Genomic DNA, 72,089 nt, shown 5'->3' on the forward strand with positions numbered 1-72,089 from the left:
AGTAGATTGCGCCAGATATTATGCGCATTGTCGTATTCAGCTGGGTGTAAAAAAGCCTTGAATGGCGACTGTTCATCCAAACAGGTGCACAATACTCAGCACTTGAGTACGCCAAGCCCAGAGCTGAAGATCGCAGGGTGGTTGCTGAAGATCTTCAGGTAGTTGCGCATAGCGTATGGAGGATGTTGTTTCGAGTCCTCAACTTCTGAGATAAGTTAAGAAGGTGTTGTTTGAAGCATAGTGTACGGTCCAGAATGACACCAAGATGTTTTGGGTTCCAATTATGACGAGGAATTCTGTCTCTGAAACTTACTTCCAGTTTTACGTTCGCCAACCGATTATTTAAATGGAAGCAACACATTTCTGTTTTACTCACACTGGGTTGGAGTCTCCGGATTTTGAAGTAACTATCTGATGCAGACAGGACAATGGTTAGAATCTTTTCTGTTGTCTTCATTTCCTGGTGTCGTACGACTAGAGCCAGGTCGTCGGCATAGCAATATTTTCTGGACGAGGTGTCAGGTAGATCAGATAGATATAGATTGAACAGTAGCGGTGAGAGAACTGATCCATGAGGCAATCGGCTGTTCAGCTTCCTCTCCTTACTTATGTTTCTTCCAGTGATTACCTGCAACTTCCGATATCTTACCATGCTGTTAATCAGTCGAACCATTGTTCTGCAGGGTATGATGCAGAGAAAGTTGTAGATAAGGCCTTCCCTCCACACAGTGTCGATGGCGGCAGTTAGATCAACAAACGCCACAGATGTTGTCTGCTTCATTTGGTATCCTGACTCTGTGAAGGATGTGTGAGACAATACTTGGTCGCAGCAGCTACGCCCTGGTCTGAAGCCTACCTGATCGACTGGAACGTTCTCTAGGACAGCGCTACTTATTCTGTTATATACTAGCCTTTCAAAAAGCTTGTAGCAGCAGCTAAGTAGGGCAATTGGAGGTAGCGTTGCTCACGTCCGTATGTTTAACCTTAAAATACACTACACATTCCTCCTGGGTGGTGCTAATTGAGCAACAGTGATTACAGGCAGCCGGTCTATCCATAGGATCTCCTGGCAATGGCATATCAACTAAATAGCAGAAAGAGTTCTTTTCAGAGCCCATTAACAAGAAACATTGGACCAACTATCAGACTGTAAAACAGAATCGTAAGAGGATTCCATTCGTTTAGACCGAGTTGTATGTCGAAAGAATTAATCACTATCTTCGTCTCTTGTACATCATCCTCCCGCTCTCTAGCTCCTCCCCACCCCTCAGAAACGGAGTTCATTGTGATAAAATTCAACCGAGACATCATCATGGCAACATGTGGGATGCAGCTATGCTGCCTCTTACAAGGAGCAGTTCGACCAGGGCGACACACAGCAACACGCCACATGCGGCATTGCAGCATGCCGCAGTTGGAAAGTGGGTTGCAGCTGCATGCGCCCCGCCACCTGTCCACAAGGAGACACGCGCTGCAACCTATGGCCAGCTATCGGTCAGTCAATGAACGCCTGGGGAACGCCTGGGGCATGTAGCATGCGACGTGAGGTAGACGATTGAGAATTTGTGGAGAGCATTCTATCCTGGACGTAAACATCTCAAACAGTCAAAGAAAAATAGTACATTCCCAAAAAATTGGAGAAAAATGGTTTGTGTATACATGTTTACAGTGCACAACTTTTCCAGCTGCCTGCACAAAATCATGGAGAACACAGATTACAGCTAGTGTACTTTTGGCATTATTCTTGTAATGTTTGGTGCGGAGATTCAGAACATGTAGACAAAGGACAGCCGTCCTCTGCAGCTACATGTCATGAAGTCGCTAATAAACTGACACCAGCAGATGTTGCCTCGCTATAGTTTTCTTACATTCTTGTCATTGTTATGATTTTATTCAGCGAGTACCGAAAATCTGCTCAATAACAAAGCTTCATCGTTATCCACCAGTTATCTGTCAGCCCCTGGTAGCTGAGCAGTCAGCGCGACAGAATGTGTTACCTAACGACCCGGGTTCGATTCCCGGCTGGGTCGGAGATGTTCTCCGCTCAGGGACTGTGTGTTGTGTCGTCCTTATCATCATTTCAGCCCCATCGACACGCAAGTCGCAGAAGTGGCGTCAACTCGAAAGACTTGCACTAAGTGAACGGTCTACCCGACGGGAGGCCCTAGCCACACGGCATTTCCATTACCAGTTACCTTAAGACATTCATTGCTACATTTATGACCGTCAAAAATTAATTCTTTTCACTGCTATTTTGGCTTCCTTCTTTCTCATGGTTTGTTAGTGCATGTTGTGTTCAAACAAACTTCTACATACTGTAGAGTAGTACTTAACCAGTCCGCAGCTCCTCGCCTTGCGGTAGCGTTCTCGCTTCCCACGCACGGGGTCCCGTGTTCGATTCCCGGCGGGGTCTGGCAATCTTCCTGCCTCGATATGACTGGGTGTCGTCTTCATAATCAGCATTCATACCCATTACGGTCGAAGGAAGGCAATGGCAAACCACCTCCACTAGGACCTTTCCTAGTACAGCAGTGCGGGTCTCCCGCATTGTTCCCTATGCTTCCCGGAGTGTGCGACCTCATCATCATCATCATCATCATCATCATCATCATCAGTACTTACCAAAGGCTACGACCAAGTACGCAGCTGCTGCTATTACCATTTTGTAACGTCATGGTGCAAAAGTTTGTTCGTACTTCAATGGAATTGAGTGATGCACACACTACAAACATCGGACAACGCGTTTATCTAGGCAACAGCATCTTCGTAGCACCGTTCCAGGTCACACACAAAAACGTGGTAGCACTAGACAGCATGTAGTGTGCGACCTGCGGTAACGTGTATGATGATACATTTACGGGAAAAAATGCAACACCAAAAAATAAATTCATGTAGAGCAATGAAATTTCGGGAATACATTTGTCTAGGCAACACATTTAAGTGATTAACATTGCAAGGACACAGGTTGATATAAATACGAAAGAAGCCATTGCAAATGTGAAATTCTGGTACATTAATGACCGGCGTAGCCGCCAAAATATTGAATGCAAGCGCGCAAACGCGCATGCACTGTGTTGCACACGTGTCCGATTCCAGTATGTGGGATGTAGTTCCTTGGTTGTTGCACTTGCTTGGTCAACACAGGGACGGTTAATGCTGGTTGTGGATGAAGCTGGTGTTGTCGTCCGATAATGTCCCATACGTGCTAGGTTGGGGACACATCTGGTGACGCAAAATGTCGGCACTCTGTAGAGAAATTTGGGTTACAACAGCGGTATGCGGGAAGTGTTCTCCTGCTGTTAACCACCACCTGGAATGCTGTTCCTGCCGGCCGGAGCGGCCGAGCGGTTCTAGGCGCTACAGTCTGGAGCTGCGCGACCGCTACGGTCGCAGGTTCGAATCCTGCCTCGGGCATGGATGTGTGTGATGTCCTTAGGTTAGTTAGGTTTAAGTAGTCTAAGTTGTAGGGGAATGATGACCTTATAAGTTAAGTCCCATAGTGCTCAGAGCCATTTGAACCATTTTTGAACCAATGCTGTTCATGAATGGCAGCACAACGGGTCGCATCATTAGACTGACGTCAAAATTTCCAGTCAGGTTGCGTGGGATAACCACGATAGCGCTCGCGCTGTTATGCGAAATCGCACCCCAGACCATAAGTCCAGGAGTAGGTCCAGTGTGTCTAGCACGCAGACGGGTCGGTGGCAGGTCCTCAGTTGGCATCATCTAGCGAACACACGACCATCACTGGAACCGAGGTAGAACAAACTTTCATCAGAAAACACGTCAGACCTCTACCCTGCCCTCCACTGAGCTCTCGCGTAACAGCACTGAAATCGCCAATGGCGCTGGTTTAGGGTGAGTGGAAATGCACGCTACAGGGCGTCTGGCTCGAAGCTGCCCTTGAAGTAATCGATATGTAACAGTTCGTTGTGTCACTATGGTACCAACTGCTTCTCAAATTGCTACTGCAGATGCAGTACGATGCCCCACAGCCAAACGCTCTGTAGTGCCACGTGACCGTCCGAAACTCTATCTTCTTGCGACGGTACGTTATCATGACCAACACTGCCAGCTTTACATCTACAGTGACTACATTCCTGCCTAGTCTTTCAGAAATATCGCGGAAGTAGTATCCAGCTTCTTGTAGCCCTGTTACATGTCATCGTTGAAAGTCTGATGTGTTAATAACGGCGTCTTCGTCGCCTTAAAGGCATTCTTGACTAACATCAACTCACCATGTCCAACCTCTAAGATTAGTATCTCCCATGGCCGTTACAGAGTGTATTTGAAGCGTACCTGATCTGCATCCTCACAGTGGCCCCACTAGCGCCACTCTTATGCAGGTGACAAGAAATCTGAATAGGCGCATATTTCAGATGTAGAAACAGGCCTACCAACTTCCGTTTATGTCACGAATCTCCGAATCTCCTCCTTTGTGCTGAGATTTTTTTCCATCTCTCTCTCTCTCTCTCTCATATATATATATATATATATATATATATATATATATATATATATATATATATATATATATATATATATATCACTCCAGGGGGTATGTCTCTCCCTACGTTTTCTTACCGACGAATGATAATCACAGCTAATAGTTATGAAGCATAGTGTCGAATGTAGTAGTACGCATATTGTGTGGATTTGATGTTTCCAGAATGAATGAAGTTTTTATTTAAATGTCGTGAGCTTTAACAAGAATCGGGCACGTCTTCAGCATAGGACGGCGATCGCAGCGACTTCGTGACAGGAAATGATGATGATCTGATTTGTGGGCAGCTCGAATGCGCGGTCATCAGCGCCCGAGCAAATTTCCAATCTGTGCACAGTCCAGTCTAGCCCCTTTAACGAATGATAGAATGATGAGCACAACAGAAACACCCAGTCCCTGGGGAGAGAAATTCTCCAACCCGGCCGGGAATCGAAAACGGGACTCCGCGACAGGAAATACCTGCTCGGACGCAGTGATGTATGTTCCACAAATTGCCGCCCTGCTTTGAAGCTGGCCAAAATTCCACAGCATAGATACATAATCAACTGACGTTAGTTAACGAAAGAAGTTAAATGGTTCAAATGGCTCTGAGCACTATGGGACTTAACATCTTAGGTCATCAGTCCCCTAGAACTTAGAACTACTTAAACCTAACTAACCTAAGGACATCACACACATCCATGCCCGGGGCAAGATTCGAACCTGCGACCGTAGCGGTCACGCGGTTCCAGACTGAAGCGCCTAGAACCGCACGGCCACACCGGCCGGCGAAAGAAGTTAAAATGATCTGTCGCATTCGTTCTAATTCGGTGTATTACACAACTAAGTAGTTTGAGGTTATGTGATTAATGTATTTCACAAGTTATCTGGTAGAAATTCAATATGTGGTGTAACAGTTCTCAACTGCAACGCAAGAATAAGAGTATTACAAGTGCAACAAGCATAAAAAGGCGCAACAGTCAAGAAAGCAGGCAAAGAAGCTATTAATTATATTGAAAGTAGCGCCTTAACGTGCGAAAACAGGTTACTGTCAACTGCACATTGTTTCAGCACTCACGAACACTCGTGGCGCAATATTATAACGCTTGGCATTCGTTACGCTGCGACAGTATAAGCCACGCAGGTCGATGCAAGTCTCCTCGCGTGCAGGCCAAGTTCGCAACTCGCGCGTGCGAGCTTATTCCAACACGAAACGGCTTTCGAGAATCTCTGCCACCTGGGACCGTGTCGCTGGCGTCAGCTACTAAACTGTTGAGAGCTCTGTTTCAGTTAGGTGCTGCTCCATGAATTTGTTGAACGATCTAAACAGGAGGGGAGTAGTCAACAGACTACTGATGACGCACTGTAGTTCCAGAAATCGAACACATCGCTTGCGATTTTCTCAGTTAAAAACTTTGTCCACGACATCGCGTAATACTGAGGGAGGTCACGTTTGTTTCGCAGCCACGAAACAGCCTCATTTTTTATTTTGTTTCAAATGGTGTCGAGCAACGACTCATACAAACAAAAAGAAAATTCAGAAACGTAAGATTAAACTGAAGTTACTTCACTTATACGACATAAATACACTGATTTTTAAAAGTAATGCCTGTACGCTTTATTATTACAAATATTAAGACATTGAATATACTATTATTCAAAATTTAACTTTTCCACAAAATTAATGAGCCAAGTACATAACAAGTACAAAATCGAATTATCGTTAAAGATCAGTTTTAGAAAGTCTAATGAAATTTGGCAGTTTAAAGAACTTCAACTGCAGCAGGTAGAAGTAATCAAAAACTTAGAGTTTTTCGTATAGTGTCTGCCGTCTTACATACCCCATTTTAAAAAAAGTGCTGGACTTCAACTCAATAATATTCGCAATTGGAGAGGATATTAACTTTAACACGTTTTTCATTTTGTTGGCAGGAATACGAACTTTTCTTAATATTTTATTTGTGATGGTTTCCTTCCTTTTAACGCCAGAATAATAAACCATGGGCTGCTTGGATGGCACAGTACGAAGTTTCTTTGAGGTTAATGTTCTCGTTAGATTGTGATGATGATTCCTACTTTACCTTAACTGCAAGCTGCCAGTGTAGTCACATTGCGGATAGAATATCAAACAGGATGCAAGCCGTTGAAAGTGTTTGAAAAACTGGTCACCTGGTTCGTTGCCCTTGCTCCGATGTAACCTGGTAGCCACTAGAAACTGGTTTACGGAGACGTTTCCATCCATCCCTAAAGATGGCTTGAGATATGAAGCACTAGATAGATTGTTATTTTTCCAGAAGCTGTTCTTGTAAGCGGAGGAACCCTGACAACAACTCCACCATGTTGAATAATGCTTTTCGTGCAGCCTCAGGACGTCGCGCTACGACTCAAACTGTGCGCAATAGGGTGCATGATGAGCAACTTCACTCCCGACGTCCATCGCGAGGTCCCTCTATGCAACCACGACACCATGCAGCGCGGTACAGATGAGCTCAACAACATGCCGAATAGACCGCTCAGGAATGGCATCACGTTCTCTTCACCGATGAGTGTCTCAAATGCCTTCAACCAGACAATCGTAGGAGGCGTGTTTGGATGCAACTCGGTCAAATTCCCTGAAGTTTTTGGGGTGGCATTACGTGGGGCCGACTTACGCCGCTGGTGGTCATGGAATGCGCCGTAACGGCTGTACAATACGTGAATGTCATCCTCCGACCGATAATCCAACCTATGCTTATTACCGAGGCATTCACCTACATGGACGACAATTCGCGCCCCGCATCCTGTAAATGACTTCCTTCAGGGTAACGATATCGCTCGGCTATAGCGGCCAGCTTGATCTCCAGACATGAACCCTACTAAACATGCCTGAGATAGATTTAAAACGGCTGTTTATGGACGACGTGACCCACCAAACACTCCGAGGGATCTACGCCGAATCGCCATTGAGCAGTGGGACAATCTGGACCGCTCTAGAAGAGCGTAGCGTTCCAAAGGATTGGAAAAAGGCACAGGTGATCCCCGTTTTCAAGAAGGGACGTCGAACAGATGTGCAGAACTATAGACCTATATCTCTAACGTCGATCAGTTGTAGAATTTTGGAACACGTATTATGTTCGAGTATAATGAATTTTCTGGAGACTAGAAATCTACTCTGTAGGAATCAGCATGGGTTTCGAAGAAGACGATCGTGTGAAACCCAGCTAGCGCTATTCGTCCACGAGACTCAGAGGGCCATAGACACGGGTTCCCACGTAGATTCCGTGTTTCTCGACTTCCGCTACGCGTTCGATACAGTTCCCCACAGTCGTTTAATGAACAAAGTAAGAGCATATGGACTATCAGACCAATTGTGTGATTGGATTGAAGAGTTCCTAGATAACAGAACGCAGCGTGTCATTCTCAATGGAGAGAAGTCTTCCGAAGGAAGAGTGATTTCAGGCGTGCCGCAGGGGAGTGTCGTAGGACCGTTGCTATTCACAATATACATAAATGACTTTGTGGATGACATCTGAAGTTCACTGAGGCTTTTTGCGGTTGATACTGTGGTATATCGAGAGGTTGTAACAATGGAAAAATGTACGGAAATGCAGGAGGATCTGCAGCGAATTGATGCGTGGTGAAGGGAATGGCAATTGAGTCTCAATGTAGACAAGTGTAATGTGCTGCGAATACATAGAAAGATAGATCCCTTATCATTTAGCTACAAAATAACAGGTCAGCAACTGGAAGCAGTTAATTCCATAAATTATCAGGGAGTACGCATTAGGAGTGATTTAAAATGGAATGATCATATAAAGTTGATCGTTGATAAAGCAGATGTCAGACTGAGATTCATTGGAAGAATCCTAAGGAAACGCAATCTGAAAACAAAGGAAGTAGATTACAGAACGCTTGTTCGTCCACTGCTTGAATACTGCTCAGAAGTGTGGGATTCGTACCAGATAGGATTAATGGAAGAGATAGAGAAGATCCAACAGAGAGCAGCGTGCTTCGTTACAGGATCATTTAGTAATCGCGAAAGCGTTAAGGAGATGATAAATAAACTCCAGTGGAAGACTCTGCAGGAGAGACGCTCAGTAGCTTTTGTTGAAGTTTCGAGAACATAGCTTCACCGAGGAGTCAAGCAGTATATTGCTCCCTCCTACGTATATCTCGCGAAGAGTCCATGAGGATAAAATCAGAGAGATTAGAGACCACACAGAGGCATACCGACAATCGTTCTTTCCACGAACAATATGAGACTGGAATAGAAGGGAGAACCGATAGAGGTACTCAAGGTAACCCTCCGCCACACACCGTCAGGTGACTTGCGGAGTATGGATGTAGATGTAGATGTAGACAGTGAGTTGATGAACTTGTGTATAGTATGACACGACGAACACAGGCATGCACAAACGCAAGAGGACATGTTACTGGGTATTAGATGTACCGTTGTGAACAGCAGTCTGGACCACCACCTCTGTAGATCTCGCTGTATGGTGGTACAACATAGAATGTGTGGTTTTCATGAGCAATAAAAAGGGCGGAATTGATGTTTATGTTGGTGTCTATTCAATTTTTCTGTACAGTTTCCGGAACTCTCGGAACCGAGGCGATAGAGATTTTTTTTTTTTTTTGTTAATGATGTCTGTAGTAGGAGTGAATTGATCCGTGATGGTACCAAGCTCGAGAGTTGTGGCTGAACTTTACACTGTTGTAAATACAACTGTGCAAACTGTATTCGTCATGGGTAGCCCTCCTCCCGTAATGCCTTGACTTTCTGCAGATGGTATGGTTGGAGCCGGTGTTCGTGTACAATACACCATACAGCAGTTTTACCCGTGTGCAGAGGCTGTGCGATGTGACGAGTGCTGATGGTAGGCTCCTATTCGAATATTGTCAGCATGTTCTGCTCCAAATGTAGCGTTCGAGCCGAGTATGGACGACCCGCATCAAGTTTCGTCACCTACATACAGGACAAACAGCAGACTAGGGTAGTATTCGCAAGTAACAATGGACGCATCTAACGCAAAAAGTACCTACGTACAACTTTCCAGCTTCTCTGAGGCATCTCTCAATGCCGAGAATGTGGAATGAGGTGGGGTACACGTCTTTTAGGAAAACGTTCCGTATATATTCTTGCAGCAGCTCTCCCACTGCAATCCGCTTTGTCGTTTGCATGCACCATGTCGGTCATTTCCCCAGCTGTGTACTGGTACATGACGCACTGCTAGTCAACAAGGTTACTGTACTGGCAGACCACACTAGGCGCGGTAGGATGCGCACAAGAGCGCTCTTTTTATGGTGTCACATAAATATTACCACCTCTTTATTTCCGCGTGAGGAGGTGTTGGTTACTTTATTACATTTCACTTAATGTTACATGCTGTTCCAGTTGAATTTAAATTTGTGACACAACGTTACATTACTTTCTCTCTTCTTTTTTTTATATATATAACATACATTGCTTTATGTCGTTGGAGTGCTTCGATGATGGCAGAGAGAACTCTGATGGGATGTCACCTCTCAGGGGCGACAGGCGCCACATAAACAAGATGTGTGGTACTGGGCCGTAGTGCTTAAATGGTAGCGAGCTGTTTTTGTATGGATGATACGATTACTTCCTGATGGTCTCCATGTTCAGTTCCTGATGGAGATCCTTCATCCTTGCCCACATAGGTGCTACAGGGGTTAACTGTAGACATCGGTTTTATAGGGTCTGGAGCAGTTTCAGATTGTTGTTACAGGCAAATGGTTCAAATGGCTCTGAGCACTATGGGACTTAACATCTGAGGCCATCAGTCCCCCAGAACTTAGAACTAATTAAACCTAACTAACATAAGGATATCACACACATCCATACCCGAGGCAGGATTCGAACCTGCGTCCGTAGCGGTCGCGCGGTTCCAGACTGAAGCGCCTAGAACCGCTCGGCCACAGCGGCCGGCGCTGTTACAGGCGATCCCCCAGGAGGAGCGCGCATATAAGATTGACAGAATGATCGTTCTAATGTTCTAAAACCAGCGTCATAAAATTATCGCCGTTTGTATACATGTAAATTGTTTCTCTTAGACTTGCTGTTTTATTTTCCGACTCCTGGGTGCAAAATACGAATAACTTACAGAAGAATGAAAACATCTGCAAAAGCGGATGTCGTGTAAAATGCTTTGGGTTTCGGAAAAATATCGGCGCACTCAAGGCAATACTGACGCTACTCACTTGATAAAGGGAAGAAACGCAAATTTGTAGATGTGTAGATTTACAAAAAGATGTTGAGTGACACTCAGCTGTGAAGAGAACGTGATGCCAATCCTGAGCGGTCTATTCGGCATGTTGTAGGGCCCATCTGTATCGCACGACATGGTGTCGTAGTTGCAAAGATGGACCTCGCCATGGACGTCTCAAGTGAAGTTGTGCAATACGCAGCCTATCGCGCACAGTTGGTTGGTTGGTTGCTTGGGGAAGGAGACCAGACAGCGTGGTCATCGGGCTCATCAGATTACGGAAGGATGGGGAAGGACGTCGGCCGTGCCCTTTGAGAGGAACCATCTCGGCATTTGCCTGGAGTGATTTAGGGAAATCACGGAAAACCTAAATCAGGATGGCCGGACGCGGGAGTGAACCGTCGTCCTCCCGAATGCGAGCCCAGTGTCTAACCACTGCGCCACCTCGCTCGGTCAGCGCACAGTTTGAGTGGTAACACGACGTCCTGTGGCTGCACGAAAGTCATTATTCAACATGGTGACGTTGCTGTCAGGATTCCTCAGAGCCATAATCCGTAGGTAGCGGTCATCCACTGCAGTAATAGACCTTGGGCGGTCTGAGCGAGGCATGTCATCGAGAGTTCCTGTCTCTCTGCATATCCTCTATATCCGAACAACGTCCCTTTGGTTCACTCCGAGACGCCTGGACACTTCCCTTGTTGAGAGCCCTTCCTGGCACAAAGTAACAATGCGGACGCGATCGAACCGCGGTATTGATCGTCTAGGCATGGTTAAACTACAGACAACACGAGCCGTGAACCTCCTTTCTGGTGGACTGATTGGAACTGATCGGCTGTCGGACCCCCTCCTTGTAATAGGCGCTGCTCATGGATGGTTTTTTTACATCTTTGGGCAGAACAGTCAAAGGGACTGTGTCTGTGATACAATATTTACAGTCAATGTCTATCTTCAGGAGTTCTTAGATCTGGGGTGATGCAAAACTTCTTTTAATGTGTGTATTAAACTTGAACAACATAGATGTCTGAGGGGAGGGGGGGAATTCTTTGGCACAGTTGATTTAAATCACTAACATAGGGTCGCTATTAACTTGTGGGTGGGAATACTTGTTGACTGTATCATATGTATTGTAAAATAGACGAACAGGATCGATCTACCTCAGATTTATAACAGATTTTTTGCCTACCTTGCTAAATGTTCCGATGGCTGCGACACAACAGAATTCCAGCACACTTTGATGCCAATGTGCGGAATCATCTCAACGTTGCATATCCCAGTCGCTGAACTGGTAGAGGTGGACCAGAATGTTTGCCAGATCTGAAACCTGTAACTATTTTCTGTAGTGTGAAGAGTGTGTCTTGTTGCACACCTGTTAACTTCAGCGGCGGATCGTATTGCTGGAGTCCACAGACCGACTGAAAAACTTCCAGGACAACAGCAGAAACTGGTTGATGTGCGTGAGGCTCAGCCCTGTCGATGTGGGCTCTGCATTTACGGAGGAGGTACGTAGACAGCGCGATGTTCTACTCATGTTGGGTTTATGGTCGTAATGTGGAAAGCACAGCCATCTCAGTCTTCGACTCTTTTCAGCGCCCAGCCCATGCATTTGGGGATATGGATTCCCATAGAAAACCGATTAGTGTTCCTTTCCACACAACATAATAAGCGTTATCGGTGTTATTTTTGGCCATCTGATGTATGTATCAATTAAGGGTAAAATGTTTTATGTCTGGTAGAGATTTCAAAAAAAATGGTTCAAATGGCTCTGAGTACTATGGGACTTAACTGCAGTGGTCATCAGTCCCCTAGAACTTAGAACTACTTAAACCTAACTAACCTAAGGACATCACACACATCCATGCCCGAGGCAGGATTCGAACCTGCGACCGTAGCGGTCGTGCGGCTCCAGACTGTAGCGCCTAGAACCGCTCGGCCACTCCGGCCGGCCGTAGAGATTTCAGAACTCTATTTAAAGAACATACAGACGGCTATAAACTGGAGAAAGGTAAGTAATCAGCAGTAACAGTGCATGTTAGAGATACAGGTCATCGTTTGAAAAACGGAGAAAACCTTGAAATTTTGCACAAAAGCGGGAAAAGAAAAAGAATGGATATCATGGAAGAAATGCAAACATTCATAAGACAAAAACATGGAAACAATATTTTTAATGAGATGACTGAACTTAAAATCTCAAAATTCTTCGTTAGTCCTAATGCAATAGATTTTACAGGTGCCAATGTTAAACTACTGACTAGCAAACTGTCAGTATCGTGAATAGAGCTGTAAACAAGCGGTAAGAGATAATCATTCGTATACCGCAAGCCGCCATATCGTATTAACTGTACAATGTTTACATCAAAGTAGAAACGTGTAGTGCAGTGAAATATGTCCGTGTCAGTGTCAGATTAAGCAGTGCAAAAGTGTAATTTTATACAACAGTTCCGTCATTTTGTCAATGAGGCTTTCGGACGCCGGATTTGTAAGCGAACAACAGGCATATTAAAAGTGTATAATATAACTGTCGTACCATAACAACTGATGCGAAACTATCTGCATCCCATACACAAGAAGGCACGGCTCCACGCCAACAAAAGACACCACAGGATATCGATATTTGGCTACACTGCCACCTGTTCCCCCTACCCCCAGATATCCCAAGAACCACTCCAGCGCCGGCCGCGGTGGTCTCGCGGTTCTAGGCGCGCAGTCCGGAACCGTGCGACTGCTACGGACGCAGGTTCGAATCCTGCCTCGGGCATGGATGTGTGTGTTGTCCTTAGGTTAGTTAGGTTTAAGTAGTTCTAAGTTCTAGGGGACTGATAACCACAGCAGTTGAGTCCCACAGTGCTCAGAGCCATTTTTTTTAACCACTCCAGCAACGAATAGTGAACAAAACAGTATTCTACCTTAATGTAGATCGAAACATTTTATCCTTAAGTAATGTATATTCGTGTGTGTAAACACCCGATGATGACAAAAATGAATGAATGTGTTGCATATTTTAAATTAACCATAAAATAAATAAATGTAACTGGTAGCAGAGAAATACAAATAAGTATGATAGCTTTTGACGCAGAGGACTGGACTACAAGGCTAGCAAGTAAGCTCTGGGAAATCTGTTATGTCTATGGGGTTTAGCTCCAGAATAAACGAATCATCATGTCGGAACGAGGTGACATAATTCAAAACAAGACGAATTGCGTTAGATTTGTAGGAAAAATTAAGCATTAGAATTAAAGTGGTCAGTGATTCAGTCCAGACGAAACAGAGTCATGCACCTTATATTGTGAATGAATGTTGTCAATGAGTATGAGTGGTGTTGGCAAACAAGCTTGGCTTCCATGGTCTAATTGTTGTGGCCGTGGGCGTCCGCAACGGAGGGAGGAGGGGTTATGGGGGGGAGGGGTAGCAATATCGTGGGGGCCACTTACCCCATTCTGCAATTTTTGGTAAAAAATTCTAACACAGGCTGTTGGCGAGAATTAATGCCTTTTCTTCGGTGCGGTGGTGGTTTCGGCTATGGCTGCAGTCAAGGTAGAGGCGACGATTTACAGAACATTTTCAAAGTATTGTCCCCAAACTATTCTCTGCTCCTTCCTTGTACAGTCATCGTCGAGCTACAGAAATGCACTATTTCAGCATGCTGGTGAAATAAACGTGGCCAACATCCATCCTTCTATAGCAGTGCAGCCAAAGAGTCCACAAATGGAGTAGGGATTATTGTGGGTAAAGATCTAAAAGAGGAATTCTGTGGAGTGGACAGAATCAATGACAGAATCATGAGCGGAGAACTCACTATCGGAGGAGACGTCATCATAGTTGTAAGCGTGTATGCACCCCAGACAGAGTATTCGGAGGAAGAGAAGGACGAATTTTGGATAATCCTAGATTGGTTAACAATGGAAGTACTAGACGATGAAAGGGTGATAATTGGGGGAGATTTAAATGGGCATGTTGGTGAGAGGAGGAGTGGCGAAGACAGAATTCATGGTTGATGGAGTTAAGGAGAAATAAATGCAGCTGGCCACAAGATTGCAGAATACGCTGTATCTTTTGATCTAATGATCGCCAATACCTACTTCAGTCGTAGAAGAGAACAACTTATAACGTACAGTAGCGGATACCAAAAAAGTCAGTTAGACTACTTGTTGTCCAGAACGAAACACAACGGAAATTAAGAATACCACGGTTATATACAGTGAAAATATGGCTGCGCAACACAAACTCTTAGTGGCCGAGTATGAAATGGTAGTGGGGAAAACACGTAACTGTATCAATCGAGGAGAACAAAGAATAAACTGGTGAAAACAAAGGTGATGCGAGAAAAATTCAAGGAAACAGTATTAAGAGAAGTGAAGTTACCAGAGGATGTACGGGATTGGTGGAGTTATAATAGCAATGTAATTACAAAAGCTGGAAAAAACGTGCTGATTGTAACAACAGGAAAGGGACCACCAGAAAATAAGGAGGCATGGTGGTGGAATGAGGAGGTTCAGAAAGTGATAAAAGTGAAGAAAGATGCAAAGAGACAATGGGACTTAACAGGAAGACAGGAGGATAGGAAAGACTACAGGAGTGCAAGAAAGATGGCAAAAAGAGCAGTAGCAAAAGCAAAGGCTGAGGCAATGGAAGAGGTGTATGAAGAGCTGGAAAGAAGACAGGACGGCAGGCAACTCCTACGAACTGCTAAAGCAAGAGATAATACCAACGACATAACATCAATGAGGCAGTTAAAGGATGACCTTGAGAAAATCCTGAATAAGTGGAGGGAATACTTTGAAAGGCTATTGAATGAGGAAAATATACGAGAGAAGTATGTGGATGGAGATATATATGAAGGACTGACCCAAAGTATAAGTAAGGAAGAAGTCGAACACGCAATGAAGAAAATGAAAAATGGCAAGGCTCTAGGGGTACACCAAATCCGAATAGAAGCATGGAGAAGTTTGGGAGAACTGAGAACTGATTTCTCTGGGACCTAACGCAGAACATCTGGAAAGGAAAAAATAATGCCGCATGCGTGGAGAAGCAGTATAATGGTTCACATATATAAGGGGAAAGGAGATATCCAAAACTGTGGCAATTATAGAGGGATAAAACTGATGTCCCACTAAATGAAGATCTGGGAAAGAATAATTGAGAAGAGGTTGCGTCAAGAAGCTGAATTATGTGAAGAACAGTTTGGATTTATGCCGAGAAGAGGAACAACCGACGCAATATTTGCACTAAGGAAGCTGATGGATAGGGACAGAGAAATACAAACCGAACTGCATATGGCCTTTATCGATCTTAAGAAGGCGTATGACAGAGTGGCGAGGCAAAAGATATGGATACGTCTGAGAAGTAAATAGCCTGCCAGAAAAACATAGCAGGGTGGTAGAAGACATGTATGAAGGTGTAATGACACGAGTCAGGAGCAGGTCAGGTGCAACAAAGGCATTTCCAGTGAGAATAGGACTACATCAAGGATCTGCTCTCAGCCCAAGTCTCTTTGACCTTGTCGTGGATGTACAAGTCAAAGATGTGAAGAAAGAGGCACCTTGGAGCACGATATTTGCCGATGATGATATTAATTTGTGAACTCATCCAGGAGGCACTTCAAGGTACTCTTGAACAGCAGAGAAAAGCTCTAGAGGAAAGGGGAATGAGAATCAGGAGGGTGAAAACAGAGTATATGTGCAAAAAGGAGACCAAAGATCTACATATAAACCTGCAAGGAGAACAACTGACGCTGGTCAAGAAATTTAAACGCCTAGGCTCTTACATGCAGAGTGATGGACTGCAGGCCAAAATACAGCACAGGATAAATAGTGGATGGATGAACTGGAGGAAATTGAGCGGAGTACTGTGTGATATGAAGATCAGCTGCAGAGTGAAAGGAGAGCTTTACAAGTCTGTGGTGAGGCCAGCGATGTTGTATAGCGCAGAAATCGGCCAATTACAAAAGCCCAAGAGAAAAGATTGAAGTGGCAGAAATGAGAATGTTGAGAGTCTAAGGAATGCGTACATCAGGAGAACAGTGAAAGTGGGGCCCATAAGGAAGAAGATCCAACAAAGTAGGCTATGACGGTATGGACATATGCAGAGAAGAGGGGAGTACTACGTGGGGAGAAGAATTCGAGACCTAGAAATCGAAGGACCAAGGAGAAGAGGAAGACCGAAACTGAGAAGAATAACAAGGTAGCAGGTGACCTACGGGAGAAAGGATGGCTCAGAGAAGAAGCACTGGATAGGCATTTATGGAAGAGAAGGATCCAGCAAAGCAACGCCGACCCCACACGACGTGGGAAAAGGCTGAGATGATGATGATGATCCATCCTTAATTCCAACAAGAACACTCCCTCCTTCTATTGCATGACTTAATAGCAATAATAGTTAACCGTCTTTGGTCATAGAAGTTCCATCATAGCTTGCTGGGATCACATTCAGTATTTCAATCGCAGGTCGAAAAAAGTGTGTAAAATCGAGGTCGAAAAGGCCTTTACTTCAGTAAATGGGATATTCTCAAACTCCGCGCGGTGGAACACCGCTCAACATGCGCCCATGGAATTACGAATTCAACTGACCATTTGGCATGGCTGGGCAATAATTCGTCAAAATGGAAGGATCAGGTGGTGGGAGGGGCAATAAGAATCATCTCGGTTCAGTCCCATTATTTTAAGAATCCATTGTACTGGGCTGTTTGTTTCGGCAGGTTTCAAAAATGGTTCAAATGGCTCTGAGCACTATGGGACTTAACTTATGAGGTCATGTCCCCTAAACTTAGAACTACTTAAACCTAACTAACCTAAGGACATCGCACACATCCATGCCCGAGGCAGGATTCGAACCTGCGACCGTAGCGATCGCAGCGATCGCGCGGTTCCAGACTGCAGCGCCTAGAATCGCTCGGCCACTCCCGCCGGCTCGGAAGGTTTCCTTCATTCATTTTGTCGAATGGTTGCCCAGTCACCTGAAAAACATAGCTTTCCAAAACATTTTATAAGGGGCAGTCAAATGAAAACGAAACAACTGAAAACAGTAATAACTGTATATTATTTCAAAAGTGACAGCTATACAATACATTTGCCCCACTGTGAGATGGTCAACGCCTTGATGGAGAAACGTTTGGGGTTGCCATGATTTTACCCAGGCGTACGCCTCTTCGTCAGAAGTTTCGCTGAGAACCCTTACACAACCTCCACATAGTCCCGATCCCTGCCCACACGATTTCCAAAGTTTTGGAGCTCTGAAGGGAAGACATTTGTGGCCATCGATTTGCTCTGAACGAAGAAGTGCACAGATGGGTACACTCATGGCTCCATAGGAAACCGCAAACGTTTTCTCATGAAGATATTGGCCATCTTCTCTTACCGTGGGATAAATGTACTAACAGTTACGGCGATTACTTTTAAAATAAAAAACATCTCTTTCGTTTTCAATTTACTATCTCTTACATTAATGTTTAATTATGTCAGTCAAATTTAAAATACATGAGGCGTGAAAATAACGCAGATAAATGCAGAAGCGTGATCAAACGTGAAGTTTTGTAAGCAAGTAGTGCTGTCGGTAGCGTAAGTTGAATAAACGTTTTTAAAATTTGTTTACTGTTTCTTCCCTCTGAAGAGTTGTCATGAGTGAAATTTCTTGTTGGTTAGTTGTGATAATAAATCAAGAGGAAATTCCCAAGTTTTCTGTTTTGTAAGTTTTTCTACATTCATTTTGTCGAATGACTGCCCAGTCAACTTAAGAAACATAGCTTTTCAAAACATTTTGCAAGGAGCAGTCAAATGAAAACGAGGCATATGAAAAAAGAACTAGTAACTGTTTATTATTTCGAAATAGATTTTGCAGTCTTTCTCCTTCTTTCATTAATTTCTGCCCATAGTTGTGGTGTGCATATCACTGGCGTACTGGTGAACAGCGTGTGACAGCGATCCTCTTGTAAAGGTACTGAAGTGAACGCTACCATCACGCCGCCTCTCCCCCTCCCTCCCCCCCCCCCCCCCCTCCTACGACAACCCTGTTTCTCTGGCATAAACAAGGCGGTGCTGCCACTCTGGAGAGGTATTCATTTACGAAAAAAAGTAAAAACTTTTCACTTTCGGAACTAAATATTCATTTACGAGTTTGAACAACGTGTTACAAATTTCGTTGGCTCCTTCCTTTGTTTTCCTTTCAACATACAAAAGGAACCCAGCCTGAAGCAGAAACTGTATGAGTTTCTGACTTGAATTGTTTATGCAGCCATCATAACTTTCCATGGGCCTACATGTCCGAACGAGGCACTGGACCAATGTAATTTCCATGCACACTGCTTGTTGATCCCAGATAACTCCATTAACGGAATAAAACGCGTTACGCAAATACCAGACGTGATTTCCGCAATTTCTGTTGCCCTCTCCTCAAATTGTTAAAAACCTAGTATTTGAATCGGAGTTCTATCTTAAAGGTGTTCTTTATGTAAGCATATATGAAAACATTTACAAATATTCATATGATCATAGACTAGATATAAGCGTGGATCATTGTATCTTTATTGCGATTGCGTCACACTCAAGTAATTGTTCAAATGTTACAGCGTTTACAATATACGAGTTCCATTCATGGACGGAAAGTATGGGGGCTAATTATTTGTAGTAAACGCATTGACTGAGTTTATCACAGAAACTTGCTGGCAGATTAAAACTGTGTGCCAGACCGAGACTCGAACTCGGGACCTTTGCTTATCGCGGCCAATGCTCTACCAACTTAGCTACCCAAGCACGACTCACGCCCCGTCCTCACAGCCTTACTTCTGCCAGTACCTCGCCTCCTACCTTCCAAACTTTACAGAAGCTCTCCTGCGAACCCTGTAGAACTAGCACTCCTGAAAGAAAGGATATTGCGGAAGTTTCATATCAGCGCACACTCCGCTGGAGAGTGAAAATCTCATTCTGGAAACATCCCCCAGGCTGTGGCTAAGCCATGTCTCCGCAGTATCCTTTCTTTCAGGAGTGCTAGTTCTGCAAGGTTCGCAGGAGAGCTTCTGTAAAGTTTGGAGGGTAGGAGACGAGATACTGGCAGAAGTAAAGCTGTGAGGACCGGGCGTGAGTAGCTCAGTTGGTAGAGCACTTGCCCGCGATAGGAAAAGGTGCCGAGTTCGAGTCTCGGTCTGGCATACAGTTTTAATCTGCCAGGAAGTTTCATGTCAGCGCACACTCCGCTGCAGAGTGAAAATCTCATTCTGAGTTTGTCACTGTTGTCCTCATCAAAAAACTGTATTATCAATGGGTAAATCTGCAGTTATCTGCCAACTGCTGTTTAAATTACGTTTCTCTTGTGGATAAGATTAAATGTTATCCAAGATACTTTTTGGAGACGTATAGAGCTCAAGGAGAGGTGAATAGGTAATCTTCTGCAGCCAAGGTTGTTTGGTATTTTTATTTCGCAATGACCGGTTTCGACAGTATCTGGCTGTCATCATCGGATCTATGGAATTTATTTTTAACGTGTATACGTGCCCTTAGTTGTATTCTGTTGAAACCAATCATAAACTTAATAACCGATCTTGGTTGCAGAAGATCGACAGTACACCAATGACAGATCGCTCCCTGCAACATGCGCAGCCTGGACAAGGAGAAGTCTCAGCAGCGTCGAGTCCAGCCCTCTCACAAGTAAAGAGAGCTGAATAAAATAACTGCAACACAGTTTTCAAGCACAGATTCGTATTGCTTAAGTAATCGCGAGTGTAACGCTAGTAGGCCCAGGCCTATAAATCAATTATTAAAAAGTAAATGAAATTTAACTGACCGATTTATGTATAGAAATAAATTTTTCCCGGCCAACAGAAACCACCGATAGCTTGCCTCAATAGAAGACTATCGAATGATAGGAGTGCAGCAGTTTTCATAGCCACCAATCATGTAATTCGCAGAATACACGAGGTGGCGAAAATCAGCGTAAGTCACACTTCTGTTCGTCTCAAATTCAAGCCACAGCAATGTTGCTACGTAGAAAGACTGATTCCACATGCATCATACATCTACATCTACATCCATACTCCGCAAGCTACCTGACGGTGTGTGGCGGAGGGTACCTAGAGTATCTCTATCGGTTCTCCCTTCTATTCCAGTCTCGTATTGTTCGTGGAAAGAAGGATTGTCTGTATGCCTCTGTGTGGGCTCTAATCTCTCTGATTTTATCCTCATGGTCTCTTCGCGAGATATACGTAGGAAGGAGCAATGTACTGCTTGACTCCTCAGTGAAGGTATGTTCTCGAAACTTCAGCAAAAGCCCGTACCGAACTACTGAGCGTCTCTCCTGCAGAGTCTTCCACTGGAGTTTATCTATCATCTCCGTTCTATTGTAGCTAAATGATAAGGGATCTTTCTTTCTATGTATTCGCAGCACATTACACTTGTCGACATTGAGATTCAATTGCCATTCCCTGCACCATGCGTCAATTCGCTGCAGATCCTCCTGAATTTCAGTAAAATTTTCATTGTTACAACCTCTCTATATACCACAGCATCATCCGCAAAAAGCCTCAGTGAACTTCCGATGTCATCCACAAGGTCATTTATGTATATTGTGAGTAGCAACGGCCCTACGACACTCCCCTGCGGCACACCTGAAATCACTCTTACTTCGGAAGACTTCTCTCCATTGAGAATGACATGCTGATGCCGAACCTCTGCCAGACGTGGCCCGGGAACGGAATCCATGGACGGAACTGTGCGTTCGAAACGTCGATGTTCATGTGTCCTGCAGTTCACATGTCGACGCGCAGTTTGCTGCGTTCTTCATCGACCCACGAGCCGAGTGATCCACCGTCCTGGCGCCACCATAGTGTCACCAAGATGAATGCCGTGAGGTAGAGCGGCTACCTGGGTTGAAAGCAGTAGGAACGGTTCACGGTTCACGATTCCCCCCCCCCCCTCCCCCCGCACAGTCAAGTTGCACTGCAGCGGCTGAGATGGCTCGCAGTCCGGACCTGCTGGTGGCATGGCGCAGTGGACGCTCATCACTGGGCCTGTCAGACCCTGTGCGACCACTATCGGCATCAAATGGAAACTTGCAATTCCATTCTCAACTTAATATGCCGGCAGGGTGGTATCGATAGTCGATACAAGACAGATAGTACTCTCACTAATTCACCATTTAAATAAACACATAAATAAATAAAACGTACATGTGTATCCATAATCAAATTCACATATACATTACTAGAGGAGGCGCACTACCACACTACTTACCCATTGACGTGCGCCTTCAAAATGTTCTGCTTCACTGTGTGGTGTGCGTACTGTAAGACCTTCAGTACACACACCATCAGATTATTTGACTTGTCGCTCTAACGAAATAGGCGAGTGTCAGCAATATGTCTCGTGGTCTTATCGTGGTGTGTTTATCTTCTGCCGTTAGGTCAGACGATAGAAATGCCACTTGCACGCTTAGAGTAGCAGACTGACGGTGACCAACTTTAAACATAAGTTGATTAATTTTCACACACATTTATTAAAATAATAACAAGCATAAAAATTACTTAATTTGGTTCTGAATGCTATTTACAATTGACCATCTGAAGTTCCTTTGGTGTGGGTAAAAATAATAACAAGTATAAAAATTACTTAACTTCGTTCTGAATGCTGTTTACAATTGACCATCTGAAGTTCCTTTGGCATGGGTACGTTAATCTTATTCTCACATATATCTCTGATACTTGACAAAAGTGTCTATACATTTATCTTCATGGCTATATACAGGAATAAGGTAATCTTATTAGGTGCGGACTGAATCTTGACTATAGACTGGTACAGACAAATGTAGACTGACTAATCGGAGGTCTGTACACTCGTTATAATACCTCGCGCGTTCATGTATCACTGCGCGAGTGTGATGCGCGAGGAGAAACGGTTGTATGTTAGCAGCAATCTCAATGACTGCGTTACATATTAATATCGGCGGAAGCAGAATTTGGTCCGTCTCTATGGCAGCGCCATCTCGTAGTGCGGAGACGGACGAACGCTGCGCCTGCGCTGTTGTGCTTAGAAGGGCGCGCTCTAGTGGGAAAGTTGTGTACGCGCTGACTACGCGGAAATATGTACACAATACACTGCAACAGTTCCCACGATAGCTTAGTTAACTCAGTAACAAGATCACGTGCAGTGCCTGTCCAGCACAGTTACATCGAGAGAAATGCGTAATTGTGAAACACAGGTACTGAATATTTATGTTGCGTTCATTTAGCGTTTGCACCGGAGCCACTGCACACACACACAGTAAGAATAACACACAGTAAGAATAACACACATACAAGCAAGAGCTAAATCACAGTTTCATAAGCATAAATAGTAGAAATAGTAATATACTCAACATGTGCTGCCAGGAAATGCTACAAATCTCGTAATGTAATATGTATAGATGAACAGTCACCTATTTAATGTTTTATACGCCACTGAAAATGCATAACACGAATAGGTGAAACAAGTTTGACTATAAATATTTAGTTACACAAGATGGAGGGTACTCATTCTTCATAATAAACATAATTGGAAAACCCTTGACAGCAGTCCTTGCCATGATGGGACAAATGTTTCATAACAGCAGACATGTTTTCGTAACTCATTTTCAGACATTCTGTGCATACCAGTGAACAGCTTTGATACCAATTTTTGATGTGTCTGACCACTCTTAGTTGACCCATTAGTATCATGTTTGTACATTCTTTTATGTTTGAAATGCCAGGGTGATTACAACTGAACTTCCAAAATGCTGTAGAAATAACACCACTGGTCAGAATGACGTAAAGCTGCAACGGAATATTATCGGAGAAGGGCAAAAACGTATGGTAGAAGAAAAAAATAGTGTGAAAATTGATTAATAGATGGCGCTGTATGTGTCAGAATACGTAAATGGAAACATCTGTCATGTGTACGACCCATTGAAGTTGATCTAAACATGCCGGGTGCACAGCTTTTCCTCCTTTCGCGTCTGCAACATTCACCATGACTGTCTCAATGCAGGATCGTACTCTGCTTCCAAAGCTGTATTACAAGAATGATGACTGTGCACATGTCACTATGCAGACGTTGCGGACACTGAAGTATTTGAAAAAAGGCGTTGGTCCGATGACGGGAGAAAATGATTCGGTAATTCGAAAATACGGTATCTTTTGGTGTGCAACCTGGTGGAGGAAACTAACTGATTCGACGTCAGTGGAAGCCGTGGGCACAGCAGTGTAGGAGGGGACCAGTGGTGGTGCGTATGAGTATCGTGCACGGAGAATTGCCCGAAATTGGACATACCCGTGAGAACGGTGCGTAAAATCCTACGAAACATCCTTCTTTGCAATCCACTGAAAATTACCCATGTGTACGTGTTGCTCCCTGTTGATCTGCCAGGAAAAAGAGACCTTTGCTTCAGAATCTCTTGCTCGCATGGAATTGACAGTGATTGGCCGTGGAAGATTTTTGTGGACAGACGAAGCCCACTTCCATCTTACAGCATATGTCAATACACAGAATTATCGAATATGGGCAACGAAAAATCCACACTCAAATCAACCAGCACCACTTCATCCTGAAAACGTAACTGTGTGGTGAGGGTTTACGGCATCATTTATCATAGGGCCATATTATTTCGAAGGGAAAGGCGCTTCCGGTCCCGTTACCCCATCACTGGTAAGCGCTATGAGTGTCTTTTGCGCAACCACGTCATTCCAGCTCTACAACAGCGTGGATGTGTGGATGGGATCATTTTTATGCAAGATGGCGCATCGCCGCACATTGCAAATCCAGTTAAGCAGCTGCTGAAGCGCCATTTCGGAAATGCTAGAATTATCAGCCGCCATTTCCCTACAGCCTGGCCGTCCCAATCACCTGATCTTATTCCGTGTGACTTGCGGCTGTGGGGCGTCTATCTAAAGATGGCTTCAGTGTCCTGATTGCATACTTAGCTGCACTGATGGCACACGTATCGCAACGGTACCCCGGAAACACTTCGATCAGTTGTGGAACATGCTGTTTCTCGAATTCAGCTTGTTGCAGAAAACGGTGTACAGCATATTGAACATGTTTTCCACCAGTCGCACAGAAATTAATAATCCTCATTTGATTTTGATTGATGGTTTTTATGTGGTTCTTCGCCTCAAGACAATTGAAAACCAATGTGATTGATGTTTTTTATGCGATTTTTGGCTTCAAGACAACTAAAAAAAAACCAATGCGAGTGATGCTTTTTATGCGGTTATTGGCCTCAAGACAATTAAAAACCGATTTTTCCCATCCAATGTGATATTACCTTACCGTGGTGGATGAGCTAACAGTGTCACACCCATGTACACTGAGTAGTACAGTTTAACGTCAAACGTACACCTTAGGTATTGTATGATTTGTTTGGCGTTTCTAGTCTACCACTATTAAATTATGATGCTTGCAGCTCCTTCTATTGCTACATTTTGTAACTATTTGTTTTCTTCTTCCATACGTTTTCCCCCTTCTCCTATTATATTCCGTTGCAATTTGACGTCATTCTGATCAGTGGTGTCATTTCTACAGCGGTTTGAAATGGTGTAAGGCCAATTTCAGTGCTGAGGGAAAAGATGATGCAATGTTATAATCGGAAGATGGCAGTATAATCTTGACGCAACCACTTATCTAAATTGAATAAATACCTTACTAGCGATATCGACGTTTGGTTGCTTCTTCAGAGTCCATACGATTGTAGGCCCCATGCCCGATTCTTTAAAGAATCGAACCTCATCTATAAAACAGCTTCAAACATCTAATTACAAAGTAGTAATGTGTTAAATATTTGCCGTTGAGAAAATTTTTAGAAAAGCTTGAAATCATGCGTTAAGTTTGTTGTAAGTCGCTAAATGCTCTCATTATTCAATACACCATGAATAGAGTCTGGGTAATATGCGCGCCTTGAGCTACGCTGCCTCGAGACATATACACAGTTTCTGTTTATAATACTTTGCTTAGCGTGGCAAACGTTTAACATAAAACTAGATTATGAGGACATTTTAAATGTTTCAATTTGGCCATTATTTATTTGAAATACTCAAAATCAAATTTTTGTTGCCCCTGGATTCCTTTTTATTGGCAATCGGCAACTGGAATCGTACTCCATGAATAGCTTTAGCCGCTTAGTAATATACTGCGACGGGAAAGTCGTGACATCAGAAAATAATGTAGACTAAAGAAATTTCGGAAACCTATTTGTCTAGGTAACATATTTCAGTGATTAATATTGCAATATCATGGTACTGTAAGCGCGAGATAAGCCGTTGCAAATGTGAAATGCTGGTACATTAATAAATGATGTAACAGCCAGAATGTTGATTGCATGCACTGCATTCATTGCTTACGTGCATGCATTGTTTTGTACAGCCGCCGGTTATCAATTTGGAGGAAGGAGTTTCCTGTCAGTTGCACATGGTCGGTCAGTAAACGGACGGTTAATGCTATTTATGGACGTTGCTGGAATTCTCGTCCGGTGATGTCCCATGAGTGCTCAATGTTGTTGTTGTTGTTGTTGTGGTCTTCAGTCCTGAGACTGGTTTGATGCAGCTCTCCATGCTACTCTATCAAGTGCAAGCTTCTTCATCTCTCAGTACCTACTGCAACCTACATGCTTCTGTATCTGCTTAGTGTATTCATCTCTTGGTATCCCTCTACGATTTTTACCCCTCACGCTTCCCTCAAGCATTAAACTGGTGATTCTTTGTTGCCTCACAATGTGTCCTACCAACCGATCCCTTCTTCTGGTCAAGTTGTGCCACAAATTGCTCTTCTCCCCAATCCTGTTCAATACCTCCTCATTAGTTATGTGATCTACCCATCTCATCTTCAGCATTCTTCTGTAGCACCACATTTCGAAACCTCCTATTCTCTTCTTGTCTAAACTATCTATCGTCCATGTTTCACTTCCATACATGGCTACACTCCATACAAATACTTTCAGAAACGACTTCCTGACAAATCTATACTCGATGTTAAGAAATTTCTCTTCTTCAGAAACGCTTTCCTTGCCATTGCCAGTCCACATTTTACATCCTCTCCACTTCGACCATCATCAGTAATTTTGCTCCCCAAATAGCAAAACTCCTTTACTACTGTAAGTCTCATTTCCTAACCTAATTCCTTCAGCATCACCCGACTTAATTCGACTACAGAGTGCTCAATAGCAGACAGATATTGCGATCTAGCAGGCCAAGGTAACATGTTGACACACTGTAGACCGTGTTTGGTTACAACAGCGGTATGTGGGCGAGCGTTATCCTGCTGGAAATCATCCCCCCCTCCCCGGGATGCTATTCATGAATGGCAGCACAATAGGTTGAATCACCAGATTTACGCACAATTTTGCAATCAGGGTGCCTGGAGCAACCACTATACTGCTCCTGCTAACATACAATTCCAGGGAGGGTACAATGCGTCTACCACGCACTGAGGTTGGTTGCAGGCCCTCAACTGGCTTCCTCCTAACCAACATACAGCCATCACTGCCACCGAGGCAGAACCTTTCACCAGAAAACGCAACAGATCTCCACTCTGCCCTCCAATGACCTTTCTCTTGACGCCACTGAATTAGCAGATGGCGGTGGTTTGGGGCGATGGAATGCACGCTATATGGCGTCTGGCTCGGAGTTGTACTTGAAGAACCGATTTGTAACAGTTAGTTGTGTCCTTGTAGTGCCAACTGCTGCTTAAATTGCTGCTGCAGATGCAGTACGATGCGCCAGATCCGTACGCCAAACACAATGGTCTTCCCTCTCGGTAGTGCTACGCGGCCGTCCTGAACCTGGTCTCCTGGCGACCGTACATTCTCGTGATCACCGCTGCCAGCAGTCATCTGCAGTGGCTACATTCTTGCCAAGTCTTTCTGCAATATCGCAGAAGGAACACCCGGCTTCTCGTTGTCCTATTAGACGACCTTATCGTCTTAAAGGTATTCTTGACTAACATCAACTAGCCACGTCCAATCTCGAAGGTAACTAACTCTCATTACAGCGTGTATTTGAAGCAAACCTGATTTGCATCCTCATACTGGCGCTACTAGCGCTATTATTATGCGACTGGCATAAAACCTGAGTAGACATTTTTCAGATGCAGGAACATTCCTACCAACTTTAGTTTACGTCTCACAACTTGTTCTTGGTGTTGCGACTTTTTATTACGTCAGCGTAAAATGAGAGAAAAAAGAGAAAAAACATTAATTTAGGTTGATGCAAGTCACTGAACGGCCTGGTCGACAAATTCGAATCATTTTAAAAAGGTAACTGCGCTCATTTAGTGCAGCTACGGAATCCTAAACACCGGCTCCAGCTGACTGTTTTACGTACCTCCCGCTGTTTGGGCGACACGCGTTTTATTTCAGGATGCAGAAGGTAACACACATATACCGAACTGTGTAGCAGGGTCCCCTGAACAGACGTTGTTTACACAACACACGCAGCCGTCCCTTTGATGGTCATGCGGCAGACTCGCGCGTCAGGTCAGCGGAAGCTTGAGGGAGAGAGAGATAGGAGGGGGTAGTGGGAGGTCCGCCCACAACTGGGCCGGATATGAGTCGCTCACAAAACACTCACAGGAGGAAGGGGGGGAGGGGGAGAGAGGGAGGGACGCGTCCAGTTCAACCGCGGCAACGATACAGGGCACCGACGCTATCTGTATTACCGCAGTAAAGTCTCCCATCTGAGTGCAGGTAGTTCAGTCCTCCGGAGAGTTTGAGCACTACGTTATCTCGCCAGACAACAGAGGCGTGAACGATATGTTTCTGTTTGTAACGGCCACAGCTTCAGATTAGCTCGTTAACGTAATCGGCTTTTCTTGCGTTGCCAAAGCTTCTGGCCGTGTTACAATCCGTCCCGCTGTCTGCGATGCACGCATGCATAAAGTATCAGTCTGCTGCATATGGAGTGTGGCGGCTCTGAATTGACGGCTTCTGGACATTCCCAGATCCCGTCTGCGTATCGAAAAACTACAGCACAGTGTAAATCTGTGACCGCAACATGGGCCTGACTGAAATTCAGTCTCTCACTCATAATACAACTCAGCGACAATGTCAAATCTCGTCTTCACTTCCTGGCAATATCGCAGTGGAGGTTACACTACATTTCTAAAACAGTCGGGACAACAACTGTTGTTAGCCCCAGGGACTACAACTACGAGCCGAAACTAGTGCCTTCTGTGCATTATGATGTTAACTGCAACAAACAGACAAAGCACAGTTTAGCAGATCTAGTTTTCAGCTATGAACTGTCATTGTGGGACACAGTCAGCACCATTCTTCATGCGCATTTGTCAGCAATGAACAGGAGTCCGCATGCCGCGCTCGTAAAAAGACCTGAACCACCTCAAGGTAGCTACTGTCTTGCAACTGAGACAGCATCAAAATGTGGACGACGTAGTCCGTTATTCTCAGGCCAAAAGAGAGAGAAGTGTCGAGGTGAGTACGGTGGACGTGGCACGAAAGTCAACCCACACTTGCCATGGAGTCCAATGGTCGCAAAACTGTATTGTGGCCTGGCGTTAACGTGTTACAACCTGAAGTTTGTCTTCTTCTCCCACTTGACCCTCTAAACATGGGTCAGTTGCGTCTTGTAGCTCTAGACTACAAGACATTCGAAAGGATCACTCACTGAATAACGCAGAGGTCTGTGCACACAGATTTACATGCAAATGGTGGTCTTTAATTATTTCTTTCTTACAGAATTCGCCTATCGTCTGTCTATCGATTGTTCTTTTGCGTTCCTTCTCAGTGTTGACACCACGTCTTATCTTCAGAGATATGGTGGTCAGTAATTTTCACGTTCAGAAAAACAATCGCGGTTAATGTTCAAGAAACGATTTTTCAGGCTTGCAACAGTAGTATGATGTGGGTCCTTTTGGTTCCATAAGAACTTAATAACAATACCCTGCAGTGATACACAATTCTCCCTCTCACCCACAGCCATTTTTTAATCAAAGTTTGAATCGAACTGCTTTTTTTTCTTTTTTTTTTTTGTAATTTAAGGCCCAACAAACCTTTGGTATCGGACACATGAGGCAACTTCTCGCAGAGGTACGTAGAACACCCTCCCTTTTTGGGTAAGAATTTAACAGAGTTTCACTAGAGACGACAACTTTTTTAAATTCACGAGGTCTTTGCGCAAAACGTTCTTCTTTCCACGTTTCAAAGACATTTTTGCCGGTCACTTTTTTATGAATCAATGTAGACCTCCTTCGCCTAGTATCCCATTTACACTGAACTGAAATGAAGTGCACTAGTGAATCAAAGACCTATCAGTAAGTTCGCCAAAAAATTGTTTCTTAAATACTGTGTGGAGTACGGATTTACTGACATAATACTAGGACTGAACACACTGAAAACCACAACGGTAGGCCATTTCCATCACAAAATGGAGCTTGCCGCGAGTCGATAGGTCGCATCCGTCTTGCGAGTGGCCATATCTTTGGCCAGAGAGCGCAAGCGTTGTGGACTGAAGTCGAACCGGCAAGCAGTGAGGCGATGTTAGAAGGAAGCAAGCGGTTCTGTGTGCCTTGGAGCTGGTACGCGGCCCGGGGTCGTGTTGGGAGTTCCTGGAGTCCTGAGTTCGTCGCTGTGATGGTCCGTTGGGCACTGGCGACATGGCTGGGGGAGAGCACGTTGAAGTATCAGTTCGGCGGGGCCGCGCAGAGCTGGGAGATGCTCGTTAGCAACAGGCGGGCAGTTGCGGCCTGAGGGGAGTATTCTGCGTTGGGCCTCCAGTTCCAGGAGTTACAGCACTGGGCATCTTGAAAACAGCTGCAGTCTCCTGACGAATCTCCATTAAAGGTACTGGGTAAGCACGTTTTGGAGTGGTTCACTAGAATTCATCTGCCATGCTATGTCTTTCCCACTGTTATTTTCACGTTGCGCAATTTCATCTGTGTGTTCCCAGTTGTGTGTCTGCCAAGCGCGTGCTTGTTACCTTATCGCCTTTGCCGAGTGAACCTTTTTGGGGCGAGGCTGTTGCGACTGTAACCTGTCGTATCGTTTTGGCTAACCTCAGTATCCCATGAGGAAAATCTTTCGGGTGCATTTATTCGTACTTTATTTAATATCTTCATCTTGATATATGTATTTGGTAGTTTACAAATTTAACAAGTGCATCTGACGGCCTCCGCATCTAGCTTTTGAATTTTACTGCTTGCTTGTAACCGTCTTCATCTTGGTAAGTGTATTTATTAATGCGCTTGTTGGTTTATAAAATTAAGGAGTGTTACTGTCGACCTTTGCAACAAGCTTTCAATGTATTTATTATTAATTCCTGATTGATCTGTTGGGCGTCTTCCCGAGATTAACTAATTTACTATTCAGGCTTTGCTGTTCGTGAGATTTAGTGTTGACTGCTCCTCTAATCTTATTACGTCTTAATCGACGTGATTGCTGTTCTCCTTAGTGTGTATATATATATATATATATATATATATATATATATATATATATATATATATATATATATATATCGGTATTACTGTCGATATATCCTTTTTCCTCGGTCTCTTCAAAATACTTTGTCACCCTGATTTGTGCACTAAAGTCCGTAAGTTTTATTCGTACAGTGTCCTGATGCCATTGTTTTTTACAGTCATCCATTTCGTAATTCAATGCGAAGATCGTTAGTTTTTCTTGTATTGTGTTTTTTCTGAAACAGTCTAGTCTCGTAAATCCCTTAACCAGTTCACCTTTTATTTACAAATTGTAATGTGTTACACAATTTTACCCAGTCTCATCGCATTCGAAACGTAACTTTTCGAATTATCGACGTACATCTACATCTACATGGATACTCTGCAAATCACATTTAAGTGCCTGGCAGAGGGTTCATCGCACCACCTTCACAATTCTCTATTATTCCAATCTTGTATAGTGCGCGGAAGGAACGAACACTTATATCTTTCCGTACGAGCCCTGATATCCCTTATTTTATCGTGGTGATCGTTTCTCCCTATGTAGGTCGGTGTCAACAAAATATTGTAGGATTCGAAGGAGAAATTTTTAATTCGGAGAAAAAATTTTTTTTTTCTTGATGTGCCTAAACCAGTGACCTGTACACTGGGATGGAAACAATTTTCTCCCTACCGTTGCCTCGGGAATAAAGGTGGCTCTCGACAGCCGTTTCTAAAACACCTATTAAGCGGTAATTTCCGCCAGCACTGTGTTGTTCTCTGCTGTCAGTGACCCGACTCTGGTTAGCGGACAAATGAGAAGGGAAGCGATATTTCTCCACGAACAACCTAAACAGCAAGGACGGTAAAGCCTTCTGACAACCTTCAGCAACGACTGCAAGAGATCGAAGTTGATATCTACACACACGTGTTAAAGATTATTTGTTATACGCTGAAATGACAACTCATGGGGTACCTAATGGTTCAATGGTTCTAAGCACTGTGGGACTTAACGCCTGAGGTCATCAGTCCCCTAGATTTAGAACTACTTAAACCGAACAAACCTGTGGACATCACACAGATCCATGCCCCAGGCAGGATTCGAAGCTGCGACCGTATTAGCAGCGCGGTTCCGGACTGAAGCGCCTAGAACCGCTCGGCCACAGCGGCCGGTCATGGGATCCCTCTTAAGATCGTGTCGGATCTCCTTTTGCCCAGCGTAGGGCAGCAATTCGACGTGGCATGGACTCAACACGTCGCTGGAAGTTTCCTGCAGAAATACTATGTTCCTTCTACAGCCGTCAGTATTAGCAAAAGTGTTACCTGTGCAGGAGTTTGTGCAAGCACTGACCTCAGGATTGTGTTGCATAAATGTTCGGTGGGATTCATGTCGGGCCATATCTAGATGTTCAAATCATTCGCTCGAAACGTCCAGAATGTTCTGACAGGGCGAATTGTGAATCCATGAAGATTCAATCGTTGTTTGGAAACATGAAGTCCACGAATGGCTGCAAACGGTCTCCAAGTAGCTGAACCTACCCATTTCCAGTCAACGATCGGTTCAGTTGGACCAGAGGACGCAGTCCACTCCACGTAAACACGGCTCACACCATTATGGAGCCACCACCGCTTGCACAGTGCCTCCTTGACAACTAGTCTGCGCCACACTCGAACCCTTCCACCAGCTGATTCCAAATGGTTCTGATCACTATGGGACTTAACACCTGTGGTCATCAGTCCCCTAGAACTTACAACTACTTAAACCTACCTAACCTAAGGACATCACACACATCCATGCCCGAGGCAGGATTCGAACCTGCGGCCGTAGCGGCCGCGCGGATCCACACTGAAGCGCCTAGAACCGCTCGGCCACACCGGCCGGCCACGTCGCTATCCCGTGACTTTTGCAACATCAGTGTATTCGAGAAAAGACAGAGAATTACCATGTAGTTCTAAAATATTTACTGTAATTATTATCAGAAATGCTTGGGTGACACAGTGCAGTAGTCAGAATTGATATTGGAGGGAAGTTAAAACTCCGAATAGGGAAATACCAAGTCTGAACATAAATATAAGGTATTGCATCGATCTAAATGTAAAGTCGTTCAGTCGAATAGGGGAGAACGCATCTTTATGGACAACTCAAATAACTTGAATAAGTCATGGGTTCAGGTGTACCACAAATTCAGAGCCGAAGTTCATGTAGTATTGAAAGAAAGCGTGGAAGGTTAAACTGTAGAGGGAGACGAAGACGTGACTGCAGGCGTTTCACGTGGGTGTGCAGTAACTATGCAGAGCGAAGATTGGGAAATAGTCTCCCATTCTTATATCCGAGGTTAAACTGCTAAGGGATGTGGGGGGGGGGGGGGGGGGGGGGGTTGGGGAGGAGTGATCAATAGAAAAGGTAGATCAACGAAAAGTCGAGTCTGAAATACCAAATGTCTGAATGTGATATGGGTGGTAGAAAAAGGCTAAAGGGGAAGGTAAAAAATGGTTCAAATGGCTCTGAGCACTATGGGACTTACCTTCTGAGGTCATCAGTCCCCTAGAACTTAGAACTACTTAAACCTAACTAAGGACATCACACACATCCATGCCCGAGGCAGGATTCGAACCTGCGACCGTAGCGGTCGCGCGGTTGCAGACTGTAGCGCCTAGAACCGCTCGGCCACTCCGGCCGGCGGAAAGGTAAAGACTGAATCTAGAGTCGGTAGGCTTCAGTGAATTCAAAAAGCAAAGATGATGATGTTTCCAGTCAGATGAATATAAAACAGCACCAGTAAGTAAAACAGCACCAGTAAATAAAACAGCACCAGTAAATAAAACAGCACCAGTAAATAAAACAGCACCAGTAAATAAAACAGCACCAGTAAATAAAACAGCACCAGTAAATAAAACAGCACCAGTAAATAAAACAGCACCAGTAAATAAAACGGTAAATTGAAATTCAGGAAAAAGAGATGTTACTGTGAGCAGCGCAGTGGTAAGATTATTGTCATCAGAATCGAAACCAAACCAACGCTGTAATGAGGGAGGAATGAGAGACAGAGTTATGGAGAATACGGGCTCGATGAGAGAGAAGAAAGACATCTTGAGCTCTGCAATAATAGCGAATACACTGTCTAAAAATAGGAAGAGGTTCACCTGGAAAACACTAGGAGATGCGGGAAGATTTCAGAGGGATCTCATTATGCTGAGACAGAGATTCCTAATTCTGATATTAGATTGTCAGGCGTATCCAGGAGCATATACAGACACGTATCATAATTTGGTAATATTGAAGAGTAGACTGTAGTTTAAGAATACTATCAGACATTCGATTGGCATACCGCGCTACTGATGAATAACAATACGTGCTTTAAGTTCTGCGAGGCTGCTAACACTGTTACAATGAATTCCAATGTTAGTATTTCAGTTTTGAATGGGGTCATCCGTAAAAAAGGTAACAGCAGCAACTTACATACGAATTTTGGTAAAAGAAAAGTAACTGAAGAGAATCTGGGTAACACAAGAAATACTTCAGCTAATTAAAGAAATACAAAAAAAGTTAAGGGAAAGAAAATAATATACCAATTTAAGTCTTTTAGGAATGACACAGACTGGAAATGCAGGAAAGCTGATGCAAAATCAATGGCGAACGGATGTGGAGGAATAGAAAAAGAAATGGCCGTCAGAGGAGAGATTCAACGTATAGAAAAATCAAAATAACTCGAAGACTGTCAAAGGTAAGGCGGCAACATTGAAAGTGTAACGGAAATTTTGCTTTTAAACGCAGAGAAATGGGCGGATGGGTGATAAAAGTGTGCTGAGGACCTTTGTGAGTGGGAGATACTCTCAGCTAACGGCACAGAAGAAGGAACAGACGCCAGTTTGGAGGATACGGAGTATCCAGCATTAGTATGAGTTTGGTAGAGCTTTGGAAGATCTGTGGACAAACAAAGCGGCAAGAGTGGTTAACATTATTCTCACTCATTTTTAAAATCATTGAGAAAAGTGACAAGTAAACAGTTATTAAAGTTAGTTTGTAGAATGTATTAGGTATGAGATATACCATCAATCTTTTGACAGAACGTCAAGTACATAATCATGAAGGAATCAATAACAAATAAATGTGAGAACTATCGTGCGCTCAGCTTCATATCTCATGCCTCCATGTTTCCGACCAGAAGGGTGTAATATTTCTGGCTTGGTCAGCCATCATATTAGGCTCCAAGAACCTGTTCCCAGAGCAGTGGAGATGCAAGAAATATATATAGATGACGAAATGTGGTGTGAGGTACCTGTGACAGATGTTAGATTCGGAACCATTCCCGTGAGAAAGCCCCCCTGCATAATGCTACTGCTCAGTGATTGGCTGCTGTGTTCGGAGCAAGGGCGCCAAAACGTTAAAGTATAGTTATTATTATTAGTTAAACTACTCATTGGAATGACTTCTCTTTTTAATATAAATATCTCTCAACAGCTGACTATCAGTCATTTCAGAATTATTAAAAACAATATAAATCAAAAACAAAGGACTGACGAAATTGCAGACGAAGCACTTCGCAAGCGTTCGGGTCACGCCTTTTCTGGTATGGCGCGCGAAGTGTTTCGGGCTGTTCGTCACTCTGGATTTGGCAGTCGAGAAGAACAGACATGTTGTCTGTCGTAGGATGTGTTTCCAATTTTTATTTAAGTTCCTGTTCGTCACTCTGGATTAGGCAGTCCAGATGTACAGTCATGTTGTCTGTGGCAGGATGTGTTTGCCAGTATTCAGTATTAAAGATTCACTCCGGTAGTCTTGAGGCACAGACAAGTACCACAAATAGTGTAAAGATGCATTTTCATAAACATTGTGTTTGATCATGTACTTCGCTGTACCAGAAGGTGTTGTGTTAAGATCATGTAGTCTTCTCGTGTGGTTTTATTAAAATACGCGAGTGGCATCTCAAAGAAGTGATACATTATTTCAGAACAGAACCTCGCTAAAAGTCAGTTTCAGCCTCAAGATACAGAACCTACGACCTGCGTGCTGTTTTCTGCGCTGGGGACATCAACTTGAAGACAGCAGGTTAGTGGACTATAACAGAACCTTTGTATTCCACACAGTGCAGTGGAAACAACTAGGCGCCTCGCGTGTACTGCATGCACAGAACAAATGTGCTCAGTGACACGTCATCTGCAGTAATGCAGAGGAGGTAAAGGAGGATGATCGTTATTAACACCAACAATCAACTCATTCTTCCTTTCTTGCCGTAAGGGTATGCAGAAGAATGGAAAAGAAACTCTAGTGTCTTTCTTCTTTAAGGAAGATAAACACACCAGAGGCTTACCCTTTAACATGGAAGGTACACTTACAAAATTAAGTACATCTTCAGACGATTAATCTAGCTGTAAAAATCTCTCAACGACTTAAAATAGTGTGAAACGTACGAAATCCTGAAAATATAGTTATATGCTATAAGGAAACTGGTAACTTGGAATTTTCAGTAGAACAAAAAAGTAAGATTAAAAACGGAAGATCAAAAGAACAGCACTCAGACTGAAATCTCGTAAGGTAGGGCTGTAATCTTCCCCCCAGTTTTTCGAAATTTATACTGAAGCAGCAATGAATGGAATAAAAGAGAGGATCAGAAGTGGGACAAAATTCAGAGTGAAGGGAAATCAATATTGATATTCGATTATGATGATGATAATCTCTGTCAAATTGAAAATGATTGTAGGATTGTGGAATAGAACAGATATTTCACTTACTGCAGGATATGGACTCAGATGAAACCAAAGACAGACGAAAGTGAGAAGGAGTAGCAGAAATAGAATTATTGATGAATTTCAGATTAAAGTTGGGAACTATGTGGTAGACGAAGCGAAGAAATCCTAGTGCCTTGGAAGCACAGTAACACGTAAAAAATGAAGGATACTGTGGGGCGGCTGTGGTATTATTGGAGAATATATATAATGTAGAATGTAATGTAGAAAAGATGCATTTCCCGGCCGATTAGCAACATATGTGGAGCGGTGGGTGAAATAATTGTTATTATAAATGTAATGTTCCTATTATTTATGCTGTCTTTTGCCGTTCTCAACACTGGTTCTCTAACTACAATATTGGCAACCAGAAAGTGATTAGCAAAACGTGAAGCCTTTAATTAGAATTCCTAGTGCGCACTTCATCTGAGAAATACACTTATAGCTACAGCTTATAGCTCTGAGGAGTTAGGAGATTGACTGGGATTCATAATCAAAAACGATTCTCTAAAAATGTTCACTATATTCTGAAAGTCACAGACCAAAAAGAATCCACACAATCCAACTAACAGAGCAGTTCAGAGTCTAATGCGCTGATACAACTATAACTGTTCAAATTAAATGTTTAAGTGAATGCTCGCCATAATTTGATGATAATGTTCATCAAACGCCACGCTAAATAATGGTAGAATGTCTGGCCCGCGGCGGCACGTGAAAATACGACATACGCAAACTGAAGATAGATCATTAAAGTCATCCCAGGATTAACACTTCACTCGTAAACGATTTCATGGTTACGCATATCCCGAGTAACTTATTACGGCATCCGAGGCTGTTTATAGCAATGATACCGACGCGACGCGACTCCTGGCACAGGTGATGTGCTATTCAGCGTCTAGAGAGAACTGGGACCTTACTTCCTCGCGCAGCGTTCTTATATACACTCCTGGAAATTGAAATAAGAACACCGTGAATTCATTGTCCCAGGAAGGGGAAACTTTATTGACACATTCCTGGGGACAGATACATCACATGATCACACTGACAGAACCACAGGCACATAGACACAGGCAACAGAGCATGCACAATGTCGGCACTAGTACAGTGTATATCCACCTTTCGCAGCAATGCAGGCTGCTATTCTCCCATGGAGACGATCGTAGAGATGCTGGATGTAGTCCTGTGGAACGGCTTGCCATGCCATTTCCACCTGGCGCCTCAGTTGGACCAGCGTTCGTGCTGGACGTGCAGACCGCGTGAGACGCCGCTTCATCCAGTCCCAAACATGCTCAATGAGGGACAGATCCAGAGATCTTGCTGGCCAGGGTAGTTGACTTACACCTTCTAGAGCACGTTGGGTGGCACGGGATACATGCGGACGTGCATTGTCCTGTTGGAACAGCACGTTCCCTTGCCGGTCTAGGAATGGTAGAACGATGGGTTCGATGACGGTTTGGATGTACCGTGCACTATTCAGTGTCCCCTCGACGATCACCAGTGGTGTACGGCCAGTGTAGGAGATCGCTCCCCACACCATGATGCCGGGTGTTGGCCCTGTGTGCCTCGGTCGTATGCAATCCTGATTGTGGCGCTCACCTGCACGGCGCCAAACACGCATACGACCATCATTGGCACCAAGGCAGAAGCGACTCTCATCGCTGAAGACGACACGTCTCCATTCGTCCCTCCATTCACGCCTGTCGCGACACCACTGGAGGCGGGCTGCACGATGTTGGGGCGTGAGCGGAAGACGGCCTAACGGCGTGCAGGACCGTAGCCCAGCTTCATGGAGACGGTTGCGAATGGTCCTCGCCGATACCCCAGGAGCAACAGCGTCCCTAATTTGCTGGGAAGTGGCGGTGCGGTCCCCTACGGCACTGCGTAGGATCCTACGGTCTTGGCGTGCATCCATGCGTCGCTGCGGTCCGGTCCCAGGTCGACGGGCACGTGCACCTTCCGCCAACCACTGGCGACAACATCGATGTACTGTGGAGACCTCACGCCCCACGTGTTGAGCAATTCGGCGGTACGTCCACCCGGCCTCCCGCATGCCCACTATACGCCCTCGCTCAAAGTCCGTCAACTGCACATACGGTTCACGTCCACGCTGTCGCGGCATGCTACCGGTGTTAAAGACTGCGATGGAGCTCCGTATGCCATGGCAAACTGGCTGACACTGACGGCGGCGGTGCACAAATGCTGCGCAGCTAGCGCCATTCGACGGCCAACACCGCGGTTCCTGGTGTGTCCGCTGTGCCGTGCGTGTGATCATTGCTTGTACAGCCCTCTCGCAGTGTCCGGAGCAAGTATGGTGGGTCTGACACACCGGTGTCAATGTGTTCTTTTTTCCATTTCCAGGAGTGTATAAAGCCGTGGTGCGGACGGCTAAGGGAACGCCTGATCAAAATTGCTCTCCCGACTAGCCGCTGGGCTAGTAATGCACCACTTCAAGTTATTGAATAAATCATCGCTTCCTTTTCTGATTGCCGATGAAGCTCACAATTTAAATGTGCAATTAGCACACAGGTAAATAATCATAATAAAAGTCTGACGTGGCTAAGCCAAATATTTTGGGCGAGAGAATTAATTTAATTACACTACACGCAGTACACGAGCTCTGAACTTGCCCTTTGGAGATACGATATCGCTATAGTTTTATAGTTATTCAACTGAAACGTCTCACATCTTAATGACTATAGCGGATCTCCCTTCTACTTAAACATCCTAGCCTTATTTATTCGCCTACTTAATGTATCTTGCTTCCTTAATTTTTAAGACAAAAACCAGAAAATTATGAATTTCAACTAAAATTTTAATTTGTGAGATCCAAAATACTGTTTCTACTAAATTATTATGAAAAAGGAATCCAAATATAAATTTATAAGTTTCTAGCTCTTCTCTGTTGCGCCAATGATTTTTACAGAAAAACGTCCAAATTTCGAAAATGGTTAAAGTTATTGACTGATATTCAACACACATTGATTTAGTATTACTCCTGACATGCTAGAAATGTTTCAGGTTATTTACTTGATTTTTAAAGTATTGCGCAACATTTATGACGTCAGAGCTAGTTACAGCGGACTAGGCTGGCACACAATGGAAAGACTGATGAGAATTTTATAAGGCGTGAGTAGGCTGCTTCCCTACAACACCATAAGAAACAGACTAGCATAGGGAAAGGGAACAATCTTCACCAAAAGAAATCTATTGTTATCGAACATATTTTGATAAATATAGTTCTGAAAATATTAGTCTGAAATACTGCATAGCATGAAAGTGAATTATGAATTGTGATAAATCTGAAAGAGAATAAAATAAAAGCGTTTAATCTATTCTGTTACAGAGGGATACTGAAAATTAGAGTATCTGGTAAAATATGAAATGAGGTGAGAAAAGGCATGTGTGGAAGACTAACTCCAGGAAAGGACAGGATAGCAGGACATTTCTTAAAACACCAGGGAGTAAGTATCGTGGTACTATAATCAGCTGTAGAGGGCCACACTGTAACAGAAGACAAGTATCGGAATATATCCAACAAATAATCGAAGATGTGTGTAACTACTGAGAGAAAGAGGTTGGTCGAAGAAAGAGAATAGTTACAGGTAACATAAATCTAGTCAAAAGACTGGTTAGTACGTGGCAGTTTATACCCAAATTTTATTTTATAAAATGCACATCCCAGTGAGTACAAATGGTTCAAATGGCTCTGAGCACTATGGGACTTAACATCTGAAGTCATCAGTCCACTAGAACTTAGAACTACTTAAACCTAACTAACCTAAGAACATCACACACATCCATGCCCAAGGCAGGATTCGAACCTGCGACCTAGCGGTCACGCGGTTCCAGACTGAAGCGCCTTGAACCGCTCGGCCACCCCGGCGTACTCAGCACAGTCGATCCTTTAACATTGCATAATAACCTTGCATAATAACATTGCATAATAACAGCACACAACATTAACTGCCTATGACTGCACAGCTAATCACTTCTTCCTCTTTTCCTTATTACTGTGACGGGGACCTGTTATTTTCTGAACCCTTGGGGAGCTTCTTTAGCTGGCTTCTGTTATGAAAGTTTATTTATAAGGACTGGAGGATCGTAAACTTGGTCAGTACTAAAAGCAGTCACCCGAGCAGACACAGGATAGAAAAGACTGTCATATCTCCGGATAGCAGGCAAGTTGGGGTTCGTCTGCGTTTCATGAAACTAAATTGTGCGACACGCTAGGGGGAATCCTTGTTGGAAAGATAAAACCTGAAAGCCAGGTGTAGCACTCAGAATAGGATAATGTGGGATTGGCTGTTGTCTGTAGTTACGCCATGAAAAAAAATGTCAGCTTGGATCCGATTAACTGGGTCTGTACTTGGCTCACAATAATTATTTAGTAGGAGACGTAATTTCCAAGCTTGTGTATGTGCAAGCACTTTCGCTGGCTGGGGTTAGAAACCTATCTCGTACTGGTAGAGATTTCCTGCCTTCATTTCTGCACCACAACGCTATCATTTAACCGTGACAAAATTTGTGAGAGCAGGAATTAGTTAAATTTGTTCATAAAATTATTATTGGTCGCAAAGTCTGCTGCAGTTTTGTCAGCGAGATTCCTTCGCTGCCAATATCAGCCAAGTTTAAGACAGTGAACTGAGAGCACTTTAGCTGCCTAGGGACTGAGGAAAGAACACTTGCTTCAGTCGTTGCAGAGAACGGCACAGAGCGATGTCAGCAGCTCAGATCAAAGTACAGAGCGTGACAGTTGCTACCATCATGTACTTTGGTTTTCGTACATGCTTTTCCAGAGTTTTTCTTTAAACTACGAACCACTTCCACAGTCATTGGTCGCATCCATGATACAGTTTCATGTAATGCTTTCATGTGTCCACCCACCTCCACTTATTAAATGTTTCGATGCCTGATGCAGTGCGTAATTCATGCGTTCCATGTCTCATGGTAATGAAGTAAATTGTTACAGTGACCACTAGTGTCCTTTGTAGTCAGATGGGCCCCTCATTAATAAAAATTTGTGAGGTGTGGTAAGTGTACTTCAAATGGTCTACATCTAGTAGTTTTCTTTCAGTAAGACGTTATCCATTGCACAACATTGTTTCTCTTAAATTTGCATGATCTTACGGGGAGATTCCCTTCTCCTGTAGGTCATTGATGATCAGACAAATAGCATCTTAGAGGAATGCTAAACAGCTCACCCAACACCTCACAGCCGGCCGAAGTGGCCGCGCGGTTCTGGCGCTGCAGTCTGGAACCGCGAGACCGCTACGGTCGCAGGTTCGAATCCTGCCTCGGGCATGGATGTGTGTGATGTCCTTAGGTTAGTTAGGTTTAACTAGTTCTAAGTTCTAGGGGACTAATGACCTCAGCAGTTGAGTCCCATAGTGCTCAGAGCCATTTGAACCATTTGAACACCTCACATGATGAAACGCAAAAGGAAAAGTGTGCCTTGTACTTTGTTATCTGTTGGGTTGCGGCACATGTTAGGGGGATGTCATGGAGCTGCCAGTCCTGGGTTTAGCTATACAACTACATACTCCGCAATCCACCGCGCAGTGCATATCAGAAGCTACTTCATACCATTATTATCGATTTTCTTTCCTAGTCCATTTGAGTGTAGACCAACAAAAAATGACTGCCCGTATGCCTCTTTAGGCACCCTAATCTCACTTAACTTATTCTCATGATTACTATGCGACATATACAAAGATGGCAGCAGAACAGTCGCACATTCTTCGGGGAAAGATTCTAGGAATTTACTCAACAGTGCTTCATGAGAACTACGCGCTCTTACTTCCAGGCATCCCCATTTAAATGCTCCGAGCATCTCTGTTACACTTTCATATAGGCTCCACAGACCTTTACGATCCTAACACTGCATCTCTTCATTCACTCAAGGCCTATGTTATGCATTTTTTACATTTTTCAAAGTAATGTTTGCATAAGGCAATTTGTTGTGAAATTATTGTAGAAATTCTTAAATTATTAGGAACATCACCTTAAAACTAAGGCAAAGTTGTTTAATACAAGTTTTAGAATAAGGAATATGGAATTTTAAATAACTGTGTACAGTATTTTTATGGTTAAGGTAATTGTACATTTTTCAAAATGACTTTAATGCTTAATATCAAATTAGTGTTACTGTTACTTTACTGAGTCCACTGCTCATGCACCAGATGTATTTCCTGGCTTGTGAACAGAAACTTAGGACGCCGAGTAATAAATTCTATAACCAAGTGCTGCGCAATTAGACAATTTTTTTGTCAAATCTGTGTGGTAAGCAATTTCTTTCTGCTAGCTGATAGGCCAATAATCCAACAATGAGAGCCTTCATTGCTAGGCTAAAGATTCTGCTCTCTATTGAATGAATGTTTGCTAACATCTTGTCTTCTTGTTCTGCAGTACATACATTTTGCAAATTTCTATATTACTTCCTAACACTGTAGTTGAGATTATTCTTAGCTTTATGAACTTATCTTACCAGCATTGATGTGGGTATATTAAACTGCTTAGACGCTTGTAAAAAAGATAAAACGGGGGAAACTGTCATTTACACTGATTTAGTACGCGATTTGCTGCCTATCAGTCTTTCTATTTTTAATTCACACCATCTGGGAAAACAAGGGGGGAAAAGAAATACATAGTTTGGAATCTACTTCCACCACTATACCATTCTATCCTGTCCCGTTCCGCCCCAGCAGCACAGTCCAATTTAACAACTTTAATGGAGCATAGTAACTGTCGAATTGAGAAGTTTTGTGTAACTAATGTATAGTGAATTGACACGCACTTTAAGATTACGTCATTTAAGGGCTTAAAATTAACAATTAATGGCTTTCCTTGCGTTAAAATTACCCGAAAGTTATAAAAACGGAACTGGAAACTTTAAGAGTAATCGTTCATTTGCAAGTTACACTCTTGTTGTTGTTGTTGTTGTTGTTGTTGTGGTCTTCAGTCCTGAGACTGGTTTGATGCAGCTCTCCATGCTACTTTATCCTGTGCAAGCTTTTTCATCTCCCAGTACCTACTGCAACCTACATCCTTCTGAATCTGCTTAGTGTATTTATCTCTTGGTCTCCCCCTATGATTTTTACCCTCCACGCTGCCCTCAAATACTAAATTGGTGATCCCTTGATGCCTCAGAACATGTCCTACCAACCGATCCCTTCTTCTGGTCAAGTTGTGCCACAAACTTCTCTTCTCCCAAATCCTATTCAATACTTCCTCATTAGTTATGTGATCTACCCATCTAATCTTCAGCATTCTTCTGTAGCACCACATTTCAAAAGCTTCTATTCTCTTCTTGTCCAAACTATTTACCGTCCATGTTTCACTTCCATACATGGCTACACTCCACACAAATACTTTCAGAAATAACTTCCTGACACTTAAATCTATACTCAATTTTAACAAATTTCTCTTCTTCAGAAACGCTTTCCTTGCCATTGCCAGTCTACATTTTATATCCTCTCTACTTCGTCCATCATGAGTTATTTTGCTCCCCAAATAGCAAAACTCCTTTACTACTTTAAGTGTCTCATTTCCTAATCTAATACCCTCAGCATCACCCGACTTAACTCGACTACATTCCATTATCCTCGTTTTGCTTTTGTTGATGTTCATCTTATATCCTCCCTTCAAGACACCATCCATTCCGTTCAACTGCTCTTCCAAGTCCTTTGCTGTCTCTGACAGAATTACAATGTCATCGGCGAACCTTAATATTTTTATTTCTTCTCCATGGATTTTAATACCTACTTCGAATTTTTCTTTTTTTTCCTTTACTGCTTGCTCAATACACAGATTGAATAACATCGGGGATAGGCTACAACCCTGTCTTACTCCCTTCCCAACCACTGCTTCCCTTTCATGTCCCTCAACTCTTATAACTGCCACCTGGTTTCTGTACAAGTTGTAAATAGCCTTTCGCTCCCTGTATTTTACCCCTGCCACCTTTAGAATTTGAAAGAGAGTATTCCAGTCAACATTGTCAAAAGCTTTCTCTAAGTCTACAAATGCTAGAAACGTAGGTTTGCCTTTCCTTAATCTTTCTTCTAAGATAAGTCGTAAGGTCAGTATTGCCTCACGTGTTCCAGTATTTCTACGGAATCCAAACTGATCTTCCTCGAGGTCAGCTTCTACTAGTTTTTCCATTCGTCTGTAAAGAATTCGTGTTAGTACTTTGCAGCTGTGGCTTATTAAACTGATTGTTCGGTAATTCTCACGTCTGTCAACACGTGCTTTCTTTGGGATTGGAATTATTATATTCTTCTTGAAGTCTGAGGGTATTTCGCCTGTTTCATACATCTTGCTCACCAGATGGTAGAGTTTTGTCAGGACTGGCTCTCCCAAGGCCGTCAGTAGTTCCAATGGAATGTTGTCTACTCCAGGGACCTTGTTTCGACTCAGATCCTTCAGTGCTCTGTCAAACTCTTCACGCAGTATTGTATCTCCCATTTCATCTTCATCTACATCCTCTTCCATTTCCATAATATTGTCCTCAAGTGCATCGCCCTTGTATAGACCCTCTATATACTCCTTCCACCTTTCTGCTTTCCCTTCTTTGCTTAGAACTGGGTTTCCATCTGAGCTCTTGATGTTCATACATGTGGTTCTCTTATCTCCAAAGGTCTCTTTAATTTTCCTGTAGGCAGTATCTATCTTACCCCTAGTGAGATAAGCCTCTACATCCTTACATTTGTCCTCTAGCCATCCCTGCTTAGCCATTTTGCACTTCCTGTCGATCTCATTTTTGAGACGTTTGTATTCCTTTTTGCCTGCTTCATTTACTGCATTTTTATATTTTCTCCTTTCATCAATTAAATTCAAAATTTCTTCTCTTACCCAAGGATTTCTACTAACCCTCTTCTTTTTACCTACTTGATCGTCTGCTGCCGTCACTACTTCATCCCTCAGAGCTACCCATTCTTCTTCTACTGTATTTCTTTCCCCCATTCCTGTCAATTGTTCCCTTATGCTCTCCCTGAAACTCTGTACAACCTCTGGTTCTTTCAGTTTATCCAGGTCCCATCTCCTTAAATTCCCACCTTTTTGCAGTTTCTTCAGTTTTAATCTACAGGTCATAACCAATAGATTGTGGTCAGAGTCCACATCTGCCCCTGGAAATGTCTTACAATTTAAAACCTGGTTCCTAAATCTCTGTCTTACCATTATATAATCTATCTGATACCTTTTAGTATCTCCAGGGTTCTTCCATGTATACAACCTTCTATCATGATTCATAAACCAAGTGTTAGCTATGATTAAGTTGTGCTCTGTGCAAAATTCTATCAGGCGGCTTCCTCTTTCATTTCTTAGCCCCAATCCATATTCACCTACTACGTTTCCTTCTCTCCTTTTCCTACACTCGAATTCCAGTCACCCATGACTATTAAATTTTCGTCTCCCTTCACAATCTGAATAATTTCTTTTATTTCATCATACATTTCTTCAATTTCTTCGTCATCTGCAGAGCTAGTTGGCATATAAACTTGTACTACTGTAGTAGGTGTGGGCTTCGTATCTATCTTGGCCACAATAATGCGTTCACTATGCTGTTTGTAGTAGCTTACCCGAATTCCTATTTTCCTATTCATTATTAAACCTACTCCTGCATTACCCCTATTTGACTTTGTGTTTATAACCCTGTAGTCACCTGACCAGAAGTCTTGTTCCTCCTGCCACCGAACTTCACTAATTCCCACAATATCTAACTTTAACCTATCCATTTCCCTTTTTAAATTTTCTAACCTACCTGCCCGATTAAGGGATCTGACATTCCACGCTCCGATCCGTAGAACGCCAGTTTTCTTTCTCCTGATAACGACATCCTCTTGAGTAGTCCCCGCCCGGAGATCCGAATAGGGGACTATTTTACCTCCGGAATATTTACCCAAGAGGACGCCATCATCATTTAATCATACAGTAAAGCTGCATGCCCTGGGGAAAAATTACGGCCGTAGTTTCCCCTTGCTTTCAGCCGTTCGCAGTACCAGCACAGCAAGGCCGTTTTGGTTATTGTTACAAGGCCAGATCAGTCAATCATCCAGACTGTTGCCCTTGCAACTGCTGAAAAGGCTGCTGCCCCTCTTCAGGAACCACACGTTTGTCTGGCCTCTCAACAGATACCCCTCCGTTGTGGTTGTACCTACGGTACGGCTATCTGTATCGCTGAGGCACGCAAGCCTCCCCACCAACGGCAAGGTCCATGGTTCATGGGGGGACTCTTAGTCAAGTCAAGTCAAAATGGCTGTAGCACCTTCCTTTACATTCAGAGACACAGTTTCCCGTTACTACTACAGGCTGCATCAATATCAAGTCTAAAAAAAATAAATAAATAAATAAATAAAACCACAATCCGATTGTGGGTAGCTATCCCGTCCTGACCCGAGTTCCCCGACGTGTTTTTCCATTAATTATTGGGGATTTTAGGCTATCGTAATTTTAACGATGTAGCTACTTGGTTACCTATTAGGAATGATTAAATATTTTTACGGTCTGGTTGCTACAAATCGTTCATTAGCTATTCTGTTCGCTGATTACAGAAAACCTGCAACTTAAATTTATTCCTATGGTAACGAAAAACGGTAACGTCCAGTATTTGAAATAAATCCGTACAAAATTTTAACATAAAGAACGTATTCAAACTTTTACTGAAAAAGCTTTCTTTACTTTTCATAGTAGCAATCTTTAAAACGCAAAACCTTGTGAGATCTCGCTTCATCTTGACTACATTCATACAATATATGCAACAAAAACTAAAACTGTAATCAAAAGAATATTAACTTTATTTTTATGACATTTCAGATCTATGAAAAATATTGTGTTGCTGTGGCCTTTAGTTCGAAGGTTGGTTTGATGCAACTCTCCGTGCTACTGTCTCTTGTGCAATCCTCTTCATCTCCAAACGACTACCGCCATCCTCATCCATATGAACCTGTATACTGTAATCTTCTTTTGGTCTCCCTCTGTAATGTCTGACCCCACCCTCTAACACTAAATTGACGATTCCTTTATATATCAGAATATGTCCTATCGACTGATACCTTCTTTTAGTCAAGTTATGCCACAAATTACATTCCTCCCCAATTCTATTCAGTATCTCTTCGTTAGTTACGCGATCTAGGCGTATAATCTTTAATATTACTGTGTAGCAACACACTTCAAAAGCTTCTATACTTTTCTTGCGTCAACTTTTCAATCGTCATCGTTTCCATTCCATAGAAGTCTACAGTCCAGACAGATACCTTCAAAAGACTCCCTAATACATAAATCTATATTCGATGTTAACAAATTTGTCTTCTTCAAAAACTTTTTTCTTGCCATTGCCTGTCTATATTTTATATCGTCTCTACTTCGGCCATCATCAGTTACTTTACTCCCCAAACGGCAAAGCCCATCTGCTACTTTTGGTGTCTCATTTCCTGATCTGTTTCCTTGAGCAACGCGTGATTTAATTCAACAACGTTCCATTATCTTTGTTTTGTTTTTGTTAATGTTAATCTTACATCCTCCTTTCAAGACACTGTCAATTCCGTTCGATTGCACTTCCAAGACCTTTGCTGTGTCTGACACAATTACGACAAACCGCTAAGTTTTTATTTCTTCTCCCTGAACTTTAATTGCTTTTCCAAATTTCTGGTTTCATTGCTTCACAGCTTGCTCTATATGTAGCTTGAACAACATTGGATATAGCCTACAACCCTGTAACACTCCATTCTCAACCACTGGTTCCCTTTTATGTCCCTTGACTCTAACAACTGCCATCGTGTTCCGGGCAAGTTGTAAATAACCTTTCGCTCCCTGTATTTTACTCCTCCTACCTGAAGAATTTTAAAGAGATTATTCCAGTCAACATTGCCAAAAGTATTCTCTAAGTCTGTATATGCTATAAACGTTGGTTCGCCTTTCCTTAAAATATCTTCTAAGATACGCCATATGGTGAGTAATGGCTCGCGTGTTCAAACATTTCGGCGGAACACAACGCGAACTAAGCTTTTCGAGGTCGGCTACTACCACAAAAAAATTAAATATTAAAAATGTATAGTTTTATTGCTTGGACCTGAAAAGGCGTGCAGATCTGTTGTCGACAAAAAGAGGAAGAAAAATCTAGCAGCTGAAAACAAGAAATAAACTTCTTCCGCTGATAACCTTGTCGCTGAGCGCCCCTATCCAACACACAAACGTCTCCGAACGAGGCGTACGCAGATTTTATGCACTGCTGCTTAACACAGTGCAATCCGAACATCGTCATTATTTGGTTTCGTGTATCTCCGTTCCCTTCCCATTTTAGTGCCTTCCAATCCTCTGCCTCCTCTTTCCTCACATTTCCCCTCCCCCCCTCCCTCCACGCCACCACCGGTCTGACATCTTTCATCCATTCTTCCCTTCTTTTACTTCTTCCCTCTTCCCTTTTCTTTCGCCTTTCCTCTGTTACCCAGTAGCAAAATCTGCTGTTCGCGAGGAGACGGCACACAGGGCTGGCGTACTCTAGTTAAGGCACTGCATGTGAATGTGTTTTCATATGTCACGAGGTGGAGTAGGAGCAGGCAGACCGCCACGCAGAGCAGTGTTTGCGGGCGCCCCTTACAGCCCGTGTAACAAACTGCGTGTGTCTTCCCAGTAGCCGGAAGCCAGCCAGCTAGTTTGCCGCAGACCAGCCCTCGGTGCTGTGCTGTGGTGCGCTCACGCTAAGTAGATTACGCTTCGCCTGACGCAGCACCAACCCTGGCCCGGCCTTGGCAAATTACGCCGTCGTTACGTCGACGAGTTTTCTGAGCGTTAAGGCAAAGGAAAAGGCAGAAGCCAACGACTGATCGATACAGAGAGTGCCATATTGCCAAAATAAATGAAAAGGAAACACACTAAATTTATTACTTTATTCAACTTGAGTGGTAAGGGGCTATCTGTATTAATTACTTGATAGAAGGTGAACTTCTCAGTCAAGCTTGCTTGTAAACAAGCTTTATTGTCGATTACCGGTTTCGCTGAACATGGTTATCATCTTAGGATCTGTAAATGCATTTACTCAATGTGAAATTATACGGAGATAGAGTCAAGTGCATTGCAATTGCAAAACAGTGTTACGACATACCTCGATAAAAGATTATTACATGTCTCCTATACTGTACTTCTTACTTAAAACTGTATTTTAATTACAACACGATTCCTGTTCCGTGTCGATAACATATTCGTAGACACCGCCTAAGCTATCTATAACGAAATTGTCTGTATGTGAGGAAACTGATTATACTAATTTCAAAAATTTTTTCCTCATATAACTCACTTCAGATAACGTATTCAATTGCTGAGCAGAACTGACTGTTGGTTGGCCATGTGTTACACATGTGACCAGTAACGTGAAATAAAACTTTAAACTTCATGAAATGCCTAATTTGAAACAAAGAAAATGAATCTAATTCGTGCCGAAAGAAACTAACTTAATGCTCAACGAAAATTATGTAACAAACTCAGTACTGAAGTACATTATGAACGTTGTGTGATATGAACTGCAATGTTTGACTTTTAATACCACGAAAATAAATTACTTCTATGCTCCGAAGAAAATAAGTTTGAGATTACCGATACCATTGACTGAAAATTAATCTGCTTCCTAGCACGACACCTGACAGACCAAACTCTTCACTGTTTGCTCAAGAACGCAATAAAATATCTGCTCTAAAATAAAAGTGACTTACCTCTTGCTCGACATGCATTTGTGTCTTATACACCGATGTTCTCGAAAGCAAATACAAATAAGCACATGCAGCGGCTAAATATGAATGATCTACTTGAAATTATTTTGCTCGTCAGGAATAAACTGCTGCTGCGTGGCGAAAGATGCAATTCACACACGAAAGAATATTTAAAACTTCACTATGAATAATTGAAAATCAAACTCTGATTATTGAGAAAAAAACTGACAACATAAGACGACTAACAATTACAAAATTCTCTCATTACAGAGTAACTACAAACGTATCTTTAAAATTCGTCCGAAATCTTCATCAATATGAAGAACAAGAAGGTATTATACTCGAGTATTCATCTCCGTAACAAAGTACTCTAGATAGCTTCTTCAAGATTCAAAGAAAACAGATTTCGTTATCTGAAGAACTTAACTGCACGCCACTATGCTTCAAATAAGAATACCCCATTGCTGCACAACAGACTGACTACCAAGTCAATCACAGATAAAACTGAACACAGCGTCAAGGACCTTATTCACTGCTCATTCAGTGCGCTTATTCATCTTTGTCTCAGGACAGTAAAGATTAATGATTTACAATAGCAGACGACATATGAGAACCTTACAACCTTTTTAAAAATTACTGTAAATAGTTATTAAAACAGAAGCTAAAAATTTTTCTTCTTACATTCACTTGCAGAATTGCGCCTATGCAGAAACTGCAGTTTCCACAAACTGATATGCAGTAAACTACTGTATGGAAGTATTTTGCAGTCTACAAAAATCTGCAGACATAATTGTAGAATTATTAAAATTATGAATATATGCAAAAGTAAGGTTATAAGGTGAGCTTCCGCTGTGTCGTTTGGGTAGCAATCTAAGCTGCAGATGACAACCTAAGTAATTACAACGTATGCAAATAATCAAATAATTACAATGATCGTGGATAAAACACTTAATTGACGTATTAACTGCAGATTTTTATGAATTTCAAAATATTGTCATACAGAAATTTATCGTATATCAGTTTGTGGAAGTTGCATGAAGTTGTAAAGCAGCTTCTACATGGGCGCACTTGTGCAAGTCAACGTAATGAGAATGAATTTTTTGCTTGTGTTTTAATACCCATTTTACAGTGATTTAAAAATAAGTGTTTAAGAGTTTTTAATTGACAAGTAATAGGAACCGTGCTGCTATTGAAATGCACAAATAATTTTAAATGAGAAGTAGATGAATGCACTAGCTACAACAGAGGGTGCCAGTTGTCAATTTTCCGGCCAGTACCGTTCGCCACCTGCCAGTGTGACGTTGCTCTGGCTGCAGTGAAGTACAGAGTAGTGTGCGGTATGGGATACGAGCAGCTGCCCAGTTACTCTGTATATTGTGATTTTAGCCTTGGCTTGCCGATGCGTGGTTCATCTCGTCCCTCAAATACTTGGCAATGTTTTAGGAAGCGTACTTGTATAACTGGCATGATATAACCTTTTATCGAGGTATGTTGTAACACTGTTTTCTATTACAATGGACCTGCTATTATTTTATCTCTCCATAATTTCGCATTGTATGAATACATTCACTGTTCTGACGATAGTAATCATGCATACCGAAACTGGTAATCGACAATGAAGATTGTTTACAAGCAGTCTTGGCTACGAAGTTTACCTTCTCTCACCTAACACTAAAATTATATTAATCCCAACGATAGACACAAAAACCATAAAAATCTACCTATAATTTCTTTCACGACTAGAAGAGATGGAGGTGATGCTGTGTACAGGACGCTCAACAGCGAGGTCACCAGCGCCTTTACCCAACTAACTGCGTACAAAAAAGGCTTTTTCTTGCGAAAAGTACGCACCTCAGCTACCCGCTACACACACTCATACTCTTACTTTCTGACAGAAGAGCAATAGACGTACGCCTCAGACCATTCTGTGAATAAAATACACCAACTATAAACAAAGAACAGCTAAAATAATACAACAGCGAATTGTGCGTGGTTGATCAATGAGAAAATAAAGGATAATGCAATCACTTTAAGACATATTAAAATCTTGATTAAATTATCTCGGGCATCCACCCACGTCAAGTGGCTTAAAATCCACTACTTTCCGGACGAGTGGTCCTCGGCCATTGCCAAGTGGTGACTGTCGAATGGTTGCTACTGTCGTAATGAATATAGCCGCGCTATCTTGAGGCCCACGAGTAAGACAGGCCGCGGCGCGTACGTCACGAACATAGTCCTGAGCTCGCTAGTTCGTTCAGCTCAGCAGACAAAATGTGTTTCTAAACCTGTTAACTCGTAGCTGGGCGTGTAAGTACTAACGAGAATCGCATCTTCTACTGGAGTCTGCTATTATGAGGTCTTACTTATTACTAGTCGTACAACAAAATTTCAAATTCCGACATAATTGGTATAATGGCTTGTTTACAGCATTTAGTCTCTTCTGGCTAACAGTCCTCATGTCATACAAGATGTGGCGCCTTATGCAACAGATAATCATTTTCTATTATACCCCAGTACAGCCGTAATAAATTATCAGTAGGCTTGTGGACTTTCTAGCACTGTAGGACTTATGACTCCATAACAGTGGCTTCCAGTAGAAGATGCAATTCTCGTTTGTACATACACTGAAACGTCCCCTTTGAACAATTATACAGGTCTGTGCTTAAACTGACATACAATATTTTTAGCGCAACGCTATCTGACTTTCAAAAATCCCTACAAAGAATGGCCCTGACTAACATTAAACTATACCTTCCAGAAATCACTTACCTCACAACAATCTTCATTACTCGAACTACTGCAATACAGCGCGCGCCACTACTGCCAGCTAAATAAAAGATTCAAACTACGGAAGGCACTAACTACTGATAGGGATAGTTAGCAAATGAAAGATATTAATAGAGAACAAACAATGTATTTACCTTAATAGTCATAATATATGTAGCAGTTCATGACAAATTACAAAACTCCGCCATCTCTCTCCCCACATCCACCACTGCTGGCGGCTCACCTCCAACTGCGCAACGCTACGCGCTGTTCACAGCCAGCTGCCTAACACTACAATGGCGAGTATTACAACAATGCAAAGCAGCCACAGACTGCACACAGCACAGCCAGTGATTTTCATACAGAGGTGGCGTTACCAATAAAAAAACCTGAACAGCCTACATACAACACTTCTAGTTACGAGTGAACAGGTGTAGAAGCGCAGTCTGGCTGCTGAGTTGAGCGAGCTCGGCCTACCTTCGTACGTACGCGCCGCGGCCTGTCTTTCTCGTGGGCCTCGGCTACCTTTAGTGACGTCTCAGGTGCTCGCTCCAGTACCATATATGGAAACTCTCTCATTGCGCGCTTGTCGCACCGGCTGCAGCCTTCGGAAGGACGGGTTCCAAGTTGTGTTTAGCTACAGGCCGCCCATATAGTGAGGGTGCCGTAAGAAATTTTTATTTCTATCACCACTTTTATGACGCTGTTCCAGACAGTATTAGTCCGCGTAATAACAGTACGGTGTCTTTCATGTTCTGCTACCGCTGATTTCTTACCATACCGTAGGCGATCACAAGTCTACTGTTGTACACGGCACTGTTCAATAGTACGCACTGCCTGTCACTCATACAACTGACCACACCTACATATAATCCTGGCCTTCTGCGACCTACGTCGTCTTTCACAGGCCCCGTTAGTTGTCGGAATTCGGCTGGGGTTCTAAAGACCGAATCGATTTTTTGGCTCTTTAGGAGCCGGCTAATTTTTCCTATTAATGAGCCACCGAATGGCAAAAACGTAAGTTTCTTATTGTCCCCCTCGGTGGCCATATGCTCTAGTTTCTTGGACAAGGTATTTTGCGAAATTGCCGGTTGCAGTAGCCGTTTCCCTTGAACATTTTTCGCATGTGTCCCAGTTCCTTCGAAAGGTTTCCACCGTCTGAAAACGCCGTCCGCTCGATGGTTCAAATGGTTCAAATGGCTCTGAGCACTATGTGACTTAACTTCTGAGGTCATCAATCGCCTAAAACTTAGAACTAATTAAACCTAACTAACCTAAGGACATCACATACATCCATGCCCGAGGCACGATTCGAACCTGCGACCGTAGCGGTCGCTCGGCTCCGGACTGTAGCGCCTAGAACCGCACGGCCACTTCGGCCGGTCCGTCCGCTCGATGCACCGAGGTCATCAGAACAGAACTTTTCTGAGGAGGTGTGATACCTGGTACATGCAGATATAGACGATGCAGGCCTCAGAGCGCCAGGAGTACATGAAATACCGTATGGGTGTGGACATTTTTATGTCGGACAGGCTGTGTGTACTATTGACAGCGCAATGTAGAACAAGGGATTTTTTTTTGCCTCTGGTACCATGAGAAATCAGCGGTAGGAGAACATGAAAAGATATATATTGCATTCGCCTAGACATCTGTTGTTATAGGAACTAATAGTTTCTGGGACATCGTGATAAAAGAAGTGGTCGAAATGATAATTTCCGACATCAGCCTCAATAAAGACAGCAGCCTGCGACTACGCACAGCTTGGAACCCGGCCATCGGAAGGTTAAAGCGGGCGCGGCAAGCGGGCGACAAAAACATTACCATATATGGCGCTGAAGCGAGCACCACTGACGCCACTGAAGGCAAAGCGGGACGGCAGCAGCAATTATTCGACAATCGCCACTTGACAATGGCCAAGGAGTACTCGGATTTTCAACCACTTGACGCGGCTGGGAAGCCCGAGAGAAATTTATTAGTACATATCGCCGCGAAACTATGCATTCGTATATTAAAATCTCCTACCTAAGAAATTACTGGTAAGGTGAGTCATCAGACAGAATCTTAAAATGTTCGATTCATCGTCTCCTATAATAGAGAGCGGGGCAACTGGTAAGCCGGATGCGGCCCTCATAACTTCGTATGAAACGCAGGAGGACTCCATGTGTCAGAGGACAGTGCCCTATCTGGACACGCGTTAGCAGTACCTACTCCCGTCGCAGTGGCCGGAAGGAGGAACGACATGGCCGTATCGTTTGTGACACCGATCGCAGTTTGGTTGGTTGCTTAGTTTGTTGGTTTGGGGGGGGGGGGGGGGAGGAGGACCAAACAGCGAGGTCATCTGTCCGCGGTTTGTTGGTCCTCATCCATAACTACAACTCCTCCCCATGGTCGTATGATCAGCAGTTCAGTAGCGACGTAACTGCATGTTCGGAAATTGTATTTTTCAGGCACGCAGTCTTAGCTACTGCATCTTCTGCTTCATTACCACGAATTCCCACGTTAACTGGTACCCAGCAGAATTACATCTGTTTACCTTGCCTCTAAGTAGAAAGAGATATTACGGGTCACCTGAATACACTTTTCGGTTTCGAGAGCATTTAGGGAGTCTGTACAGATGATGAATTCGGGGACAGCAAGACACAGCATCTGCTCCGTAGCCCTCAAGATCAAATTTAATTCAGCGTCATAAGATGTTAGTGTATTACAATAGCGAATAGTGAGGACACATTCTGGAAATACCAAAGCGTAACCCATCGAATTCCCTGCTTAGACCCTTCAGTGTGAACCACAAGACAGTCGCAGCACACTGAGCCACTAAGCACACTGAGCATTAAGAGCCACTAAGTCCTGTCGCACGCGTCTTGCTCGCCATCTCTTTCTGTACAGTCGCTCCACTGGACAGTATGGAATGCTGGTAACTGTGCGGTTGAGGATGGGCTGTATATACGATGCTTCACGAGGATCTGCCGGCGGATGATGATTGGTGGCTCACCAGCCTCATCACAGAGAGTGGAAATCGCACAGGACCTAAATGCACCTGTCTCTGTTCCCGACCGCCACACATGGTGAAGAGCTTCGATGCTCATCAGATGGCCTAGCTGAGTCATAAACCGCGGTCGTAGAAACACCTCGTAAAACTGGAGCAGATATATTCGGTCTGCTCTCTATAAGCTGTAGATAAGGCAGTTTAAAATTTTCAGTGACTTTAGGACTTGAGACGGAATTAGTGGCAGCATTTAGAAAAAAAAGTTTGCTTTTAAATTTCTCTCTTCTTCTTACTGCTTGTTTAATGAAAAATTAAATGACTAATGGTGAAGTCATTAACTATAGCTTAATATTGGTTTCGTCACTTTCCAGGGGCCAATCAACGCATCCGTCGCAGTCACAAGTTTATTAAAACTGCATGCACATTTACAAAGTTGAACAAATTCTCCACGCGACGTAAATTTCTTCTACGTACTAACGAGCTAATATTATTTCAGAGTTTCTCACGGTCTTCACAGACGAAACTTTCTCAAGTCCCGACCGAATATTTAGAAAATATTTCGGTTACAAACACTAGGCGACTAACAGCCACACATGTGACATATGACCTGGCTCCATGCGAGTTCCACTCAAATTGATCGTCGAGATCTTAGAGTGCCGCCAGTAGTTATGTCATGCCGATTCTGACGCAAAAAGCACTTCCACGTCACATTTCCAGGATGACAACCAAGAGTCTAATTTCACAGTTTTCCCCTAACATGTGATACATGCACAATATAACTTTCCAGAGATGTATAGCATCCACTGCTCACATCCGATCATGGTTCAGAAGTTATACTATGCCCGAATCAGTCCCACATAAAATTATTGTTAGTAATGGAGAATACCTCTTACAAGGAAACAGATAAACACATAGCAGCGGCGTCCGACATGTGAAATTACACGTCATGCCACAACTAACTCTGTAAACAGTAGATCCGTCAAGCAGTTGTATCCATGGGGACTGCAGTGTCTCACAAACACCTACCGCTAACTTAGAATCATCTTAGTTATGGAACTGAAGTCTCGATTTTTACCCAAGATGCAACAGGGGAATGTAGTACATTGCATAAATCTTCGTTCGTTTAGAGGAATGTGTCGAAACAGGAGGGTCACGTTTCATCACACATGTGATGGAACTCCTCTGATGACCGAGACGTTTGCTGTTATTGATCAAAAGTAGACAGTGCTCTAAGTCACATACAGGACACATGGTTGTATACGAGTCGAATGCAGGCTATGTCACATGAACGTTGCATCCTGACAGAACAGCGGGAAAAATGGTCAAATGACCTGCAGCAACATCTCCCTCTCTAGAATCCATCATCAATCTGCCATTAAATCATACCTCGTTACAGTCCAATCTCAATCGATCACCCTGTCCAGTCTCTGTTATCCTATAACGCAGATGCATGTAAGTTTAGAGGCAGATAGTTCTCTGTTTTACTGAAAAGAGTCAGATATAGTTGTCACCGTTTTCTCGTCTTCCTCTTGCAGTCGCATACTTGTTCCTGTGTACAAGGATTGTTCTGCGCCAACCAGAAGACACACAAGTGCTTCCTCAAATTGTCCACATACCCAGTGTATTTTCTCTCAATTTATATTTATTTTACATCATTTTTCGCAGTTCTACCTATTTTTTTATGTCGCTTCTACCCATGAGATCATGACATAACCTCTCATTCCGTGTTCTAAAATTGCTAGTAAATGTATTACAGCTGCCAACACCTAGCGCAAATGCACTATTTTTCTGATTGGGAGGCGTAGTATACCACTGAACTCGATTACATGCAGTCACATCCACCCACATATTCCACATTTGCAGTGCGTTTGCTCTGTTTTCTGTATGTCTGCATGTGTTAGTGGGACGAACTACGTTTCAGTGCCGGTTGCCTACATCAGGGGCAGGTACACACTCAAGGACGAACATATTGTTCTGCTTTGATTGACAGGTACCTATTATTCTGCTAAAAGGACCGTTCCTTTTGATTGACAGGTCCTTAACATGTTGTTCCCCACCCCCTCAGACTCACCTCCCCACTCAGGAAACCTCCAACCCAGCCCCTCCCCCTTGCTGTTATAGGTTCACTTTCAGGTCTGAATCTCTCAGTCTTATCAATGTGATTAACCACTTAATTAAACTGATCAGTTAATTAACATCTACCCCTCTGCTAAACCCTCCTCCCCACCCACCTTCCCAGAAATTGTTGGAAAAAAGACTCAGTTGATCGGTCATTTGGAGGGAATTTGATTGCAGTGTGTGGAATACTGTTTAAAAAATTTAGACAATGTGTGTAATAATGTTTATTTAAACAACTTATAGGATTCAAGGTAATGTGGCGGAGGGGAAGGATCTTGTAACAGGAAATTCAAGAGTATATTGTTTATTTATAAAAAATTCAGTTTGGTTGGAAATCTCTTTCTCTACATTCTCAACTGTTTGGAAAGATGCAAGTGTTGTAAAAAGTAATTACATGGGGCAAACATGTTGCATAATGCTTGGCACTGCACGCTGTTCTGTTAAGTGGCTTTCCATGTCACCTCCATCCCCTTAAACTATTGTACAGCCCTTGACCCCCCATGACCGATGGACCTTGTCGTTGGTGGGGAGGCTTGCGTGCCTCAGCGATACAGATAGCTGTACCGTAGGTGCAACCACAACAGAGGGGTATCTGCTGAGAGGCGAGACAAACGTGTGGTTCCTGAAGAGGGGCAGCAGCCTTTTGCAGTAGTTGCAGGGACAACAGTCTGGATGATTGACTGATCTGGCCCTGTAACACTAACCAAAACGACCTTGCTGTTTTGGTACTGCAAACGGCTGAAAGCAAGGGGAAACTACAGCCGTAATTTTTCCCGAGGGCATGCAGCTTTACTGTATGATGAAATGATGACGGCATCCTCTTGGGTAAAATATTCCGGAGGTAAAATAGTCCCCCATTCGGATCTCCAGGCGGGGACTACTCAAGAGGACATCAATATCAGGAGAAAGAAAACTGGCATTATATGGATCGGAGTGTGGAATGTCAGATCCCTTAATCGGGCAGGTAGGTTAGAAAATTTGAAAAGGGAAATGGATAGGTTAAAGTTAGATATAGTGGGAATCAGTGAAGTTCGGTGTCAGGAGGAACAAGACCTTTGGTCAGGTGAATACAGGGTTATAAATACAAAATCAAATAGGGGTAATGCAGGAGTAGGTTCAATAATGAATAAAAAAATAGGAGTGCACGTAAGCTATTACAAACAGCATAGTGAACGTATTATTGTGGCCAAGATAGACCTGAAGCCCACGCCTACTACAGTAGTACAAGTTTGTATGCCAACTAGCTCTGCAGATGATGAAGTTGATGAAATGTATGATGAGGTACAAGAAATTATTCAGGTAGTGAAGCGAGATGATAATTTAAGTCATGGGTGACTGGAATTCGAGTGTAGGAAAAGGGAGAGAAGGAAACGTAGTAGGTGAATATGGATTGGGGGTAAGAAATGAAAGAGGGAGCCGCCTGGTAGAATGCACAGAGCATAATTTAATCATAGCTAACACTTGGTTCAAGAATCATGAAAGAAGGTTGTATACATGAAAGAATCATGGAGATACTAAAATGTTTCAGATACATTATACAATGGTAAGACAGAGATTTAGGAACCAGGTTTTATATTGTAAGACGTTTCCAGGGGCAGATGTGGACTGACCACAATCTATTGGTTATGAACTGTAGATTAAAACTGAAGAAACTGCAAAAAGGTGGGAATTTAAGGAGATGGGACCTGGATAAACTGAAAGAACCAGAGGTTGTACAGAGTTTCAGGGAGAGCATAAGGGAAAAATTGACAGGAATGGGGGAAAGAAATACAGTAGAAGAAGAATGGGTAGCTTTGAGGAATGAAGTAGTGAAGGCAGCAGAGGATCAAGTAGGTAAAAAGACGAGGGCTGGTAGAAATCCTTGGGTAACAGAAGAGATAGGCTTATCTCATGAGGGGTAAGATAGATACTGCCTACAGGAAAATTAAGGAGACCTTTGGAGAAAAGAGAACCACTTACATGAACATCAAGAGCTCAGATGGAAACCCAGTTCTAAACAAAGAAGGGAAAGCAGAAAGGTGGAAGGAGTATATAGAGGGTCTATACAGGGGCGATGTTCTTGAGGACAATATTATGGAAATGGAAAAGGAGGTAGATGAAGACGAAATGGGATATATGAGACTGCGAGAAGAGTTTGACAGAGCACTGAAAGACCTAAGTCGAAACAAGGCCCCGAAAGTAGACAACATTCCATTAGAACTACCGACAGCCTTGGGAGAGCCAGTCCTCAGAAAACTCTACCATCTGGTGAGCAAGATGTATGAGACAGGCGAAATTCCCTCAGACTTCAAGAAGAATATAATAATTCCAATCCCAAAGAAAGCAGGTGTTGACAGATGTGAAAATTATCAGTTTAATAAGTCACAGCTGCAAAATACTAACGCGAATTCTTTACAGACATATGGAAAAAGTGGTTGAAGATCAGTTTGGATTCCGTAGAAATGTTTGAACACGTGAGGCAATACTGACCCTATGTTTCTAGCATTTGTAGACTTAGAGAAAGCGTTTGACAATGTTGATAGGAATACTCTCTTTCAAATTCTGAAGGTGACAACGGTAAAATACAGGGAGCGAAATGCTATTTACAATTTGTACAGAAACCAGATGGCAGTTATAAAAGTCGAGGGACATGAAAGGGAAGCAGTGGTTGGGAAGGGAGGGAGACAGGGTTGTAGCCTCCCCCCGATGCTATTCAATCTGTATATTGAGCAAGCAGTAAAAGAAACAAAAGAAAAGTTCGGAGTAGGTATTAAAATCCATGGAGAAGAAATAAAAACTTTGAGGTTCGCCGATGACATTGTAATTCTGTCAGAGACAGCAAAGGACTTGGAAGAGGAGTTGAACGGAATGGACAGTGTCTTGAAAGGAGGGTATAAGATGAACATCAACAAAAACAAAACGAGGATCATGGAATGTAGCCAAATTAAGTCGTTTAATGCTGCGGTAACTAGATTAGGAAATGAGACACTTAAATTAGTAAAGGAGTTTTGCTATTTGGGGAGCAAAATAACTGATGATGGTAGAAGTAGAGAGGATATAAAATGTAGACTGGCAATGGCAAGGAAAGCGTTTCTGAAGAAGAGAAATTTGTTAACATATAGATTTACGTGTCAGGAAGTCGTTTCTGAATGTATTTGTATGGAGTGTAGCCATGTATTGAAGTGAAACGTGGACGATAAATAGTTTAGACAAGAAGAGAATAGAAGCTTTCGAAATGTGGTGCTACAGAAGAATGCTGAAGATTATATGGGTAGATCACATAACTAATGAGGAGGTATTGAATAGAATTGGGGAGAAGAGGAGTTTGTGGCACAACTTGACTAGAAGAAGGGATCGGTTGGTAGGACATGTTCTGAGGCATCAAGGGATCACCAATTTAGTACTGGAGGACAGCGTGGTGGGTAAAAATCGTAGAGGGAGACCAAGAGATGAATACACTAAGCAGATTCAGAAGGATGTAGGCTGCAGTACGTACTGGGATATGAAGAGGCTTGCATAGGATAAAGTAGCATGGAGAGCTGCATCAAACCAGTCTCATGACTGATGACCACAACAACAACGACAACAACAACAACAACAACAACAACCGCCTTTGATACGATATTAAATTATTAGTTATGTCCTCCCACCATTTTCCGGTACACATTCCGTTTTCACACGCTTTTGAACCCCATTTCTCGCACACTCTTCTTTGTCACCCACCCCCACTCTTTTAAATTATTCTACCGCGTTTTACATAAAAATTATGCGAATTAATTATGCAAATTAACCTAGTGTTCTGCACTTAACCTGCTGCTCTGCTCCATGTCACCCACACACCCACACCTTCCCCTTAACTATTGTACTGCTAACACTATGTTGATATAAAAAAAATGCAAATTAATTAAATCGATATTCTTCACATGTATGGGGTAGTTGTTTTTAATTCCCAGCATCCTATTGGTAGGGAAAATCGATAGAATATAGTTTAAATAAAAGATCGCTAGTGAACAACACTTCCCACCTACCGACGCCCGACGCCAATGCCAACAACTCCGCACACACCGCCAGGAGTCGGGAAGCACTGGCTACCCTGCGAAGTGACAAACACTGGGGCATGAGCAACCGCCCTCACGCCACTATCGCCTACTCCCAGCAGCCATGTGGGAGAGCCTTTTAGATGTGCCTGTGCAGGTGAACAACTATATAGACATCTCTCATGTGATGCTGGACTTGCAGGTAGATGTCAGTCACAGTAAGCACATGCAAAGCTGGAGGTGTCTCACATGTCCCATTAGGACTGCTAGGAACAATGCACCCTGCGCAATTCTGGGAAGCATTGGAACAGATTTCTATAGCACACTGTGTGGCGTCAGTATCCACAGGTAGAGAGGTATCCTGACAGCAATGGTAAACACACACATGCGGCCAGAGGGTGACTTGGCTCTTATTTACATAGCGATGTGACGTCAGTGTAACATTCAAAGAATTCTAACTGTATACCCATAAATAAATTGTTCAAATGTGTGTGAAATCTTATGGGACTTCACTGCTAAGGTCATCTGTCCTTAAGCTTACACACTACTTAACGTAAATTATCCTAAGGACGGACACACACACATCCATGCCTGAGAGAGGGCTCGAACCTCTGCTGGGACCAGCCGCATAGTCCATGACTGCAGCGCCTTAGACAGTTTGGCTAATCTCACGCGGCACCCATAAATAGATGCGACTTTCACATGCTGGCTGTAAGCGATAGCGGCTTGAGGCCAGTTGCTCATGCCCCAGCGTTCGTTACTTTGCAGGGGACGCTGGTGCTTCCCTGCTCCTGGCAGTGTGTGTGGAGTCGGCGTTGTCGGCATCAGCATCGAGCGTCGGGAGGCAGGAAGTGTTATTTTTACTAGCGATCTTTTGTTTTAACTATATTTCATTGATTTTCTCTACCAAAAGGATGCTGGGAATTGAAAAATCTACCTCATACATATGAAGACTATTGATTTAATTAATTTACATAATTAATTTGCATAAATTTTTATATCAACATAGTGTTAGTGGTACAATAGTTAAGGGGAGGGTGTGGGTGCATGGGTGACATGGAGCAGAGCCGCAGGTTAAGTGTGAAACACTAGATTACTTTGCAGAATTAATTTGCATAATTTTTATCTAAAATGCGGTATAATAGTTGAAGATGGTGGGGGTGGGTGACAAAGAAGAGTACATCAGAATAGGCATTCAAAAGCGTGTGAAATTCTAAAAGTATACTATAAAATGGTGGGAGGACATAACTAATAACCCAATATGGTATCAAAGGCGGTACAATAGTTTAAGGGGATGGAGGTGACATGGAAAACCACTTAAAAGAACAATGGGTTAAGTGCTGACAGAGGCCAGAACATTTGGTTAAGACACCCAGAGTGCAGTGCTGAACATTAGGTTATGTAACATGTTTGCCCCTTGTAATTACTTCTTACAAGACCTACATCTTTCCAAATAGCTGAGAATGATGAGCAAGAAATTTCAAAACCCTGCAAACTGATTTTTTATAAATAAACAATATGCCCTTGAATTTCCTGTTAGAAGATACTTCCCCTCCACCACAGAGCCACCCTTTTCCATATATTCCCTTGAATCCCATAAATTGTTTAAATAAACAATATTACTCATATTGTCTAAATTTGCTTCAGATGACCAATCAACTAAGTCTTTTTCCCACCAGTTTCTGGGAGGGAGGGGAGGGGGTTACCAGAGGGGAGGAGGTTAATTAATTGATCAATTTAATTAAGTGGTCAATCAAATTGATAAGAGTGAGGGGGGCTATTCCGATAACTCAGACCTGAAAGTGTACCTGTAGCAGCAAGGAGAAGGGGGTGGGTTGCAGGTTTCCTGAGTGGGGAGGGGAGTCTGAGGGGGTGGGGAAAAACAAGTTAAGGACCTGTCAATCAATGAAGACCGATAAATTTGCTCCTGAGTGCAGATCTGACCCTGATGTAGGCAACCAGCACTAACAAAATGCACCAAAACCAATTTAGTCCCACTACTTGGGGTGTGTGCAGTTGCAGTGATATAGGACCCCTGATACAGTATGTGACCAAAAGTAGCTGGACACCCCCAAAAACATTCGTTTTTCTTATTAGGTGCATTGTGCTGCCACCTGCTGCCAGATACCCCATATCAGAGACCTCAGTATTATTAGACATCGTGAGAGAGCAGAATGGGGCGCTCTGCAGAACTCTTGAACTTCGAACATGGTCACATGATTGGGTGTCACTTCTGTCATATGTCTGTATGCGAGATTCCCACACTCCTAAACATCCACAGGACCAATGTTTCCGATGTGATAATGAAGTGGAAACATGATGGGACACGTACAGCACAAAAGAGTAGAGGCCGATCTTGTCTGTTAACTGACAGAGACTGCCGACAGTTGAAGAGGGTCGTAATGTGTAATAGGCAGACATATATCCAAACCATCACCCAGGAATTCCAAACTGCATCAGGATCCACTGCAAGTACTATGAAAGTTAGGTGATAGGTGAGGAAACTTTGATCTCATTGTCGAGTGGCTGCTCATAAGCCATACATCACGCTGGTAAATGCCAAACCACGCCTCGCTTGGTGTAAGGAGCGTGAACATTGGACGATCGAGCAGTGGAAAAACGTTGTGTGAAATAACGGATCACGGTACACAAAGTGGCGATCAGATGGTAGGGTGTGTGTATGGCAAATGCCTGGTGCATGTCATCTTCCAGCGTCCCTAGTGCCAACAGTAAAACCTGGAGGCGATGGTGTTTTGGTGTGGTCAAGTTTTTCATGGAGGGGGCTAGCACCCCTTTGTTGTTTTGAGTGATACTATCACAGCACAGGCCTACACTGATGTTTTAAGCGCCTTCTTGCTTCCCACTGTTGAAGAGCCGGCCAATGTGGCAGGTTCGAATCCTGCCTCGGGCATGGATGTGTGTGATGTCCTTAGGTTAGTTAGGTTTAAGTAGTTCTAAGTTCTAGGGGACTGATGACCACAGATGTTAAGTCCCATAGTGCTCAGAGCCATTTGAACCACTGTTGAAGAGCTATTCTGGGACGGCAATTGCATCTTTCAACAAGATCGAGCACCTGTTCATAATGCTCTGCATATGGCGGAGTGGTTGCACGACAATAAGATGCCTGTAATGGACCGGCCTGCACAGAGTCCGGACATGAATCCTATAGAACGCCTTTGGGATGGTTGAAACGTCGACTTCGTGCCAGGTCTCACCGACTGACATCGATACATCTCCTCAGTTCAGCACTCTGTGAAGAATGGACTGCCATTCCCCAAGAAACCTGCCAGCGCCTGATGGAACGTATGCCTGCGAGAGCGTAGCTGTCATCGAGGCAGATGGTGGGCCAACACCATATTGAATTGCAGCATTACCGATGGAGGGCGCCACGAACTTTTAAGTCATTTTCAGCCAGGTGTCCGGATACTTTTGATCATCTAGAAACGACTCTGGCAGGTGACACTTACGTAAGCATACAGTAAAATCACCTGCATTCAGTCATGTCCATTGTGCATTCCGGCGGACTTGGACAATTCCAGCAGGACTATGCGACAGCCCATACGTCCAGAATTGTTACATATTGACTCTAGGAACACTCTTCTAAGTTTAAACGCCGGCTACCAAACTCCCCAGACACGAACATTATTGAGCATATCTGGGATGCCTCGCAACATGCTCTTCAAAAAAGATGTCTACCCCCTCGTCCTCTTACGGAGTAAGCCCTGCAGAAGTCATGGTGTCAGCTCCCTCCATCACTACTTCAGACATCAGTCGAGTTCATGCCACGTCCTGTTGCGGCTCTTCTGCGTGCTCGCGGAGGCCCTACACGACATTAGGCAGGTGTACCAATTTCTTTGGCTCTTCAGTGTACCTTGGTTCTACTTTAGATGAAGCCTTGGGGGCTTCCTTCCTGTGCTCGCCTTGTAGGATGGATGTTTTGACTGCCCAACGAATCACTGGAGCGAGAGTTTGAGAAGTCGTGTTTCGCCGAGCCAGAGTCCCGCTCGTCTGGGTAACTACAACTGAGGTGCGAGGACACGCTGAGCACGCGTGGCTTTGTCGAAAATACCACGGACGCGACGAGAATTACCCGCCTGAAGTAGAGTAAATCTTGTTTTGGACTTCGTGCTACTTTGTGTATAAATGCGAAAGTTATATGTCGATTAACATGACAAGCCACTATTTTAGAAGGTAAGTACTCAAAGACAGATATGGAACTAGAGGAAGCCTTCGTCGACGAAAAGTAATATGTCTGTAGAGACACTAAAGAATAATACGTAACAAGTAGTAATAAAATTGTAAGATGAAGTAACACAAATTTGTAATGAGAAGGGTGTGTAGGAACGTTGCATCTTACTCCTATGTTGTTTCACTTGTGCTTCAAAGCAGCACTGAGTGAAGTGGAAGAAAATTTCTGAAGAAAGATAAAAGTGGAAAGGAAGGAATTATCAATTCTAAGGTTCTTGATGACATAGATGTCCTGACTATTCTGGTTTATCTGTACACTTTTCCTGAAATTATAGGAGACTATAATTTATAATACGTTTGCTGTGGTAGGTTGCATGAATAACTCTTTCTACGCCCCTGTAAAAGACCCACATTTCTGATTGTGCAGTCATGACCAAGACTCAAGATTCTTTGATGAATAAGGTATTGTTTCTTGACACTTCCCAGCACGTTTGTTGTTTGAACATTAAGATTTTCCTGTAGCAGCACCTACGAGTGGTTTTAGGCGTTTTAGTGATTCTTTTGCGATGACTAAATATACTCATGGCATTAATGACACTCACTCGTGTCCACAGGAACAGTAAGCGTTATCTTAAAACAGCTCATCTCGAAACCTACTGGAAACGAAACTTATTTCTATGAAATTGTTGACTGAATTCTCCGTTATGTCGCATTTTGAGATAAACTTAGTTCCTTCAGAGAAATAATGTAGGCCTATTTAACGATACATTTCTGTCAAGTACAGTGATACTGACTAGAGTTGTAAGCGCTGCAGGTCAATACTCGACACATTTCACTCTATAAACGAAGAAGTTAAAGACTTCCGCTCTTAGGAAACTACCATAAAATTTGGTTGATTTTTGGATGCTGTCGGCTATGGGTCGTAGGATGTGAGAAAGAACAAGGGTCTAACATATTGAATTCCCCGTCCTGAGGGAGACCAGTCCCTCCCTAACAGATTGCACCTATTACGAGTCGTTATCTTCCAGATAACAGCGGCTGTTGTCGACATCGCACGAGCCCGAACAGAAATAGCCGCCTGCTGTGTGGTGTCATGGATTGCTCATGCTGCGACTGTTTATTACCACACGAACAAAATACTAGGTACAATTACTGCGCCAAGTCCCTTTCTTTTTGTTTCAGACACAATGGATTGTTATATTTAAGAGTTACTGCGATGCGATTCTGAAACATCATTCAAAAGCCTGAGGGTAAGAGTATCATGCAAAGGTAGCTAGACTTATTGTTCGAGGTTGGAACTTTAATAGTGACAACTATTTATTTACAGCTCGTACAAGTATCTGAGACCGTATCTTCGACTCTGTGAGCCGCAGTTCGATGCGAAAGAGCTATTTTTTCAAATTTTTCCGTGAGGTCTGGTGCACAAATACAAGCCGCCGACTCGACCAGGCAATCCTTGATGAGATTCCCAGCAGCAAAGAGTTTCCCTGCTTTCCCAATTCTCAGCGATCATTTGTAACTTGAGCACAAACTTTGCCCACCTGTTTCCTGCTCGTACCACGCCAAAAACGGACATGCAATTAATTTTGTACCATTCTGTTTTTAAAACACTTTTATCAGTTTAATAATTAATTGTTTCATTCATTGAAACCCAAATAAAAAACTAACAAAAAAGATTGGTTTTAGATGCGTTTTCGTCCAGTTCCGTTGAAAAGAGCAGCGATGTGTGGTCGCAAAATACATTTTTATCTGTTGCAATATTTCCGTACAGCAGCATGGCGAGGCTCGGCGGGCGGTATGCACGGCCAGCTAAGCGACACGGCTTGATCACAGCCAATAACATGTGAATTCGCCCGGGGCGCTGGCCGCGGGCGATCGCGGGCACTAGCACCCCAGGGGCACAGTTTGGACGAGCCTGGTTTAGAGTATCCTACGACTTCCACATTGCTGGCAACGGATTATACACAATGCTAGACACTACTTTGAAGGTCAGTAAAGCTTTGAAACATGTATCTATTTTGTACGAGCTGTAGATAAATAGTTGCCACTATTAAAGCGCCAACCCTCGTATTCTTCAGGTTCGGGTCCCTCAAATATTTCTGTGACAATCATTGCATTTTCCTAAGACGGTTAGCCTAGAGGCTGTAGTTGGACGTCATATACTATACGCTTCCATTTACAGTTCCTCATTATTTTTCGATGATAGTTGCAAACTTCAGACACATCAGTGTTCTGTTTCTGCTAAGAAATTTAGATTCAGACTATTAACCGCCAGTATGACGAAGAAAAACGCATTAATTTACGTATCTTATGTCGCTCCTTAATCACAAAATGGATTACTAATAACTCTTTACAAATAATCAATTATTAACCAGGACTTTGGTGGAGAGCAACTTCTCAAATCACGGTAATAGACCTACCCTCTTTCAGGTGCAGAAACGTGAGTATTGCGTCTCAAAATCAATTATTACGCGTCCATAGAGGAGTGGAATTCATACAGCTCTACATGGAATGTGTACCTGAAACACAAGAATGAAAATAACGGACGAAGATTTGTGGATAGTGTTATAAGTAACGTGCGACCGCTACAGTCGCAGGTTCGAATCCTTCCTCGGGCATGGATGTGTGTGATGTCCTTAGGTTAGTTAGGTTTAAGTAGTTCTAAGCCTAGGGGACTGATGACCTCAGATGTTAAGTCCCATAGTGCTCAGAGCCATTTGTTTGTGACCAGTAAATCTTGGTAGCTAATTGATTGTTAGCTGCGAATCTTAAGTACCTCAAAGGATCCATCAATCGACATCAGAGACTGCTGATGACAAAGTGTATATCACACAGAAATTTCAAGGATCGACCGATCGTTTATAAGAGCAATGCATAGCTTCCTCTGGCAGTTCGTAGCAACAAGTGGTTTCTGCAGTCGTTACGGTAACGGCAGTGTTTACCACGACCGCACACGATGCTGCCATCGCACCGCTCCGAAGTCAGCCGAGTGTATTAACTCCAGACTGTCAGTTTCTAAATTTACTGAATGACATTAATTCTAATATAATGTTCCGCATGGAAAAAGAGAAATAATGCCAAATAACCGCATCATATGTACAGGTACCAAGAAAACTTTAGGGCACAGAGGATACTTACCTTCATACAATTTCCAGTCACCATACCAGACTGGAAAGAGGATTTACCAAAACCATGGTGGACCGGTCTGAAAGGTTAGCCACAGAGCACGGAGAACGGGCTCGATCATTTAACCCCGTAATACTAAAGGGAGCACAATGTTACATTGTTACTATACCATGGTAATCTTTACTATTTAATATTTTATTCAAGGGACGTCGTAATTTATAGTACACGCACTAGTTAATTATAACTATAAGATCTCCAGTGGTGTGTCACGAATAAGTAAGTATAAAATGTCCTGCTTACCCCTTATCCTGGCAATACCAGATTGGTGGGAATGGCGTGTTGGTACCAACAGCAATCGTAAATTTTAAGAGGATTCAGTATTCTAGGGTTAAGAACGGCCTTCAGAACAAACCATTACCCCCACAAAGTGATAAATAGGAAACTACGCCGTAAAAGATCTGGAGCTTCCAATTAAAAATAATCAAATGAAAGGAAAGTTTTCCTTTTGTTTGCATTAGCATAGTAGTAAGAAATATGGTAATATGTTTGAACCAACTAGAAAGTTGAGTGAATATTTGAACACTGCACAGAGTCTACATCCGCCGGTTTCCACTGTCCGAGTTTTAAAAACCCTTGCACATGCGCTCAAGTGGATGTAGGAACCACAAAAAGTAATACCCAGCTTAAAGAATACAAGAGCAATTGGCGTCTGATCAACACGGGTAAATTTGCAGTAGCAGAATCTGCACCGGGAACAGGCAACCACAAAATTCGTTTCTCTGATACCACGGTTTTATCAAGGTGGAATCATTACTACGCTATGAAGTACAGAGAGACCCCAGAAATTTAAAACACGAAAACAGCTTTAACAGAAAAGGAGGAGGATTTGACTGGATAAGTTCTGGGCCATAGGATTAAACGAAGCTCCGTAACACCTGTCGACTGGCCTCTGCGATCTTAGACAGGAGTCTGATGACGTAACGAACCGACTATTTCTTGAATGCGTATAAATAATTCGGCTTGCTGAGCATGTTTGACATTGTGACTGCTTTCTGAGTCTTTATAGCCTCTGATGATGTCTCTAGCACTGGAATACGAATTGTCAGGCGGAGAAATATGCCTTGAACTACAGAGGAGGAGGAGGAGGAGGAGGAGATTTGTGGTTAACGTCCCGTCGACAACGAGGTCATTAGATACGGAGCACAAGCTCGACTTAGGGAAGGATGGGGAAGGAAATCGGCCGTGTCCTTTCAAAGGAACCATCCGGGCATTTACCTGAAACGATTTAGTGATATCATGGAAAACCTAAATCAGGATGGCCGGAGACGGGTTTGAGCCATCGTCCTCCCGAATGAGAGTCCAGTGTGCTAAGCACTGCACCACCTCGCTCAGTGAACTACAGCCTACTGCCCATAAAACAGAATCACTGATCAGTTTGAAATTTTCGCTGCGATACTACAAGGAAGGAAAGAGGATATAAAATACAGATTGTAAATCGCAGGGAAGCTTTTCCTGCAAAGGAGAAATATGTAGGCGTCTAATATAAATAAGAGTGTGAGTAGCTCTGTAAGAGTTCGCAATCACTGTCATCATTTTGTGAATAAAACTGTCTACATCACTTATTATAATTCCTTTGTTTATTACAATGTTTCAGCTACTGCTATCATCAGATATCTGCAATCATGATGAAAGGCACATAACCTGAGACAAGCGTTATACAATAACACGCCAACAAGTGATAATAAATTAAAAGGTTAAAAAATATTCTTAAAGGTAAACTCATCAAAAAGCATAGAAACAATAAAATCGCAAAATCGCATAAGTACTAAAAACAATATCTAATTCTTGGGGCGTCAACTAACAGCTTCGTTTAAATGTTTTACAATGGTCTAAGTTTTAGTTAGCATGTGGCGCCAATGGTGAATACGTTACTACGTTGCAATAGAGAGATAGAGAGAGAGAGAGAGAGAGATAGAGAGAGAGAGAGAGTGTGTGTGTGTTTGGGGGGGGGGGGGGGGGGGTCGTCCCATGACAACGCACGTCGATACCACAGACTTTATTGAGGTCTCGCTGTAATCAGGAACAACGTATGGGAGGCGCTCCGGAGAACACGGCCCTCTCTTAACACCACAGCGCCCTCGCGCAGAGGTAGGTACAAAGCCAAGCATGGAAGCGCTCTGCCCCAGTTCGTGACCTCAGCTGAAGCAGTCAACATCATCGAGTAGTACTAAAGAGTTAGACAAGTCTTGGATGGACATGTACTTTTGTAAATGTTGAAAATTGTACTTCAAGAGAACAGTTTGTTAATTAGTGTATCAAGTGATGCTTTAACAGTCAATGACAGTTGCAAATTATCAGGCACTCCTGTGGCAAATGATTGTATCGAGTTTAGTAAATGTTT

At 43.2% G+C, this 72,089-nt stretch overlaps 1 protein-coding gene and 1 pseudogene across 1 annotated transcript; one reads left to right on the plus strand and one right to left on the minus strand.

The window, feature by feature from the left end:
- The first annotated feature begins 14,999 nt into the window (after positions 1 to 14,999).
- On the plus strand, positions 15,000 to 30,375 carry LOC126474713 (uncharacterized). Its single transcript, XM_050102190.1, has 2 exons — positions 15,000 to 15,496; positions 30,201 to 30,375. The coding sequence occupies exons 1-2, from the start codon at positions 15,000 to 15,002 to the stop codon at positions 30,373 to 30,375; spliced, it is 672 nt and encodes a 223-aa protein (XP_049958147.1).
- On the minus strand, positions 21,331 to 21,485 carry LOC126476508 (5.8S ribosomal RNA; annotated as a pseudogene).
- Positions 30,376 to 72,089: the final 41,714 nt, after the last annotated feature.

This window comes from Schistocerca serialis, chromosome 4 (assembly GCF_023864345.2).
Source record: "Schistocerca serialis cubense isolate TAMUIC-IGC-003099 chromosome 4, iqSchSeri2.2, whole genome shotgun sequence".
In the NCBI taxonomy this organism is placed as follows: Eukaryota; Metazoa; Arthropoda; class Insecta; order Orthoptera; family Acrididae; genus Schistocerca; species Schistocerca serialis.

Excerpts from the sequence above, each read along its gene's own strand:
- LOC126474713 (XM_050102190.1), top strand. The coding sequence starts at position 15,000 with ATGCGAGAAAAATTCAAGGAAACAGTATTAAGAGAAGTGAAGTTACCA. Across the intron at positions 15,497-30,200 it reads GAGGAAAATATACGAGAGAA|CTGGTACGCGGCCCGGGGTC; the intron begins GTATGTGGATGG and ends TGTGCCTTGGAG.